Here is a 72089-nt window from a genome sequence, read left to right on the forward strand (position 1 = left end):
TTGATAAGACTCGTCTCCCAGAAGAATGCGGCAAGAGCCGGCATCATTGCAAGCAAATGTGTGGACATATCTATGCTTCCTTATTGTCATGTGCATTCTTTGCCCTCTTGATGTGTGAGTGATGTGAGGGTACAGCCTCCCGAGAGAGGGCTGAAGAGGAAATGCAATTTGTCAGGGTATAAGATGACGGGGTAGACAGAGACTTTTGCCAGCTCCCTCCTTTTATGTTCATGTCCCCTCAGATAAGGCTGTTGGCTTGTTGTTCCTTATTTTAGAAACACTCTTTTCTCCAGGCTTACCTAAAACCACTCCCTGCTGATTTTCAAGCCACTTCCCTGGTCATTCTTTCCATGGGTCCTTACTCATTTCTCTCTCTGCTCAACCTTTAAAGATTGGGCTGATCTTAGCCTACAGTTTCAAGAGAGCCAACGTCTTGTCTGATGGTTTGCCACTGTAGCCTCTGTGCTGAGAATAACATCTGGCACGTAGTAGATGCTCACTAAATATTTTCAAATGAGGGAGTTGAGTGTATGAAGAAATAAATGAATGAATGAATTGCTGACACACCATTTCCTTAACACAGTATTTCCACACACTTCCAAGCAATTCATTCTCATGCCCAGAGCTGCTCTCCATTGCTAGGACATTTCGCTGGGTAAGATTCATGGATCCACCTGTAAATCCAAACCCAAGTTTCCCACTTCTTTTCATGGGGCTGCCTGAAGTCACACAGCCATGTGGATCCCCCCGCTCGGAATCAACTCTCCTCCAAGTGTCCAACTCCAGGCCCTCCCTTATTCCTCCAAACCCCTTTCAACCAAAAGAACTGCAGTGTTTAGTCAGGCAATACTTTCCCAGTCCTGCAAAGGAAGCCGCGCATTCATTCAGCTACTTTCACTTTCTGGGAAATTCCTTCAAAATTTCTCCTCTATTAGAAAACTCCAAAAAACTTTCCACAGAACAGGGTCATATAAAATCAGTAGTTTCAGAAGCTCATTACCACCTGAGGGCAAGCTAGGTCATTTTCTGAGCCTCAGTTTCCCCTTCATGAGGCGGGTATAATAATGTTGGAAAGGATTAGATCAAATAATGCACAAGAAAGGGTCTAGGACAACGCCCGGGACACAGGGAATGTAGAAAAGACGCTGGTGGAGTTTGAATCCTGCCAAGCCCCGTTGCCAGAGCTCATTCACAGTCTCGTTCCAGCGAACAGGAAATAAGCCACAGCAAAACGGGGCTGGCCCACGAGTCGCCACTGAAAAAGGAGGCTTGAAGTGGTGGAGGACATACGACTTACTGAAGCCTGCCGAGGACCAGGCAGCCCAGTGGTGAAGGCACAGAGCTGGGGGGAGAGAAGAGGGGCAGTGACTGCAGTAATAAATGAGTAAATAAATTAGTTCCCCATCACCTAGAGCAGAGGTGAGAGAAATTTCAGCAGCCTGTGAATAGAGAGTTCTCAGAGAGCCAGGACTCAGGGAGGACTCAGGGAAGCATATGCAGGTACTTAAGAGTGCCTCCTGGGATGTTGCACCTGGGACACCTGCTAACCTTGCCCCAGTCCCTTCCCCAATCTTAGGGAATGGCAGAGAGTCTGTCCCCAAGCCCTTCATGCCCCCACTACACCCATCCCTGCCCCCTCAGCACCTGTGTGCTGCAGACCAAGACTCACATGGTTAGGAATCTGGTGGGACTGGGCAGAACACTGTTGCCAACTTCATATACAAACCACCACATTAATGCTGTTTTATACCAATTAACATTTTCCTACCACTCTGCAGAGGGAGACTCTGTCCTGTATCAGATCTCCCAAGAGTGCTAAGAAGAGGGCAATACACGAATCTAGCAATAATCCACAGATCTCATTACCTGGGAAAGTCGCAAAAGGACACACCTGGCTTGGGCGTTACACCTGAATGTATACACTCACCCAGATCACAACAGTGTTTAAAATTATACCAGCAAGAGAAGATGCATGCAGACGAGCACGGGTCCCAGTAAATAATGGCTTTATGAAGAACCAGTAACCCAAAAATTCTTCTATGGGGATAGGAACATAGAAAATTTTAATTTCCTTCTCACCATTTCCTTTTTTTAATCGAGTTTCTTCATATCTTTGATGAGTGAGATTTTCCTCGAAAGGCCAAACTGTGATGAATTTGAATAGCAGATGCGTTTCAATTGGAAGCAATCTTAGACATGGTCGAAGTTTAACACTTTTATTTTAGGGTTGAGGAAACTGAAGCCCAGGAAGGGGGTGTTTCTATTCTAGCCCAAGGCCTCACAGGTGAGCCAAGAAGGGAACCTAGGAAGGAATCCAAAACCCAGGATCTTCCATCGTGAGTTTTGCCCCGCTTACCACGCCTACATTATTTACTTAAGAGTTTTCTGGAAGTCAGCACATTTTTTTCAATGGAAAAGTTCACTACTATGAATGGAAACCAGTAACACTTGCCATAAATAAAAGGCAGCCATACACATAAACAGAAGGAAAGTGAAACAATGTTAAATTCTAAGAAGGCTCCGAAACCACTTCTGCTTAAATAGTGATATTAGTTTAGTGATTAGTGAAATGTCCGTGATACCAGCAGAAGCACTGAAAGAAAATCAGAAAGGCAGTGGTTGTCTCAATATGTGACTCAAGGCCATTTAAGGTCATATTTCTGTATCACCCACCACATAGTCATACCCTGGGCCGCCCTGCACCACCCCTAACATAAGGCTTACCTCCTCCAGGCAGCCCGCCAGAAGCCCTGACGAAGCAGCCATGTCAGTGAATTATCACTTTCTAACAGCTACACATGCTCTCTTATTTTAAAAATTGAGAACATTCTTGAATTTTAGGTGAGAGTTGTTGGGAATGTGCTCAGGAAGTTAGGAACACACTAGGAAAGAAAACTTGCTCAGTAGTAGCTTACCAAACAGACAAGAAACCTGAGTCTGGAATTATAATCACTGAGATTCAGGTTCTCATAAAGGAAACATTTAACACAGTGACTGCCATACTAGAAAAAAAATTTTTTCCTTGGGTCCACGGTGTTTTATTAAGACAAAATGATCCTTTCTAATTTGTTATTTTCTATTGTTTTGTGTGCGTGAGTTATATGCAATGCAATCCATGTTTTTAGAATTAAATTGTCAATATTAATTGGAACAATAAGAACATCAACAAGTAAGATTTTCACGAACCAACTGTAGGGCTTTGCTTCATGCAGCGCTGGGCTCAAAGCTAGCCTGAGTTAAATACAACTCGAATGCAGTCAATGTATTAATTACAAATACCTATGTTGGGCCAGACCGGACACATGTTTTATCTCATCTAATCTCACAGCAACCTTAGAAAGCAGATATTATTGGCACTATTTCACACATGACGAAAACAAGGCTCAGAGATGTTAAGTAACATCCCTAAAGTCACACAGCCAATAGCAGGATTCAAACCCAGATCTTTGATGCCAACTCTGGCTGCCCTTTAAAATAATCTGGGAGTTTTTTATAATGATCCATTGTCAGAGCTTCACCCACATTGATTCTGCTTAAATTAGTCTAATGTGGAGGCTTGCCATCATATTTATTTTTAAGCTTTCAAGGTGGTTGTAGCATAACAGGTGGCATTAAGAAACTCTTGCATTATACCATAACCCTCATTGTTATTCCTTTGTCACTTTGTCAATTATTTTTAAAATCTGGTTTCCTAAACTTCCTTTATTATTTCTTAGTGAATGTTCAACAAGCACAGAAGTCCAAATCTATAAGAAAATGGGTCACTGCCCAGCGGTGGGGAGCTGCCAGCCCCAGAGTGGGACATCCTAGGCTCCAGCCTCGCCTCTTGTCTAATTTAGCGGGAACCTTAGGCAAAGTGCTCAGCCTTGTCTCCTCATCTGCAACACGAAGGGGTTGTACCTGGTGATCTTGAAGCTCCCTTCCCGCTCTCAACTTCCGTGATCAGTTTCCAGATGCTACTAGCGGGCTGCGAAGCCCTGAGGATGCACAGCCCCTGCCTTTCCAACGCGTTTGCTTGCTTCTTCTTTCAGATCCTTTTCTATTTAATGAGCTCCTAAAGTGGGGGTCAGAGCTCAGCCGGTAGGGGTGGAGAAAAGAGAAGAAACTGATTAAGTTCATTGTAGGACAAATGTCATTATCATATTCACACCAAAAGCAGACAGGGGAGTTAAAATTCAAGCACGTGCATGTGCATGCAAACACACAGGCGTGCACACACCCATGCATTTCCAAATTTTAAAATACTTTCAATGTCTCTGTTCTGGATCCTTTTTCTGCTATAGAATATTTAACATAGAAGAATATTTTTCAGAATATGGATCATTTCACTTCATGGAATTCTTTTACTTGTGTTTGCGCATTTGTTAGTTTGTTTCTTAAGATACACAGGCCTCAGGATACCTTGTCATAAACCAATTTAGAGAAACTCAAAATACAGGTTAGTACTTACCCCTGTCCTATGCTATAGCTAAATCTAAGCATGTGGATACTTTAAGTTCTAAAAGTCTGAGCCAATGCAAAGGTGGGATCCATGGGCCATGTCCTTCCAAGGGGCTCCCATCACTTGGGGTACACCTTGTCTCAGTACGGACTCACCAGCCTTCCCCCACGAGCCCCAGATTTCCCTGAGCTGCAACACGCCTTGGAAAATTCATAACATTAAATCTGAGGCTGATTATTCCACGATGACACTCAGAATTTTTTAGAGCATGACAGACTTTATGAAGCGTTTGAACAGCTCCGCGTCCCCTAGGAAGAAAGACAATTTTCCATGCTTTGCCAGGACAGAGTATGGGGAGCATCCGACAGTTTTTCTGAAGGAAACAATTCTGTTGATTGGAACGGTGTTTTGCAAATGCCTACTTAGTTTTCATAGGTTGCAGCTTTTTAAAATCTCTTAACATCAGTTTTACATTTATCCTTGTTGTTGTTGCTTTTTTTTTTTTTTAAGTGGAACTAATAATCAAGCCTTTTAGGGCAAGTTTATTGTCTTGGATACAAGTGTTCCCCATCCGACTCCACACAACTACCTTCCCACTATTAGGTGGGGAGAAAAGTTTTCCGTCTCTTTCATTATTCCTCCTTTGTCATAAAACCATTGGTGTGTTTTTTATTTCCAGAGAGAAAAGAGAGTGTGTTTATGATTTTGCCTTTATTTTTAGACTGCATTCTTCAATTCTTCTTCTAACAGTGTATATTATAGCAATCTCAAGTTCTAATTTATTTATTGTTAAAATGCTAATTATGCATTTGCCTTGTTTTTATTGAAACTAAATAAGTACAAAGTTAACTCAGAACGTTTCCAAATATCCCTTTGAGCTCCGAATAGAAAATCAAGTCTTGCCAGGGAACCGGACAGAAGCCTCGCAAGGACTGCGGATCCAGGGAGTCACTTTTAGATAAGGTCACTAGCCATTTCAGCAGCGAGGCAGCATCTAACTTGTCTGGTGGCTGCTTCTACTAATAAGGCGGAACCCCAGGGAGAGCACGAGCCCCTCAATTATGTCCCACCTTCATGGGGACAACGGCAGACAGTGCCATTAGTGAAAGTACAGGAAGTCACCAGTCTGCAATGAGTGCGATGAGAGTGGCCCCTGAAGACTCCCAAGGGCCCCTGTCACTATCTGTCTATTGCAAAAAGGCCACCACTAATGAAGACAGAGCCAGGATTACAAGCCTGGCTTCCAGATTGTCAGAACAATGATCTTTCCAAAAGTGAGCCCCAAAGCTTCGTCTGTATATAGCAGCAGAGGACCTTCCATCCCATGACTCTGGAAAAGAGGCCCCCCCACTTATTAATCCTTCACCACACACCCAGTTCTGTGCTAAGTGCTTTGCCATATCATTTCATTTAATTCTCACATCAACCTTATGAGGTATTATTATGGATATTAATAATTCAACAATAAAGCAAGGAGTTAAGTAATTTGCCCAAGTGCATATTGGCTGGTAAGCAGCAGATCCAGAATTCAGTCTGTAGCCCCTGGTCTAACCCACTACCTTTGTCTGTCTCTTATATCGCTTCTCTCAACTCTTTGATGCCTGACACGAGCATATCTCATAGGTTCTGGATTGGCTCAGCCCATGTCCTTCTTCCCTGACCACAGAGCAAGCAGATTATCCCTAGACCTCAGGGAAGGTGGGCCTCTTCCCAGGGTCAGGAATGATCTAACAACTCATGATAAAATCGCATTCCCCTAGCCCAGTGACTGGTGTAAGGTAATGTGTGATCACATTATGGCTGAGAAGTAAAGGGAAGAATTCTCAAAGCGCTCCTTACTTCCTAAAAAGATAGAGTTGCAGAAGATAAGATCTCTAGCCTCTGGCTCTCAGATTCTGCTTTGGATGCTGGTGTGAGCATGTGATGCCTGGAGCTGGGGCAGCCATTTTATAAACATGAGGCGACAACCACAAAGGCAAAAAGACAATATACTGAGGATGAAGGAGCAAGACTGTTAGAAAAATCCTGGCTCTTGGATGTTTGAAGATGTTGCTGAGCCATTGCACCTACCTAAAAAAAAGTGCCTGCCTCCACCTTTCTTGTTATTTTCAAAAGTCAAATATTGATTGCCTAGGCTACCATCAATCAGATTTTCTATTCCTGGAAGCCAGAAGCATTCCTAACTGATATGCGCTGTTAGTTCAGAGTTGTGTCATTTGCAGGTAGCTGCCCAATCCCGTGCTTAGACTGACCTTCTTTGTAAAATGTGTGCTATAATAGCTAGAGTTATACCAGGGTTTTATACTGGATTTTATGCTCAGTAGCATTTCACATACATCTTGAAGCATCTGCCATACACTATTCTACTATCATTTGGAGTGTGGATTTTTTTTTTAATTTTTTAATTTATATATAAAAGTTGTACATATTTTTGAGGCACATGCACTATTTGGACACATGTACACAATGTGTCATGATCAAATCAGGGTAATTGAGATATCCATCGCCTCAGCCATTTATCATTTCTTTGTATTGGACACATTACAATTCTTCTTTTCTAATTATTTTGAAATACACAATAAACTACTGCTAACTATCGCTGTACTATCAAATACTAGAGCTTATTCCTACAACTAACTGTATTTTTGTACCCATTAACTGAAGTGTGGAATTTTGACTAAGGAAAATAAATCCTGATTGTTTGAGGTTAAAATTTATATAGGAACACATACCCCACGTGTGTGGCCATATAAAAAAGTAATTGTTTTATATCCACCACGAGTTGGTAAACCACAAGATTATTTAGTGCGCAATAGCAATTTGATAATTATTCTAGCAGAACCCAAACCTTGATCCTTCAAGTTCAGCTTGAGCCGTAATGCCATATACACCTCAGTCTGCAGATCACCTGCAGAAAGATAAAAAGAAAAGACAATGCCTGAGAATCTCCACAGAGGGCCCATCCCTGCAATGTTTCTCTCCCCAAACCTACAATTTTTTTCTTCCACTTCCCTGTATGCACACTCTAGGATTTACTCGTTTTGAACACATGCATAGTAGGCATACATTAACATTTGCCATTTGATTCTATCATATTTTGAAACTATACTGCTGTATTTTACCACATAGAAACCTTTTCTACGATACTCCAGCTCTGCGCCTGTCATCCCTGAATTGCCAGTTGTTCAATCAACAAACATTGATGTGTGATAAGCATTGTGTTAAGACTCGTGTCTAAAAGGGTTGGGCCACGTAGTTCTTTTTCAGTGACAACACAAATAGCAGCGATCCCAGCACAAAGTTAGGGTATTCTCTTATTCTTACCCAAGAATTTTGTCTCTGGCCTTGGGAAAGGAAGCTGGAACTGTGGGTGCCCCATTTTCCCTGCTCTCCTCTGGGAAGACAAGATGGCATGGCAAAACATCTGGCGCAAATACCTCAGAGACAATAGTGTCACATTCCTCGAGCTAGCTGCTCCTCCCTGGGCTTGGACTAAAGAGAAAATAGCAAAGGACAGAATCAACTTCCTTGTTATCTGAGCCTGTTGTGTTCAGCTGGTCCTTTGGGAGAAAACTGGATGCTAGAAGAGGCAACTTATGTTGTAAAACCCACTAGAAAGAAACTCATTACAAAGACTATGAGCATCTTAAAAATACAGGGATTCTTAATGATTTTTACATCCTCAACAACTAAAATAGTCCCCAACACAAAGTAGGTACCCAATAAATGTGTGTGTAATAAATAAATGGAGACATAGTATTTATTATTATTATAGGTCTTTTCATTATTACTATTATTTTTTCATCATTATCATCATTATTGTATACAGATAGATTTAATTTTGTACCTTTCATTTAGGATACAGGATAAAGAAACATAGTCCATAATAAAATGTGGTATTCTGGTCTGGTTTTCAAGGTCTGAGCTACAAAAGCACCACAAAATGTAGAGCTGTGTTTAAATGAAATCTTATTTTAAACTTGCATGTTAAAAACCCTGGAATGAAAATCTAAAGTTGGGGATCTCCACTTTGTTAGAGAGGAAATTATTAGGTCCCCTTTTAATACACTCTAAAGGGAGAAAGAACATCACATCGAAGGTGCAGCTACAATGTTGGGACCTCACAAAATGTCCAGGAGGAAAAAATCCCTTAGACAAAAGCACCTGATTTTTTGATCAAGCATTGTATTTGTCAGAGTGGATGATTGGGGTAGCACTGACAGAAATTTTATCACATTTAACATTTGTTCATTTCACACTTCAGGCTCTCTCTCGATCGCAGAATTTGTTTCATTGGCATTTGTCATATCTCGGCTATCTTCTTTCACCACTTTGTAGATGGTGGCTTTTTTAGGCGACTTTTTCTGAGCTGAGGATTTTTTTTTCTAGGATGCCAATCCAATCTGGTATTTCAAAATGCCAACACCATTGGCCCTGCTGGAAACCGATTAAACAATTTCTATGCCTAACAGCTCTTTTCAAGTTGCTGAGTTTTTGATTTTCATTTCTTAAGGCTAAATTTTCACACACACAAAAATTGCCCACTCTTTGCATGCAAATGAAGCAGTTTAGAAATGGAAATTCAAGCACAGTGAGCCCTGCATTAATTTACAAATCCATGGCATATTTAAAATATTTTTTCAAATTGCTTCACACGTTTTGGGTGTGTGACACATCGCCATTTAACTTAGTCAAAGTTATTTTGCTGATAAACTTTAGATAACTCTAAAGAAGGCATCTTCCGGAGAACCAAGGGAGAACTCTGTTTTCTCTTCCATTACATATATTTTTTTTTCATTAAACTAAAATGTGATCAACTTGGGTGAGCTAGAGCTGTCTTTAAAGACAAGACTCTCTCACCCAGATGAGAAACTCCAGTGAATGGAAGCGGAAAGGGAAATCAAAGTTCTTGTGCGTAAAAGTCGGTGAAAGTACAGTGTGTGTGTGTCATCAGCATTTTATGTTTCAATCACTTCATTTCTGGTACCTATAAGAAGAGAACCCAAATGTATCTTCACACCTCTGCAAAGACAAAAATAGATAATCATCACTAGTCTTCAGCAAAGTATATCCCAGCTTTCTGTTGTGTATTTACAAAGAAAGAATGTACATTTGGCTCAAGTAGGGCTCCTGAAGGGAAAGACTTTTTCTTATCCTTTCATTTTCTGATACTGCGTCAACACCAACACATTTTAGAGCTGACATTCCTATGACCTTTTTGTTTAAAGGAAATCTTCCATTTATCAATCATCCTGGTCTTGACCAATTCAGACTCTAGCCAGACTCGAAAACTATGATGTACCCTGTCAGATAGAAGACTAACTATAAAGTCATAGTAAATAACATGATGGTTTTGGTGCAGAGATAGACAAATAGTCCATGGGAAAGATTAGAGAGACTTGAGAAGATCTATATATATATAGAAAATCTGACATTGCACGTAAGTGCAAAGGAAAGACTCTTCAATGATGGTGCTGGGACAATGGGTTAGCAAGAAGGAAAGAAGGAAGGAAGGAAGGAAGAGAGGAAAAGAAAAGAAAGAAAATGGACCCCTGCACACCATTTACTAAAATCAGTTCCAAATAGACGAATAACATAGGGAAGAGAAAACTTCACAGTTTTTAGGGAAAAAAATAGTAAAACATTTTTGTCACCTCAGGATGGAGGATTCTTAAGCGAGTCACAAAAAGAAGAAACTATAACAAAAACATAGAGATTCAACCACATTCACTTCCATTCATCAGAAGACACCAAAGAAAAGAGTAAAGAAACACAACCCAAATTGGCAGAAGATGTCTGCAATGCCTGTCATTAACAAAAGAGGGAGATGCATAAAATAAAGAATTCTGTGATTCAGTAGAAATTAAACAACCCAAGAGGGGACAAACAATCCGTGGGCACAAAAGCTGAAGAGGCATTTCACAGATGAGGCGGGATGGATGCCCATTAAACATATGGGGAAATGTTCATTAATAATCAGAAAAATGCATAATGAAATCACTATGAGATACTATTCACTCCCACGAGGTGGGCAAAAATTTTAAATGTCTGGCAATATCGAGTATTAGAAGAATGTAGAGTAAGGATATGGAATAATGGACACCCCGAAGCGCTGCTGGTGGGAGCAAAATTGTTCCTCCCGCTTTGGAATACCATTTAATATCATCATCTAGTAAAATTAAACTTGCACACACTCCATAGCCACTCCCAGATGTATTCACTCCCAGATACGTACCTATTATACACACATATATATAGCAAAGAGAAACTTGTGCACGTTTACCAGGCAATATGTAGAAAGAGGAATATTCACAACATTTGTCCTTCAGAGCAAAACAAGCCAAACATCCGTAAACAAGAGAGTGTATGAATGAATTACGACACACCCCTATGATGGAATACAATATGGCTACACGTGAAAATGGCTAAATCTAAAATGTATAATGTTGAGCAATAGAAAAAAGCAAGTTCAGAAAAATTACAGTATGATTTTATTTACCTAAGCTTCCAAAACAGGCAAAACTAAGTAATAGCTTCTTTAGGAATGTCTATACACAAAGAAAACCAAAGGGGCAATTAACATAAAATTCAGGACAGTGATCAGCTCTGGAGAGAAGAAGAGGGGGTTACCATTTGGGGATGTCATGCCTAAGGCTTCAAAAGTGTCAGTATTTCTTCTCTTCTTCCTGGGTTCATTTTATCATTGTTTTTGAAATGTACATAGATGTTAGAAACACTCTTCTTTCATAGTTATTATATAGGTAATAACTTTTTTAAGTTTTAAAATGAACTTTGATCCATGAGACCTAGACCAAAGTATGTACCACCCTCCCTACTCCGTCTGACTCCAGTTTGTCTTAAACAGTAAGTTATTTCCAAAACTGTTTCTCCAAAAGCCATGTGGACTTCCTCCTCAGAGCACTGTTGGGAAGAGAACACGAGCTGGTACCATAGCATTCCGCAAGCAGGTAAAGCCCTTTGCATACCTACACTTATCATTGTTGCTGTTATTGTTCTTGCTGCTGTTATCTATTTTGTTTGTCTATCTGCCATGTCATAGATTGAGAAAACACAGAGACATTTGATGGTTTGTTGACTTGATTCACCCATCCCATTTTAATAGCTACTATAGTAGGTGACATTTGAAAAAAAGTCTTCAACAAAGAATCTTGTCCTGAAGTCCCACTCAGGCAAACTTTGTACAGGCAGATATTAAATGGAGTTTTTTCTGGGAAAGCATATTTACCTCGTATGTATCTGATTAGTTTTATGCTTATTAGACCCCACATATCTGTATGTGGCCCCAAGAAAATGACGGATATGTATTTCTTCAAATCTTTTTCTGTAGCTATTTTAACATCTCTCAAATCAAGATGCATTTACAATCTATGTCATGACATAGTTCGACAGCATTTTTTTCTTTCTTAGTAGAACACAAAATAATGGTTTTCTTGAAGATGATGATTTCTTAGATTCTCTGGCATATAACATCAAGTTTCCACAGAGATTCCCATCAATGGAAAGGGGAAAGAAAGCAAAAATCCCAGAACACAGAGAGATCAAATGTGGCCACACTCCCTAGAAGCTAGACATGACAACCTGCAACAAGCCACACCTGAGAGCCATTCTTGTGGGCAGGAAAGTAGGGGGTCTGGAAGGAGGGAAAGGACAGTTCTGTTTCAACCAAAATGCTAGTAAATGTTCACTTCACCTTTTGGTGTCTTTGTGTTCATTTCAAAACACCCACAAACAGACGTGCACTAAAGCCGAACACCTAAGGAATCTCTGCCAAACTCTGATTTCAGGAAGCTCTAAGCATAGCTCACAGTGCTGATCCAGGAGAGATACACAGGCAGTGACAGCCACAGCATGGGCAATGAAGTTCAGCAACACCACTGGGGCCACATCTGCTGCCAGCAATGGGAATGAGAACCAAGTTCACGACAGTCACTCCCAAGCTCTGAGGACCAGACTATTTCCTCGCTGAAGGCAGAAAAAAATAAATGCATATCACCCCACCCTTTCCTTAAAGACTTGGAGAATTGGTAGCCACCACTTTGGATTTATCTTAGCTCCCACTGGGCTATCTTTGCACTCCTCTATATATTGGACAATTGCAAAGCTTGAACAGAAAAGGCTCCAAAGCTCTTCAGCCCCCTGTATCACACTCATTCAATACACATGGTTTGTTCCACAAACACCAGCACCAGCCTCCGTGCTGGGGTGCTCCGTGGTGGGGCACGAAGCCCAACAAGGTGCATTTGACAAGCTTCAACTCAGAAAACGATGAGTCAGGAGACATTTTGTCATCCACAGTGCTGAGAGGATAGAAGAAGCCCTTTACCAAAAATCTCTGGTCAATGAAGAATACATCAAGTTGCTCAGGTGGTTCTGCACAAGTGGTATGATGTGTATGAAGCAATCTAATTGAATGAATGAACAGTCATTCATAAATCACCAGGATTTTCAAAAATCCCTACAGAGCAAAAAATAAATAAATAGATCTATAGATTTTTTTCCCCCTACCTTCACTAGCTAACCCTACCCTGGGCTTAATTTCTATTTCAGTAATGGTCACCAATGTATATAGTAACAGCACTGGACTGAGGATTTAACAAATGATGTGAATATGTATTTTTTGTATAAGGAGTTGTTTCTGCAGATCCTTTGAGTATTTTAAGAACTATCTGACAGGTTGTGACTTAGGTATTACGTATTGTATTTGTGGTGTTGGGCACCAAGTTTCCTTTAGGATATCAAGATGAGATTCTTTCTGTGTTCAGCAGGAATTACCTAACCTTGTGGAGGTAGCATCTAGAATTTTCCATCTGCTGATGACAAGGCCTCCTTAGACTCAGACTCCCTAGCAAACAGGGCCATGTTTATTTCATTTGATGTGTTATGGGTACAGCCAAGCCCAACACCATGTACACATGGCCCTTCATAAGTACAGACTCTCTGAAGTTTAAATGGATTTAATCTGGGCAGAAGAGAACAGAACTTGATCAAAACATGTCTGGCTTTGCTTTGAAAAACAACAATGTCTCTCTGACCTAGCCTGGTCCAGACTGATAAAGTCCAACCTGCTCACACGCAAGGCCGAGGTACCCTGGGTACCCCACATGTCTGAGGGCAATCAAGATAAAAATTCTTAGCACTCCCCATACTGTAAAGGAAATTTCAACAGAGAAAGAAATAATGTAGGTCAAACAGCAGACCAGAGCAGCTCTCTGCCACCTGGCCATTGTCACACCCTCAAAGTTCCTGCCAGTGTTGTGTTTTCTGTCTCCTCCATGGAATAGAGTGCTGGGAACAGATACTAGGTAGTCGTTTGTTTCCAGTGCCCTGACATGTGACAGTTTCCTGCTTGGGGCTTTTATTCTTATTTGGCATTTGGACTTTTAAATGACTCAGTGATTAATGCTTCAGTGCTGCACGTGATAATTGTCTTGGCAGAAAGATGTCTTTGTTCTTGCCCACACACCTTTTGTATGGTGTTTCCCACTCCTGTTCCCTTATTTATGACTTGTTGATGTTCACCTATATTTAGCAAGTGTGTTGCTAATATCCAAGGAGTCATCAAAGGTGCAGCTGCTTCGGCTGTACAGGAAACCCCCACTTTAGGGGGCTAACTCTGCCCGAGGAGGATCTGCTCCGGAACATTCCTCTGCATGAAGATGAGAGAGGCACGTCTTAATTTTTAAATTAGCTGGCTAATGCTTCTATCTTTCCCCTCTTTGTTGCTCAGTGAACTCATATGTTATTCTTGGTTGATTGTCAAACTGGCGAGGAGGTTTTCTCTGCTCGTCTTTGTGGGAGTTATATTTGGTTGTTTTTTCCTCCCTTTCCAGAGGCTCCTTTCTTCATTGTGTGGACACGTGACCTTGTTTTTTTGTTTTCAGTGTCCCAAGCTAGGAAACTTGTGATAGTCCTTTCCTGTTCCTTCCTGAGTTCCTGGTTTATGTCACAAATACTTGTCTCACTTCCTTCGAGTCCTTAGCAAAGGGAGTCCTCCCAGACGATTCCCTCTGCTGCCTCTCCAGCCCTTGTGAACACTGCGGCAGAAGTCCCTGCAAGGCCCACCCTCCTTGGACGCCATCCAAATCGGGTTAATTGACAATATACTCGAAATGCCCTATTTTAAAGCAGCGATGTTGTTGTGTCACCAGAAGGCAATGTCACTGTGGCGTTCTCATGACACCTTATGCCACCTCTTTCCAGGAAGAGCGAAAGCTCAAGGACAGCTCCCCAGAAGGCCCCATTGGTCTCTCCGGCAGCCCATTGCTATTCATCCTGAGAAACAGAAAATGTTTGATCACCCCTTGGTTTGGGATTTTAAAATTAAGGAGTAAAAAAATAAAATAAAATCAAATAAGTAGGGAAGAGATTTTGGAATAGATTTCACAGAAATTTTTTTGAAACTGATAGGAATTCACTGGAAGAGGAAAACCAAACACAGGAAGCTGGAATGGGTAGGAGGTGGGCACTTGAAGTGGTACATTCAGCTTTTTCTCATTGCTCCTTCCGTCTAGTATGTGCCTATGCTCCTGTGGCAGGACCAGAGGAGAGACAGAAAAGCGGCATTCCTGGGCAGTCTGCTCCGAGTGATGCTTTAACGCACATTTTGGAGAGACGTGGTGGTACAGGGGTGGATAGCACAGGCTTTGGAGCCGGGTCTGAATTCTGCCTCCACCACTGTGAGTCCTTAGCTGTGAGTCCTCAGTTTCCTCATCTGTAAAATGGGGACCATAACAGTACCTCCCCCGTGAAGTTGTGAGAAAGAAATGGGTTGACATTAAACAGTACCTGGCATATAACAACCACCACATAAGCATTTGATGAGCCTAAAGAGTCACTTTAAATGAATGAATAAATGATAAATCCATTTGATTTTCATAATCCTCTGAGCTAGATTTTTGTCACAGACACTTTTGATCGCCTGCTCAAAGGCCCCTTCCCTCCGCCTTCCTTGTGGGCAGGGCCGATCTCCACTTGACAGAGGTGGCACGTGTCATATGCTGGCTTTTCCAGCATTCCTTGCAGCTGAAGTGTAAACATGGAACCCAATTCTGGCTGATGGAACCTAAGGAAATTTTTGCTGGGGTCTTCTAGAAAGTCTTTCCTGCCTTAAAAAGAAGCATCTGGATGAGGAGAAGCCGTCTTCCATGCTTCCTGTCTTTCGGCATCCCTGAGAACACAGCCAGCCTGGTTTTGCCAAACCAATCCTGGAACCACCTACTCCCAGGCTTCTTGTCAAGCACTGCATTGACATAATACTCTTGCGTCCTTACTCTTTAAGCCACTTTCAGTCAGGTGATCAGTAACTCGTAGCCAAAGGCTTGTAGCCAAAGGCATCCGGAAAAACACGGGAGGATTACAAAAGTCAAATAACTTTGCCAGCCAGACAGGTGGAAGAGCTAGAATTCAAGCCAAGTCTAACTCTGGAGCTTGAGCTCTTCTGCTGCACGAAGAAGCCACCACCACAGTGCTCACCAACTGGACAAATGAGTTTAGGGCTCTGAGCACCAAGTGACCGCTGTGTGCAGGGACCGCTATGTGCCACCAGCCCCTCCCTGGTGGCTTTGCCCAGAAACTGGGAGCAGACCTTTGATTCCTACTGAAACAGATACCTTGCCAGCTTTGGTGGAGCCTGAGGGCAAGCTCACCCAACCCAGCCCCACCCATCTGCACTCCCCTACCCACCTTTGCTGTGGTGGAGAATAAGGACTCACCTGAATTTCCAGGGCTCCACCCTCCACTGGGGGCATTTGAGCGCTTCTCCTGAGAGACTAGAGCCAGTCACAGGACCCAGAAACACTATTGCAGCTTCTTCCTTCTAGCAAGTGCCACCTACTCTCAGGGAAGTCAATTTGTACACCCTTTATAGCATTTACTGACTCAATCATACAGGGAGTGGTAGATTCTCACCCACAAGTACTGCCTATTGTCTCAGAGACTAAACTAGGTGTGCCATTACAATTCACATTGTTAAGAAGACCACAAGGCTGGGAAAAGATAAAGGATTTCAAAGACTTCTATCTTCTCTCTTCAGAGAGAAACAGAGAGTCTGCCCACTCATATGGCTCATGACTCCTACAGCCTGTAAACAACTATCAACTGAGCAAACCACCAAACCAAGGATATCTATCACCAAGGCATCCATCCAGAACTTATTAAAAGATCACCATCAAAGCACCCACAAGCAAAGCCAAAAGTTCTTACCCAACATATGCTACAAACACAGATGTACGAGTGAAGTGAGAGGAAAAAGCCCTATCTAAACAAAAGAAAATTCAAAATAAGAAGCAATGGCTGCTCCAGAGGAGAAAGAATCAGCAAAAGAACTCTGGCAGTATGAAGAGTCAGAGCAAAAGGTCATCCCCAAAAGAGAACACCAGCTCTCTGGCAATGGATACCAACCAAATCAGAATATTGAAATGAGAGATAAAGAATTCCAAATATGGATAATAAGTAAGCTCAATGAAATACAAGAGAAAATGGAAAATCAACAAAATAAACCACAAAAAAGTCAGGAAATGAATGAAAAATTCACTAAAAAAATTGAATTATTTAGAAAAATCAAATAGAACTTATGGAAATGAAAAATTCATTCAAATAAATACCAACCACAGTGAAAGTCTTAAGAATAGACTAGACCAGGCAGAAGATGGAATAACAGAGCTTGAAGACAACCCCTCTGAATTAAACAAGTCAGTCAAAGATAAAGAACAGAGAATTAAGAGGAAGGAACAAAGCCAACAAGAAATATGAGATAATGTAAAGAGGCCAAAGATAAGAATTATAGTCATCCCTGAAGGTGAAGAAGAAAACACACAAGGATGGAAAACCTATTTGGGGGAATAACTGAGGAAAACTTCCCTGGTCTTGCTAGAAATTTAGATATCCAGGTACAAGAAGCTCAACAAACACCTGGGAGATTCATTGCAAAGATGCAATCACCACAACACATAGTCATAAGACTAGCAAAAGGTAACATGAAAGAGGAACTCCTGTGAGCCATAAAGCAAAAGCATCAGGTAACTTACAAAGGAAAACCCATCAGGCTAACTGCAGACTTCTCAACTGAGACCTTACAAGCCAGAGGGGATTGTGGGTCCATCTTCAGTCTTCTTAAACAGAATAATGGCCAGCCTAGAATTTGGTACCCTGCAAAACTAAGTTTAATTTATGAAGAAGGAACGAAGACTTTTTCAGAAGAGCAAAAACTCAGGGAATTTGTCAAGACCAGACCTGCCCTGCAGGAAGTACTCAAATCTGCATTATACATTGATCAGCACGATAGAAACCAACCAGTATAAAGTCACCCAAAAGCTAAAGCTCAGAGCCCATATAAAGACAATGGTTCAAGAGGTAAAACAAAGAAATAAGTTTCTACCCAACAGGATGAACAGAAATACATCCCACTTATCAATTCTTTCAATAAACATGAACGGCTTGAATTCCCCACTCAAGAGACATACGCTGGCTGAATGGATAAAAAAAAAAATACAAGCCAAGTATCTGCTGTCTCCAGGAAACACATGTAACCCACAAGGACTCATTCAGACTCAAGATGAAGGGATGGAAAAAAATATTCATACAAATGGAAATCAAAAGAAAGCAGGTGTAGCCATTCTCATATCAAATAACATAGACCTCAAATCAACAAAAGTAAAGAAAGATAAAGATGGTCATTATATAATGGCAAAGGGAGCAATTTGTCAAGAAGACATAACAGTCCTAAATATTTATGCACCCAACACTGGTGCACCCAGGTTCATAAAGCAAACACTATAAGATCTAAACAAAGTGATAAACAGCAGCATCATAATTGCTGGGGACTTCAACACCCCACTGACAGAACTGGACAGATTCTCAAGCAGAAAATAAACAAAAAAACACTTGACCTAAATGGGACTCTAGAGCAAATGGGCCTAACAGACATTTACAGAACATTCTACCCAAAATCTACTGAATATACATTCTTCTCATCAGCACATGGAACATTCTCTAAGATTGATCACATCTTAGATCACAAAACATGTCTCAACAAATTCAAAAAAATATAAATTATACCATGTATCTTCTTAGACCATAGTGGAATAAAATTAGAAATCAACTCTAACAGAAACACTCAATTCTACACAAAGTCGTAAAAATTAAACAACCTACTGCTGAATGATTATTGGATCATGGAGGAAATTAACCTAGACATTAACCTAAACATTCATACCCCCATAATATGCTGATATAAAAAAAAATTTAAAAAAAGAAGACCCCAAAGGCAATTACAGCAATAACAAAAATAAATAAGTGGGACTTGATTAAATTAGAAATCTTCTGCACAGAGAAGGAAATAATCAACAGATCAAATGGACAACCTACAGAATTGGAGAAAATATTCTCATGCTATATAGTCAATAAAGGGCTAATAACCAGAATATACAAAGAATTCAAACAAATCAGCAAGAAAAAAATTAAACAACCCTATTAAAAAGTGGGCAAAGGACATGAATAGAAGCTTCTCAAAAGAAGATAGACTAACGGTCAATAAACATGTGAAGAAAAGCTCAACAGTCACTAAACATCAGAGAAATGCAAATCAAACAACAAAATATCACCTAACCCCAGGGAGAATGGATTTTATCAAAAAGTCCCAAAACATGGTAGATCTACTTGTATCTCTTTGAGGTATCTCCATATTGCTTTCCACAGAGGTTGTACTACTTTGCAGTCCCACCAGCAGTGTATGAATGTTCCTATCTCTCCGCATCCACACCAACATTTATTGTTTGGGGACTTTTTGATAAAGGCCATTCTCACTGGGGATAAGGTATCTCATTGTGGTTTTGATTTGCATTTCCCTGATGATTAGAGATGTTGATCATTTTTTCATATGGTTGTTGGCCATTATTCTGTCTCCTTTGAAAAGTTTCTGTTCATGTCCTTTGCCCAGCACCATCTGGGGGATGGACACTCTTGAAGCTCTGACTCGGGGAGTGTGGAGGCAAGTTTGAAATTGCCAACAGGAAAGAAAAATATGAATTTGTGAGAATACAGATAACAGGTTTGTGGATATTTCCACACTGATTTTTAAGGCAGTATATTTTATAAATATTGTGAGAGGAATAACATGTTGGTCATAATTGTATACCATAGCAAATGCTCATATTATCGTCTCTAGAAACCATATAGAAAAACCCACATATATTGTGAAGGCTTCTGTAGAAATATAATTAACATTAATTTGATATCTGGTTAAAATATTAAACACTCACACCATTTCAAATATATGATCACCCTGAGTACACTGTGGGTGGCACAAGCATTCCAAGGTGGCATCGTTCCCTGTCTTTTCATACAGCAGCATCTGTCTTTATGCAGAGTTTTATTTTAGATCCAAAATTATGAAAGGGAGTAGAGACATTGTTTTGTTTTTTAAAAAATATATCTAGGATTTTTTTTCAGAGTATTACAAGGGTACAAACACTTTGGTCCCAGAAATTGCCTTTGCACCCCCTGAGTCAGAGCTACAGGTGTGCCCATCTCCCCGACAGCGCGCACCACACCCTTTAGGTGAGAATTTACCCATCCCCTCCTCCCTGCACCTGCCCGATCCCCGATGAATGTTGCTTCCATATGTGCACATAAGTGTTGATCAATTAGTATCAATTTAATGGTGAGTATATGTGGAGCTTGTTTTTCCATTCTTGTGATACTTCACTTAGAAAAATGGGCTCCAGTTCCACCCAGGTTAATACAAGAGGTATCAGTTCACAATAGTTTTTGATGGCATTGTCTAGTTTTTAAAACTAGACAAATACACCCACATTATTACTAATTTTGAGGATTAATATAATAATGATGTGGGTCTATTTGTGGAGGAGGGAGCATCTTTCAGGTTTGAGTTTTGAATCCATCCTGACAATTTTATATCTCCATGTCTAAGTTTAACTTCCTTCCCCTGGATCTGAGTGTACGTTATTGTGATGGGCGTGGAAAGAACTGAGTACAGTTAGATGCAAATGTCCTCTGTGTGTATTAGTGATTTACACTAGATACGGAAATGAGCTGTGGCTTTATGGATGGGAATGATTTTTCCTTCTGTTTAATATTTAGGCCATGTCTCCTCTGGCATCGTAGTCCGTTATCTTTCTCCTCCTACTTCACACTTTCCATAAGCCTTCTGGTTTCACAGCAGACACATTATAAATCTTCTCCTTCTAAGTGTCCCACATATGTTTCATTAAAAGTGTTTGTTTCTTTGATCAGCTTGACGTTTTTTAATGTGAAAAAAAAATAATAACTTTGTCGCCTGGCACTTGGAACCGGATAGGCCCTGAGCGAAGAGCAGCCGAGCTGCGGGGGCCCGAGCCAGGGGTCTGTGTCTGCCGCTCGGCTCTGCTGGGGGTGGGCCTGCTCCTCTGAGGCCGGGGAGCACAGGCAAGATGGGATAGGTCACCACTGTGTGGCAGTTTGCGAGGGCTGCTATAACAAAGTAGCGCGGACTAGGTGGCTTAAATAGCAGAAATTTATTGACTCACAGTTCAGGAGGCTGGAAGATCACAAGAGCAAGGGATCAGCAGGGTGGTTTCTCCTGAGACCCCTCTCCTTCGCTTGCAGACAGCCGTCTTCTCCTCCCTGTGTCTGCACATGCTCTTCCCTGGGTGCCTGTCTGTGTCCGAATCTCCACTTCTTACAAGAGCACCAGTCATAGCGGATTAGGACCCACCTTAACAGCCTCATTTTAACTTAAATATATCTTTAAAGACCTTGTCTCCAAATAGTCACATTCTGGCTGGGCGCGGTGGCTCACACCTGTGAATCCTAGCACTCTGGGAGGCCAAGGTGAGAGGATCACTTGAGATCAGGAGTTCAAGACCAACCTGAGCAAGAGTGAGACCCCATCTCAACTACAAAATTAGAAAAAATTAGCCAGGCAACTAAAAATAGAAAAAATTAGCCAGGCATGGTGGTGCGCACCTGTAGTCCCAGCTACTCAGGAGGCTGAGGCAGGAGGATTGCTTGAGCCCAGCAACTTGAGTTTGCTGTGAGCTAGGCTGACACCAGGGAACTCTAGCCCGGGCAACAGCGTGAGACTCTGTCTCAAAAAAAATAAATAAATAAATAACCCAAATAGTCATATTCTAATGTACTAGAGGTTGGGACTTCAACATAGGGATTTGGGGGGATGCAATTCACCCCGTCATACTTGATATTTGTTACACCTGGTCAAAACACATGAGGAAGAGGAAGGGAAAGGGAAGCCAAAGAGACGCATCACCACAAATTCCTTGGCACGGTAGAGAGTGGACTTCTCAGGGGCTTCGTGCTCCATCTACGAAGGGACTTGACTCACACTCACAGAGGTAGGGCACCAACACTTGAGCAGGCAATTAAGCCATCACAGCGAGGGCAAGGCGAGCTCTGAGTCATAGATGAAGGTCTATTTGGGTCTGCTGGCCCTCTAAGGCCGCCCATTTCCCAGCAGGGGGAAGTGGTGCAGGGTGTGATAAGGCCTCTAACTTCCCCACCTCCTCCTCCTCTGCCTCCTCCTCCATGCCATCGCTGCCGGTGATAATCTCAGAATAGTTTCACAGAAGCCACCATACTACGGACCCCTCACCCCCAGGGGTCCAAATGACTAAACTTCCATGACAGCTCCAGAAGTATAATTTTTACTGCACAAAAGGGCATGCCATTAAAGCACTGTGTCCTGGTAATTGACTGGCATGCCACCCGTCCATCCCTCCCCTAGTGTGATGTCCTTCAGAGGGTGAGGAGGATGCACCACACAACAAGATTCCTGGGTTCCCATCAGGGGCCTGTAATGTCCTCACAATTAGCATATGGGATCTTCACTCTCACTTTCCATTTTTAAAATTGCTTCCCAGACCGCTCTGGCCCCACAAAAAGTTGCCTTGAGTGTCAGAGCTTGATTTACATGTCAAATTGGACTTTATACATTTGGATTAAACCATTAGATTTTCAAGTCTGTGTGGAGTATTTCTGAATTTGATTCCTCTTTCTTCTTCCTTCTACATTAATACTTTGTAGCTTGAAATTGTACTCAAGGACTCAGAAAAACAAATGGCATAAATGTAACCATAATCCACAAAAAATGTGGGTGCTCACAGTAACATAAGGAAAGAAAGGAAGAATGGAAAAGAGAAAAAGGATATTTTTATTAGAACCCTCAAAACCCCCAGCCACGACCTTATTACCCTATATTCCAAAGGTGTACATGCGGTCGTCCTCACCTTTCCTGACAGGAGTGGCAACAATTTGGGGAGGTGGAAAGGCAGATAAAAGGCAACAGACCCCCTTGTTACCATCTTACATTGCACAGAGCTGTTCATCCAATACTGTTTAATAAAGACACACTTCACTTCTTTGCTCTGTAAACACAAGAATCATAATTACCAATGTCATTATTCATTTAGTCCTTTTCCCATTAACTTATAGAATTGCAAACAAAGGAAAAACATTGTCTTTATTATAAGATACCCTGTATATGCTACACATGCAGCCAGGTGGGCAGCTGCTATGACTGACCCTCTCACCAGACGTATGTAGAACAGGAGAGAGGTGGTTCCTTGAAGGAGGGGACGCTGTGCAGACAAAAACTGCGTCAGCCCAGCATGGTATGGGATGGATTGCATGGAAGGAAGAATAAGGCCAAATACTATGCGATTATTTTCTATGAGATTTCTGCAAACAGGAAAAGAAAATTTATTCATGGGGCAGTGAGTCCTGGTGCAGATACTACTACTAATTAGTCATAAAACCTTAACAGTCCTCCTCCTCTCCAGGCATGTTTCTTCATCTGGAACTCGAGGACATGAAACTACATGGTCTCCAGATGACTTCTGGGTCTCAGATGATCTGACATGACTGAAATGTAGGAGATTTAACTCTGACATCAACTGGTAGCATGAACATGAGAAAATCATTTAATCTCTGTAAACTTCACTTGTAAATCAGGAGTGATGATGTCTTGAGTTATTGATGAGATTGTATGTGCAAAATCATGTGAAAAATAATATTAATAGCTGCCACTTACTAAGCACCTTCTATGTATTAATAGTAAGTACTCAATATATTAGTCTCCCCCCTTATTCTCTGTTTCAATTTCTGCAGTCAGTGTGGCCTGAAAATATTAAATGGAAAATTCCAAAAATAAACAGTTCATAAGTTTTAAATTGTGTGCCATGCTGAGTAGCGTGATGAAATCTTGCACTGCTCCACTCTGTCCTGCTCGGGACGTGAACCTTGTCTTTGTCTAGAGTAGCAACGCTGTCTGCTCTACCCACCCATAGTCATCAACATCACCATCTGCTCCGGACTGGACGTCAAGACTAGATGCCATCAAAATGAGCATGGATCGATGGTCCCGGGTCACCCAAAGCCATGAGTGGGTTATAGGTGGAAATATGCTTATATGTTTATTTTCTGATATTTATATATAGAGAATGTTACTTGGAGTAAACAGAGGCATCTGCTTGTGGCCCAGGAATTCCAGCCACTTCGGCCTCCCCGAGACACCCGGAGGGACTAGGAAATACGCATATTTCCACCTGTAACCCATTCATGGCACACCAGTAGGGAGCTTTGAAGTAAATCTCCACATTTCTGGCTCTCGTCGTAGTATGTTCTATATTTAGCTACACTACAAGCATCTCTTAGAAAAAGCTACAACAACTTTTTTCATTTGCTTGTCAAGTCTTTCAGAACAGACCCTATCATTCCAAAAATTCATTTCTCCTTGCAACTTTTCCGTACCTTCACCCAAATCTGTATGTCCCTCATGCAGTGCACTGACCCAAGCCGCACTGCCACTAGCGGTTTAGCACCACAATGCACGAGTTACCCTGTATCTGTGGGTATCCCCAATTCATCCCCCATAACTTTGTGCAAAATGCCATTTTTCAAGAGCTAATAATTCCATGGAAAATGATTATGTTAAATATGTGGGGGAAAGTGATATAAACTATATATGGATTATAATCTTAATCCATATACATTGAAAAAAACATACTGAAAACATACTGAAAGTATTAATAAATGTTCCACCAGGATAGCAATAGTTTTCTCTGAGTAATGAGTGATTTTTTTTCTTTCTACCTTTCTGTATTTTAAAAATATTTTATAAGGACTGGCATTGCTTATTTTAATGAAGTACATAATATACACAAATTTTAAGCCTACAGCTCAATGAATATTTACAGATGTACACACTCAGGTGACCACCATCCAGATCAAACTATTTCCAGCTCCCCACAAGCCCCTTTATGCCCCTCTCAGTCAGTGATGCTCCCTAAAAGTAACCATTATCCTGTCCTCAATTGCTATGGATTGATTTTTAAAGAATAGGTGATACACTTACAATGGAAGATATGATAAACTTTATTTTTTAATTATAAAAAATGTGAGAGTCTTAAACAATGGAACGTAAGTATCTTAACATACACACATGCTTTTCCTGAAAGTACTGGCTAATAATCACAACTGCTCCATGCCTGCAAAATAGATCTCCTGAAAAATGGTCACCAGGAAAGAGAAAGGTGACCCTCAAGGGCTCTGCAGGTTTGGTTCAGAATAGCAAAATCTGTCCTATTTGGCACACACAAAAAGTTAATATTCATATGAATTTGTAGAGTTTTTCAGTTCCTCTAGAGAGACCCTGCATGAACCGACTCCCCTTTGGGATTTCTGATAATTATCAATTCTCAGTGAGCGGAACTCACTTGCTCTAATACCTTCTTTCTAAATATAGTCGCATGGGTTTTTCACCTTCCCAATCTGGCCAAAACATGAAGAGGTAAAAGAAGAATTTTTTAAATTTCCCTAAAGGATCCGAGAGAGCTGAACACATCTTCTGTTTGAATAGTTGATACTATAATGTTCTTCATAGAATGAGCTTCTATAACTTCCTATCAGACCTAAACACCGTCACTGAGAGACAGGACTCTCCTTTCCTGCGGTCAAGTTCAACACAACATAGGGTCTGGCCTTTCCTTCCAGTATTAATATCTCCGTAAGGGAGACAGCCAGTACTGTCACATGCTTTGTTTCACACACCTTCATATACCTGAAAATGGGTGTCAAAGTTCCCTTCTGGTGTCACTTACGATGTTTCAATAATTTATTCCTCTAAGTTTTCTATCTGGAAGTGATTTGAACTTCAAACGTTTGAGGCTCTTCTTCATCACTCTCCAGATTCGCACATGTGGTGAGGTGTGGACAGGAATTCCAGCACGAGTCCACACAGTGCTCAAATTTTAATAGAAGAGAGGATGGTTCCCATCAAGTGTGTGCATTTCCATTATCTTGCACCTTCCGGTTCCTCTCCCAACTGTGTGGTTTTGCTCGCTGACCTCTGCTTTGTTGCCGGATCCTTTCTCTTCTGTACTAACCGTTTGCTTTTCTTGATAGTGTTATTTCTGGACTGTCAACATCCTCCCTCCAAACCCTGTTAGATCCCCTGAGGGGCTTCTCTTCCTCTTTTTTCTTTTCTCATGGTTGCTTCCTTTTCCTAAACATGTTTCGGCCAACATTTTTGTTCTGTTTTTCAAATCTGGCTCCCTGACCCTGTTAGATGCATTCGCCCCACCTTCCTCTGATCACAGATAGATCTTCCAATCTGTGTCCCTCCCATACAGGACATGGCTCTCTCTAAAAGCAAATCTCTCCCACGCCCCAAAAGTAGCTCTCTCTTTGTTTGTCAGTTAACTGCTCAAACAATGCACTCTAACATCCCAATTGCCCATTCAACCGATGCTTCATGGGCTATTTTCTGAACATATAGACACTAAATGATAAATAGTAATTTTCTTCGTGCCCTGTGATTCAGCCTTGCCCCCAATAATATTCTACACATATAACTAACTCCTGCCCATTTTAATAGGTTTTCATAATATATTCAAAGATTTCACAGTATTCTATAATAACAGAGAGAAAAGAACCTGAGCTTTGAAAACAAACAGTGGAGTTCAAGTCCCAGTCAAGTATCAACTTCTCAGGACAAATTTTCTTATCTCAAATGAAGACAATCAAAACTACATCACAGTACAGTTGGTGAGCAAAACAAGGAAACATATGCTCCTAGGTAAGGTACCTAGCATAGTGTTTGACAGACAGGAGGAGGTGTTTTAAAATTAGTCCCGTGACCATTTCTTTTTCTGGTTTTCTTTAAAAATAAAATGTTTGCATGCTTAGGCATGTGTACACATACACACACGCACATACACACACATCTAATATTAACCTAAACTGCGTGGACTAATATTAAATTTTTTCCCTCTGAGCCACAACCCTATTTCTTACTCCTTTTCTTAAAGCAGCCATTAGTGATGAGATGGCTCTCCTCCCCTGATCTGTACAGCCACGCTCTCTTGTGAACTCTAGATTCGTATCTCCTCTCTCTCCATGCCCACTGATAAGATGCTACCATGTGTTTTGGTCACTTCTTGACTTGACAAATGTAGCTGTTGTCCAGATGGCCTCTCCTCCCTCTGTGCTTCTCAAGTCCAGTAAATATTAGAGGCTGCTGCCAAGATTCTCTCTCCCTCTGGTCATTCTGAACCTAGTTCAAATCCCTACTGTTGGTTTATATTCATTTTTTTACAGAATTCAATGGATCTATAATCAGAAGTGAAAGTAAAGTGCTCCCACAAACATATTTGGTTACTTCCTTTGTTCTTCTAAATTTTTACTTTTTTCAAGTGTTTCTACTCCTTGCAATTTTTTTCTTTTTCATTCTTCCACCCACCACTTGGATTTTTCCATTTATGCTGCCATGGTTAGAGTGTCTTCTCCAAAACGCATGTTGAAATTTAATTGCCACTGTGATGGTGCTGGAAGGTGGGGTCTTTAAGGGGTGATTAGGTTATGAGGGCAGAGCCCTCAGGACTGACCCAGAATGGATTAATGCCATTATCACAGGAGTGGGTTCCTGATGAGGATGAGTTCAGCCCAGTTTCCTCCCTGTCTCTCATGTGCTCACTGGCCCTTCTGCCAAGGTACAATGAAGCAAGAAGGCCCTCACCAGATGCTGCCGCCATACTGTTTGGACTTCCCAGTCTCCAGAACTGCACACCAAAGAAATTTCTATTGATTATAAATTACTCTAACCCTGGTGTTCTGTTATAGCAGCAGAAAACAGACTAAGACGCGTGCTAGAAACTTTCCTTTCCTCATTCAAAAGTGTTTCTAAAACTCCATCTAAAAAACTAGCGATACCTAAATTATGATGTATCTATCCAATGGATACTGTGGAACCTTTAAAAGAATACAGTACTGGTTCTGGTGTAGAGAAATAATCCAGATATTCTATTAGTTGGAGAGAAAAAAAAAAAGGTATGAAAGAGAGTGTATAGTTTGATCCTTAAATGTAAAAAAAAAAAAAAAATACATCTGTGTGTATACACACACACACAAAAAGAGAGACATATTTGCATATTTTTCTGCAAGGGAGACACATTTGCATATTTTTTCTGCAAGGATACACACAAGACATTATTTTAAATGTTTACCTTTGAGGAGAGGGATCTTTTTCTACTATTTGAATTTTCTAGCTATATGCCTTAGTTACTTTTTTTTTCCTAATGTCATCAAGAATTATCTGGGCAGTGAGACTATGGAAAATTATTGTTTCTTTTTTTTTATACTATTGAACATATTAACATCTAAGAAATGTTATATTTAAAAAATAAAAGTAATGATGTCCCCACTCCAGAGGTTTAAGCCCTGAAAGGATTGTTAGAAGAAGCCAACGCAAATCCATCACAGCCCCTGTGCTGAGAGCATTGCTTATTTCCAAATGTCACGAGGCCTACATTGTATTCAGCACTGAGCTGGAAAAATAGAAACGCACTAAGGAAAAGTACACTGAGAAAATAAGAAGGAATCAAAGACAGTGCCTGTCCTCAAGGAGTTTCTGTATAAACAAAGGAGTAATTGCTACAACCCAGGCAAGACAAGATGCTAGAGGAAAACTTAGTGGCACAGAAAGGGAAGCTTTTGAGTTGGTAGGTGACATTTGAGTTGGGCCTTCTAGTAGTCAGGATGGGCTGTGTAATGCTGTAATCATAAATTGGCCCTGAAATCTCACTGTCTAACACTATCCAAGGTTATTTCTTGCTCCTATGCAGACCGCTGCAGCAGGCCTGGGCAGCTCTCCATTTTTTCTGCCATGTGAATCTCAGGACAGTTTGCCACAGGCAAATGGCTAACTGGGCGAGTTGGTATTTAGGATGCTCTCACTTTTCCTTTCTTCTTCGGTAACTATTCTTTCTTTCTCTTCCCTAATGACGATTAGCTTTCTTCACATCCCTTCTGTCCACCCACAGAACCTAGCACTCTCCTGCTCTCGCTACATGTCTGATTGACGAAGCCACTCCCCGATAACTGCACTTCTTCCCCACCCTGCCAGTTCTTCTCCAGGGCACCTTCCCAGAATCAAAACTTAACCTGCACTGTGTCTCATTCTCAGCTATTTGAGGGGTGTGATGCAACACACAAATGCAGAAACATGGCTCTTGTCATTCGGAGTGAGAAATAAATGGATGGGAAAGAGCTCCACTGGAAAAGAGCCTGCCATAATTAGGAAGCAAACAGAAAAATTACTTCATGAGGAGTGAAGATCCACCCTGAGGGATTCATGCCCCCTCTCGGAGACAGTTCCATGAGCCTGATTCTGACCTTAGAGGCAAAGATCCGCAAACATAAGGGTGCTGTGCTGTCCTAAAATGAAGCTGCAATGAGCACATTTTTAGAAGACCTCGATGCCCAGCGTGCTAATTATTCTCTACTGTACCTTCCAGTTCCATCCTCCCCACTTTTAGACTCTGCTCTGGGTGTAGGAAGGTTCTCTGTGGATTACGGTATGGGTCACCACTAACCCATACCACTTAAAAATGATGGTTACCATGGTAAATTTTGTGTTAAGTGTATTTTACCATGATTTTAAATAATTTTTAAAATTCCTCTGCACCCTGATAAATAACCTTCCTTTCACTAGAGCAAGCATCGATTATGCGTAATTCTAACTACACCTCTAGATCAGGACAGGAAGTGAACACATGAGCCTTCGCACAAGATTTCACCAGGGCTGGGACCCAAACTGGACTAAAAAGTGTCATGCCAGCGAAGCCAGAAACCACAGGATGCTGAGCCGCTGGAAACCCAGGAACATACCTATTCATACACACGTGTCTGTACTAAGACTAAGAACAGCCCTCAGGCAGTAGAAACAAAGGTCTGGTTTCCATGTTCTCCTCCAGCAGCCTGGTTTTGAGGTTGAACCCCATGTCCTCAAAACAAGGCAGGCTCCTTCACTCCCTCCTCCAGCAGGGTGAAATCAAAGTCAAGGACATCTGAATCAAGATGACTGGCTTTTAAAAAAACTTTTTTAAATGCATTCCTATAGCCACCCCTGGTCAATCTTTCATTTCCTGAACTCTCTGGTATCCCCTGTTTTGATTCTGAAGCTCATGATGCTGTCACAGGTAAATCCAGGACAATACGGAGCCTGATATATCTCACTGCACACTAGGCACAAGTGCTCTGGGCTAGAAGCAGCGAGAGCCGGCACCTGGTCTTTCCTCCTGAGGTGACTCAGGGCTAGAACGTCTCCACTCCAGCTATTGAAGAAACTCTCCATTAGGCAGATAATATGAAGACAAGCAATTGTCTAAACCAATGGTTCTCAAAGCCTAGTTCCTGAACCCACAGCATCACTTGGGAACTTACTAGAAATGCAAATTCATAGCCCTCATCCCAGATCTACTGAATCAGAATTTCTGGGAGTGGCCCTAATTGTGGGTCTCAAACATAAGCGTCAGTGGAGAGTGCTAATTCCATGCTGATGGGTAGTAAGTTGCCCTGGGTAGTAAGTGAGAGGCACAGTTGGGAAACGGTGTGCGTAGATAAGCAAGTTGCATATTACGAATCTAGCAACAGAGGGGCTGGTAGACAGGCAGCTTAATAGTGAGGAATCAAGGAACAGACCTTATTCTGTGGACATTAGGAAAGTTTGCAGAGATCCAGCCACCAAAACTGGAAACAGTTCTCAAAATTGAGTCTTAAGAAGAAGACCCATTAATCAGCCCAAGAGCAGAAGGATGAACCAAGTCTCCCTGTGAGGAATTCAAACTCCTCCTCAGCAGGCGTGCTGGCCCTGGGAATGGGGAGGGCGCAGCCTGGCTCCACAGGTGGGATTTACCTGGGAAGAGAGGTGGTGGGAGTGTGGAACGAGTACATCGTAAAAGAGACCAACTCCTCTTTTATTCTCTCGTCTTTCTTCAGGACTGCCTCCTTCCCTACACTCTGAGTCACAGCTGGGGACGCCCAGGCGAAAGCAGTCTTGCTGCTCAAGTCAGCTCTCTTTCATGCAGGTACATCCTCCTTTCTCTCCCAGAGGTTGCTCTCACCTCCCACACCCTCTCAGACACCCTGGGTCCTGGAATGATCACAAGTCAGTTATGCATATAATACAAGAAGGTTTTCAAAATAATTTGATGAACTCTATTTTCATGATTTCTTTTTTAGGATTATTAAGTAACAGCAATGTAGGAATAGCTTATGTATTATATACTACATACAAACACACACACACACACACACACACACACACACACACACACACACAGAGGTCCCTAACTGATTCTCACTGCCAAGAAGGGGACTGTTAAATCTGTGAGCTTTTAATCCAAAGGGTCAGAGCTCTAACAGGAAGAGTTTGAAATACTTCCTGAACCAAGATAGGTAGAAAACAGGGACACAGAGAGCCTTAGACACCCTTCAAATTATATAAACAAGGCAGCCACTTTCTTTTGTAATGAATACACCAGCCCTAAACTCCCTGAATTTCAGAAAAGCTCTGCAAAGGCCTCCCTGCTCTATGCCCTGCCAAGAAGGCTATTTTGGGCATTTCCTCTTTGCCACACAAAATGCTTCCCTCGGTGCCACCTTGGAGAGAACAGAGGCAGTCGCAAAGTGTTTTCATCAAACAAACAGCTCTTCATCACAAAGAAGAACAGAAAGTGCTAGACTACAAGGATTTGCATCACATTCATAGATAGATAATGTTGCTGTGCTTCCAAAACTGTGGGGTTAATTTTGACCCAAAAAAAAAAAATCTACTCCAAAAATCATCTCAAACAGCACCACTGCAAAAGGCTTCCCTCCTAGGCAGCTGAACTCCTGGAAAGCTTGAGACATCTAGAAGACTGAAGAGGCAACCGATCAGAGACCTCCCATTCCTGCCACGTCCCGGGTTGTCTGCCTGGAGAAGCAGTGAGGGAGGGACATCCATCAAGCCCAAATTGTTGCACAACGTCCACGACAGCATGATCTTCACACAGCATCTGCTCCTTCCTGTCAGCGAGTACGAATGATGAACTACCAAGGGCACTAACATCTAATTGCTACTTTTTAATATCTAGGGTTGGCTTTGAGGATTCCTCAGTTCAAAGCAGGAAAGGAAAATTCTAACACTCAGCCAAGCCCTGAGTAGATTGTGAATTAAGGGCAGATGTCTTGGCCTTCCTCTCTCCTCTTACCACCATCTTCTCCATCTATTTCCTTCCCTCTAGCCCCCCAAGACCCTCTGCTCCACCCTCCTAACCCAGGGACCTAGGGACCTCAGTGTTCCTCCATCCCCAAGTAGCTAAAACACACACAGCACAAGGAATGGTTAAAAGAGCCGAGAGTGGCAGGTAAGAATGCCTGGGTTGAAATCCTGCCCCATTGACCCACTAGCCAGGTGATCTTGGGCAGTTGACTGAAATTCTCTGTGCCCTATTGAGATAGGGAAGATGATCCTAATAGTATCCACTAGGGTGTTGTGAGGATTCAAAGAGCTGACATTTTTAAACACATGTAGTGAGCACTATGTAAGTTCTTGCTAAGTAAATAGCAACATGTGTTATCAATCAAGAAGCACTAAGCTGGCACTTATCATGCGCCTTATGGGGGAACAGGTGCTACGGAAGACATACCTGAGTGGAGATGCTAATGTAGCACGGGCCCATGCCAGTCATGGAGCTCCATAATGGACACTTCATTTCCTTTAAAGATGGCAACTTTCTTTAATTACCATCAGTGTCTTGGTCATGGGTATTCATGCCAATTCTGTTCCTCTGCTTTAGTCTTGAGCATTCACTGTTACTTCTCTTCCAGGGCTGACCGTGGGTTCACTCTTGCCCCAAAGCCAATGAAGAGGCCAATTCGTCATCTAGGACAGACGTGATTCAGAGTTTGCAGGAGCAGGGAAGAGCAGAGCATGACAGAGAACACACATTCACAGCGGTCCTCCTTCCAAACCTGACCTTCCTTACCACCGTATCTCCAATCCCCTCTCTTTGCCTTTCATAACACCTCCTTTCAGTAAAGAGGCATTTGATTGAAAACTCAGCTTGAAGACAGAACTATCTTCAGCTGGTCAAAACTCCATGCAGAAGCTATTCTCCCTGCATGCAAACCCCAAGCAGCCATGGCTCCGAAGGCTTGTCATGCGTCCAGGCCAGGCTAGGCCTTGTGGAGGGCACAGTCAGAGCACAGGCATGGTGGTCACTAACCCTTCTCCAGTGAGCTCAAGAAGACAAAGGACCAGCTAAACCGAGCCTTGAAGGGCTGGAGGATTTCACAAGAGAAGGGAATAGAGAAGAATAGGTATAATCAGCACAATGTCTGTGGGAGAAATGGAGTTGTAAATTTATCCTGAATAGATGGAGAAAGCAGAGGCCATCCTGAGAGTCAGGGCAGAATCTGAGCTGCAGTATCAATCATAGCACGTTTGTGAGGCAGCGAGACCAGCCGACCCCTAGCGGAGGGCGAATGTTGGGAAGGAATAAAGAAGAAAAACAGACAGAAAGGGTTGGCATCAGGTTATGAAGGGCCTTTTTGAAAGCTCAGCTGGGGAATCTAGATCTGATTAAGTGTTAGATGAGCAAGATGTTCTTCTCTGCCAGCTCTCTTGGAAGCTGGATGAATACACTCCCCCCCGGGAGCTGCTGGGAAAAGCTGTCTCTCTGGTAGGTGCCGTCTTCTCTTCTCTGTCCTCCTTACATTCATCCTCGCAGGCCCGTTGCCTCACCTGCACTGTGCAAAAGGCTCTCAGCTGCCTCTCGCCTGCCCCCTCTGCTTGCTGCCATCCATTCCACACCAGGGGTGTCAGGTTCATCGCCCTAAAGCTCAGCTCCCATCAAAAGCCTTCAGTGGCTTTGCACTGTCAATTAAATTGCGTCTCACCTCCACATTCTTAAATTCAAGGCCATTCAAGCTCCAGCCTCAACTTACTTTTCTCATCTTTGATTTTATTTCTTCATACTATGGTCAGGACGGATTAGACAGAGGCCCTCTCCCATCTCCGCCTGCCTGACATGTGCGGTCCTCTCCTGGAATGATCTTCCTGGCTGTGGAATAAAGCATCCTGAGACCACAGAGACAGGTACAGTCCAGGCAGACAGTGGGGCAAAGGGGGGACCTCAAGAAGTGCCTAGGGAGTGTACTAACAGGTGTGTGTGTGTGTGTGTGTGTGTGTGTGTGTGTGTGTGTGTGTGTGTACGTGTGTCCAGTAAGAGGCACTGCAGCCTCCTGGTTATGAGTCTGAACTCCACAGTCGAGCAGAGCGGATTCTCACCCTAGATCCAGCATGCCATAGCTGTGAGTCCTTCAAAAACTTTCTTAACCATTCCGGCCTTCAGTTTCCCCACCTAAAAAGTTAGGCTAATAGCAGCATCTTCCTTGCAGGGTTGTTATGAGGATTAAACGGGATGGTAGACATGAGCACATAGCACAGTGCTAGGCAACAAGCAACAGCTAAATAAGTGCTAGTGTTAAGCAGAACTCAGTGAAAAGAGATTGGAAACAGGCAGGCACGCCTATAGCTCCAAACATCTCCACACTTATCTTTCCTCCTCTCTTCCCCCTTCCCAAAGCAAAGCACCCCCAGTTCTTCTAGGATCTTCTTCTTTTATTGCATCTTCAATCTCCATTAGAATGCTCCTTTTTTGCCTGCGAACACCTTACCTCCTTGGCCCTATCTAGCCCCACACCTCTCAGCACCTTCCATACATGTTTGGTAGCCAATGTGCAGACTGAGTGAGAGAATGAGGTCCAAGGCTGGAGATTGGAGGTGAAAGCAAGGCAGGAGGTATGGATGTGGAAGATGTTAGCAGAAATCTGACATCATCAAAACAGACAAGGTCTCTGAAGAGAGAAAACACAGAAAGAAGAGCAAAAAACCTGGGACAGAGACCTGAGAAACATGCACCAGGAATCAAGATGCCTGCAAGGAAAAGCTGTTTCTCCCCTTGGTCTTCCTGATTCCTCTTAGTGCCTTGCACCCCCTTACATGTACCTGGCCTATCACCAATGTGCTATTCTTAGTCCTTCCATCCTCTCTCCCAACGCTCCTCTGGTCTCTTCTATCATGTCAACTCAGAAGACAGCCACATCTCTCCCTCTGAGATCTCATCCAAATGTACAGTTTCATCCTGAAGTCCCTGGCCTAGAAGTCCAACAGATGGAACGCATCTTCCAACGTTGTGTCTTGAAATGCAGTGAAAGAGAAGAGAGAGGCAGTCAACAGTATCAAATTTAAAATTGTTTTTTAAGGCAACTTACAGAGCAAACCTATTTTTCTGCACAGTTGCTCTATCTTCAAATGTAGTGAAGATCAAAAGTAACTCCAAGTACAGTCTTTGGGTGGTGGATTGGATTAGGCATCGCATATTTCCTTTCTTTCTCTATAGGATGAGCTCTATGTAATCCTAAAAGAAGAAGAGAGTCAGCAGTGACCCACTGTGGCTGCATTTTATGGGCAAAAGAACAAAATCAAGTATGACAATCTCACCAGTGAGTGAAGCTCTCAGACCCCTTATAGCCCAATACTTTGTAATATTCACTTTTCATTGAGGTTATGTATATATTTATAGTAAAGTATATTGATCTCGAAGATACACTCTGATAAATTTTTACATATGAATGAATGCACCTCCTGTGTTACCACCTTGCAAATCTAGAATAATTGCAGCCCCCCAGAGGGTTCCCAGTTGATATTTCTCTTCTCTCTGCCAAGTAACCACCATTCTGACTTCAGTCACCACTGACTACTTTTGTCTGTTCATGACCATCTAAATTGTACCATCTAGTATAAATTCATTTGTTTCTAGGTTTTTTTTTTACCCAAAATAATGTCAATTCATCTCTTTTGTTGTATGTATTAGGAATTTGTTCTTTTATTGCTGGATACTGTTTTGTTGTATGAATACCACAATTTATTCATCCATTCTCCTGTTGATGGACATTTGGGTTGCTTCTAGATTTTGCTCTTGGGAGCAGAGCTACTAAGAACATTTTTATACGTGTCTTGTGTTGTTATAGCATGCTTGTGTCTCTTGTGTATGTATCTAGGAATGGAATTGCTAGGTCACAGGGTAGGCATATATTTGACCTTATTAGATATTGCCAAATGTGTTCCAAAGCAGTTGTACTATTTTATATTCCCACCAGTAATGTCGGAGAATTCCAGTCATTCCACATGCCCATGATGGCCGATCTTAATCCAACCAACTCCATTTACAACAGAAGATTTCATGGCTTTTTGCCCTAAAAATTTCAGAATCAGTTTTCTTCCAAACATCCTCTCTCGTCTAAAAGGAGGACCTTATTATTACTATACGAAGGTTTTATTTTGCCCACCAAAGACACAGGTGTTTCTTTCCCAGTGCTTCATTCTACAAAGGATTGAGATAGCTTCTTAAGAAGCATGCACCAACATAGACAAATAAAATACAAACTGGCAGAGTAAAAATCAGATTTATAAAACTCCTGGATTAGGAAAGCGTTTTCATTTGATACCTAGCACTTGGGCCACCCATCTACCTTTCTTAGTTAAATAACACCCTTTGGTGACCAGAAAGCAATTGTCTCGGAAGACGTCATCGCTACTGCAAGGGCAGACATCTAGCCGGTGGGCTGGAGGAGAACCGGGGAGGCTGCCCCCCAGACCGCGCCGGAGGACACTCTCACGTGGATTTCAGCATAAGCGGGCTTTTTGTTGTCGTTAGGAGTTTTCCTGCCCCCCGGCTGTTTAGAAGTTTCAGATGAAATTTTTCTGATGTTTTTAATGAAAGATGATATTTGCTTACCCATCAGAGAAGATATTTCCTCGGCAGGAATGCTGTCGAACATGTTGCATTCACAACATGACACAAAGCCTAAAAATCACAGAGAGACTAATTACTGGAGGAAAATTACACCAAAAGACCTATTTCCTCATGATGAAAATGACAGCCTGGTGCCCCGTTACCTGGCCCGCTCGGGCAAATAGCCTGCGCACGTCGTTCCAGCGCTTTGCGGGACACGCCGCGGCGGAGGGAAGAGGCGCCTCGGTCCTGCAAGCAGCTCCGCGAGAAATCAAGGTGAGCTGTCAGTTAAGTGAGGTCTAATTATAAGTCTCATTTCCAGTATTTATGAACGTGACAGACAGTAACCAGGGCTTACACGTATCTGTACATGGGGCCGCCTGAGCACGTCTTCCTCTCTTTACTCCAACATCTGAATTATCATCGTGAAGCTTTGACATTTAGTGCTGACAGTCGGGGCCTGGCCCAGCCACAATTGTGAAGTGATGCTTCCTTGCTCACTCTGCTTTGGTCTGTCTCATCAGCTACCTCTTACTAAGGAGATCTGTTCCTCCCTCTATCGAAAGACCATTTAGAGAGATAGAAAGTAGCCTTTTTCTTCCTTATATTAATTTAAATCACTTCAAATCACTCCTCTTCTGATCACAAAAGACCACAGGTTGCATTATTCCATTTATGTGAAATGTCCAGAATAGGTAAATCTATAGAGACAGAAAGTACATTAATGGTTGCCAGGGCTGGGAGGGTTGAAGAGAAATGGGGAGGACTGTTAATGGAAATGAGGTTTCTTTTTAGGTGATGAGGATGTTTTCAAATTTATCGTGGTGATGTTTGCACATATCTGTGAATATTCTAAAAACCACTGAATTGTACACTTTAAATGGATGAATTGTGTGGTATGTGAATTAAATATCAATAAAGCTGTTTTTTCAAAATGACTTCTCTTTGTCTGTGGTCTTTTCCCCAAAGCATAAAATTTTCAGCATCCAAGAACAGGTGAGGAAGTTTTGGGAGTGGGGAGTAGGCAGGAAAAGTCATGGAACTCTTTGTGTTACCCTGAAATCACACTTCCAAGGCCAATCTTGTTCATTGTGTTAGAAAAAGGAGTCCTGCTTGATATTTATCAGTGTTGTTCAAACTTTTTAAACCCATGACTGGTTTTGATACACCTAAATGTCTCATGACTTCCTTTGAGCAATTTGAAATTTCAAAATAAGTTAAATATCATGATTACAGGTGAATCAAAGCAAATATAGCACAACCTCTCAGAGACAATGCTATACTCATTCACTCATTCAGAATCACAAGATGGATGAGCATTACATTTTGTTTGTAAAACTGCCTATAACTTTATTTTTGTATCGTATCATGTCAGAAGTAGAAAAGACCTTAAGATGCTCCCTTTGTCTTTAAAGATACTGATCTGCAAGGTGTGTATATGGACCTGGGGTTCAGAGGAGATAAGAAGGAAGGGGTTCTTGAATGCAGTTGAGAAGGACAGAGTGAAGAATGGGTAGTAGCAGTTGTTAACGGGGAGGGGTAGGAGCTCCTGGGTATTTATTTGCTAGTAGGAAAGAAAATTTGAGAAGAAAGGGGTTTGTAGTAGAAGGGAAGTTTCAAGTTCTGATATGACCATTCCCTGGGATATCATTCACTGAGAGTATCTCACTCAAGCTCATCCCTCCACTCTGGGAAAACATGGAATTTTACATTGTCTAGGTAATTGATAGTATCAAGGAATTTTTATTAGATATGATAATGCTAGTGTGGTTATACTTTTTAAAAGAGCCCTTATCTTAGAGAAATGCATACAAAATGATTTATAAATGAGATTACAGAATATATGAGATTTCCTTTAAATAAATTCAAATGATTTTCCCCATGAGAAACAGGAAGGTGTATAGATTAAAGAAGTTTGGGAATGAGTTGATAATTGTGGAGTCTGGATGATGGATACATGAGGATTTATATGTTGTTCTGTCTGCTTATATGTACAAGGGCCATCCGGAAACTATCCAGCCATTGTTAATCTTAATATAACAAGAACATATTACATTACTTTCTGAACAGCCCTCATATGTTTGAAATTGTCTAGAATAAAAAAATGTTTTAAGAAACATAGTGTTTCCAACTACATGGTGTATCCAAGACTGGATTTATCCTCTTACCTTAGAAATACTAGAAAAGCAGAAAAAATAATACATGAAACAGTTGTTTTCAGATATTGAATAGCAGGCTATGCATGAAGGAACACAAACAAAGTGAGCCCTACAATTGCCCCAGCTTATTGCCTGGAGGCAGTTTCCATACTGTAATACAGGAAGGGGGAGCCCAAATGAAGCCCAGCATTCTCATTAAATGGTAGAGACAAAGACTAGTTCAGGAAAGATAAGACCTGTAGAATTTACAGGGTATAGCACTTCAGAAGAGATAGCTGCACAGAGAGATGACATGCTCCAGAAATCTGTAAAGGAGCCCCCCTGGTGGTGCATGCATGAGAAGAAAGTATAGAAGGTCAGAAAGAAACACTGGAAAGCAGTAAGTTGGACAATTCCAGAAGCTCACTTGGAGCTAGGCATCATTTGTGCTTACATCAACCAGAATAGAAAGATTGTATAATACACAGGGCATTAAATCTTCAGGAGGGTTTTGCCTCAGTAAGGGAGCTAAATTAACCCTAGGCTAAAGGCAAATTTGAACCTGACAAATCTTAAAAACAATCCTTAAAAGGATGAGATGGATTCTAAGTAATTAACTACATGCCAGAGCAAAGTCCAACACATTTACAGAAATATAACAAAACCCAGAATCCAGCAATGCAAAATTCACAATGTCTATCATCCAATCAAAAATTACCTAGGATGCAAGGAAGCAGGAAAACATGATCCATATCGGGGAGAAAAATCAACCAATAGAAATAGGGCAAGAAATGACAGAGACGATGTAAGTAAGAGACAAGCATGTTAAAACAGGTATTGTAACTATGTTCCAAATGTTTAGGAAGGTAGAAGAAAATATGAACAGAGTAAGGGGAGAAATAAAAGATATAAAAAGAATCAAAGAAACTTTTAGAGATGAAAACTACAATATCTGAAAACTTAAATATATTGGTTAGAAAGCACTCATTGAGGAAATGATCAGTAAATTGAAGACATAACAAGAAAAACTATCCAAAATCAAACACAGAAAGAAGATAGACTGAAAAAAAAAACCCGCATATCACTGACCTGTGGAAAATTTTCAAACTGTCCAGCATCTCTGGAGATTCAGGAAAATGGGGGTAGGAGGATAAAAAATATTTGAAGAAATAATGGCCCCAATTTTTCCAATTTTGATAAAAACTGTAAACTCACAGAAGCTCAACAAACCCCAAGGAGAATAAGCATGCAGAAAACCACACCAGCGTGCATGAGATCAAATTACACAAAACCAGGGATAAAAAGAAGATCTTAAAAGCAGCCAAATAAAAAAGACACTTTACAAACAGAGGAATAAAAATAAGAATGACAGTGGATTCCCGCCAAAATCTGTACAAACCAGAAGGCAATCCAGCAACATATTTAAAATATTGTACCAAAAAAAAGAAAAACCCTGTGAATACCCCCAAAAATATATTTCAAAAAGGAAGGTGAAATAAAGACTTTCTCAGGCAAACTAAAGCTGAGAGAATTTATCCCAAGCATCCCTGCATTACATGGATGTTAAAGAAAGTTCTTTAATTAGTTCAACCTCTGTGGAAAATGGTATGGAGATCCCTCAAAGAAATAAATGTAGACTTGCCATTCAATCCGGCAATCCTATTACTAGGTATTTACCTAAAGGAAAAGAAGTCGTTTTATCTTCACCCGCACTTGAATATTTATTGCAGCACATTTCACAATTGCGAAGATGGGAAATCAAGCTAAGTGCCTGTCAATTCATGAGTGGATAAAGAAAATGTGGTGTGTGTGGTGTAAATATACCATGGAGTACTACTCAGCCATAAAAAAGAGTGAAATAACGGCTTTTGCAGCAACGTGGATGGAACTGGAGACCATTATCCTAAGTGAAGTAGCTCAGGAATGGAAAATCAAACGCTACATGTACTTTCTCATAATTGGGAGCTAAACAATAGGTACATGGGCACAAAGAGATGTAAAGAACATTGGAAACCAAGAAGGGGAGAAGGTGAGAGGAGTGAGGGGTAAAAACTTACCTACCAGGTACAATGAACGCAATTCTGGTGAGGGGCACACTAAAAGCCCCTATTTAACCATTATACAAGGTTTCCATGTAACAAAAATATGTGTGCTCCCCGAATATTTTGAAATAAATATAAATAAATAAATAAGGTTCTTTAGGCAGAAGAAAAATGATACCAGATAGATACCAGATGGAAAGTATCAGAAGTGCCCATTATTCTCTCTCAGGCTTACTCCTGCCTCTTTGTCTCTGCATACATTACTCCCTCTATCTGAAAGACCCCTGGTCAACCTGCAAAACTCTGCTTCACCCTGTCCCAATGGCTCACAAGTTACTTTCTCTACAAAGCCTCCCCTTACCCTGGTGGCAGGACTCCGTCTTAGTGATCTTTGTGAGTAGCTCAATTGCTGTTGAATGAATCAAGGTTGGATGGATGGGATGCCAAGTGGAACATTTGCAAGGACGTTGAGCAAGTCTCTATCAATAGTCATTCTTCATTCATTTATTCACTCATTCATGTATTATTTTACACAATGACCTACATTCATCAAGAAGAGAGAAAGTTGATCTGTATCGTACACATGAAAAACAAGTAGACGTTTCCAGCAGTTCTCCAGTGATGTAATAAACTCAGTGAGTCCATACTCTACCCTATTTAATGAAGAATTGCACAGCCATTGAGACTTCCTAAGAATTAGATGAGGTTAATGGAGAAAAAAGAGCCAAAGCAAGCAAAATCTGTTCCTTCATTATAGTCAAATTGGACAAAACACACACATTTTTCCATAGGAAGTTGAGTGTATTCTCTTTTAACTCTCTACTTCATCTACACTGTGTTCAGTTTGCATCAGAGGGAAATAGTTTAACCTGCTATTTTATTCCTTTATTTTAAGATAAGATAACAGAAATATTATGAGGTTAAAAAAAGGATGACAATCAAATCATATCTCTATGCTATTTATAAACTCCTCATTTCCTTTGCTCTATTTTCCACTAAATCTGTTAAAGTAATTAACATCCTATTTATTTAAATATTTAACTACATTTAATTTTGACCAGTTCATGAGCATCTCGGAAATATTATAAAATACTAGGCAAAAATTGCTAGTAACATTTAAAGAATTTAAATTCCCATGTTTTTTTTTAAAAATGGAGATTATAACCTACTTAAGAGGTTGGTGGTAAAGTTAGTGGAAGTAGTTTTTTCAATTTTTTTTTTAGAAAGAGTTTCTTACATGCAACTCTTATCTATTCCTAAGTCAGTTCCTTTTTCAAAGCAGAAAGCCAATCTTTATTTTTAAATCTTATTCTCTTTATAGATTATGCAGTATATCTCTCACACATAAATATTTCAAGGAAATGCTTTGCTATTTTAATAGCCTTTCTAATTATTAAATATTTTAATAATGTACTTGGTTTTTAGAGTGAGAACTACAATGGAGCAGGGACTTCTGTCTGCTTTTGCTGTGGTTGTTGCTATTCATTACTAAATTCCTAGAGCCTACACCAGCACCCAGCCCAGAGAGCTCCACAAATTTTGGTAGACTAAATGAATGAATGAGCTGTGTTCTGCCTGTGGCAGCCTCTGAATCTTTCCTTGGGCCCCTCTTGGTCCACCAGCCTTTGAAGTTATGCTTGGAAGCAATCTCTGGCCATCTGTTCTCCCTCGTTTTGTCCACCTGATCTTTCTGTTTACAATATGTTAATTTATTTGATGATATTATCCGCCTTTGTGTAATCATTTACAAATAGACCCCAAAGGTTTTTAAGAGGGGAAAATAATGCAGTCTCTCACATATTGCAAAGAGACTTCACTTACTCATCGAGCTTCCATATTTTCCCATAACTTTCAAAACAGTCCTGTTTCACTGCCACCACTGATTCTGAATTCAAATGTTGTCCTAGGTTTTGGGTACTGCTTTGCGTTTGTTCTTGGAGGGCTTAACCTTGAGAATAACCCAAACCAGATTATATTTCAAACTGAAGCTTTCCAAGGCAAAATTAAACCCAACCTAAACTTTAAACTCTAGAAATGCAAGTTGGGAATATCTAGACACCAAAATCCAATTGCTTTTTAATAAAGTCTGGCTGGCTAGTTTATCTGCCAATCTCAGAGACCTTCCACAAACAGGGAACATTCCCTGAGCCGGCGCAAATGCCTCAAAATGGGCTAATCTCAATCCCAAATTTTTTGATGCTGGACCTTGCCAGACACTGAACCACAATGAGACTGGTCAGAGACCCACACATGGGACTCAGCCACAGGACTTCCCATATTCTAGTTTACATTCTTACGTACCCAGAAACCCACGTTATAGAAGGGATGTGTGAATAGCCTATTAAGGCAAGAATTTAGAAGGTACAGATGGGTATGAGTAAATCGGCATCTTTTTAAAGGTCTGTTACACAGAATACCAACATTGTTTGGAACACTTTTCAAAGCTGCCAACATGAGACTTCTATTCACTGGTAGTAATGATGTTAATTTACTAAATATCATTTCAAACACTGTGCCTACTCACTTTTTAGCGTGAACATGCAACCCAAAAAGTAAACTTATTTCAGCAAGATTGTTTGGTTAGGAGGAGTCTTAAAAGATTTCTGGTCAAAGAAGATCACTTTTTGCTGTCGTTGCTAAAATAAAAACCATTTTTATTAGAAAATATTTCCAAACTGTAAACAAAATATATGTTTTAATAGGACATTTAAGGCATCTCTCTTTATAAAAATATTCTATCTTTTCAATGCTTTGCTAAGAGGAAATGTGAACATGGATATTTTAAAGTCTTAAAAGCATTGGCCACAGAGCCCTGTGGCATTTTAAGAGGAAAGGGCTCTTTTATTACTCTACTATAAACACTTTTTATCACATTCTTGTATCAACTGAATAATACTATATTTTCATAAGCTTCCTTTGAAAGACAAGAAACTGGGTGTATTGTGTATTTATATGTTGTATATTTCACATTATACATTTTTTATATTTTATGCAATCTACAATGGATTTCAGCTAAATAAACATAAGATGAAAATCACAGGAAGCTATCAAAAATGATGACTACTGTTTTATTCTAGAATTTACTTGCCTAAATTGCTTAAGAAATATACTCTTTTTAATGATAAAATTCCCACAAAAAACTGAATTATATGAGAGTCTAAATCCACTTTCCAGACTTGCTTCCCCTGTAATATCTGTAATAGAACAATCCTGAATTAGCTGCTACTTTCCATAATTCTTGTCAGCAAAATCTATCAGTAGTTCTAACTCTGATTATACACGCTGGTAATGTAATTAAACGTGTTTTAAGCCTATCTCTGATGTCACAGTTTCAAATATAGCCACATAAATTTTAGCTATGAGTATTTCATACATAATTTATATATACAAATGTGTTTGCATGTGTACCTGGATTAAGTATAATAAATGTAAATTATATAATTTATATCTATATATGTTTAACTGTGTTTAGTTTCAATCAGACAATGGTTTGATATATATTTTTAATGAGGGAAAATCCTACTGCAATATTAAGATTTTGTGTTTTGCAGACTTCATTTCTTAGTATTTTTTTAATTAAAAAGACAAATACATTTCAATGTTCTTTTTAGTAAATGTTATGCTTCCTATTCCAAAACAACCTTAAGTTTATAAATAAGAGTTAATGAATCCAAGAACCATGTTATTCCATGAGCTTGTGAACAAACAATTTAAAGTCAAACTAGAATTCTTTCCAAGTTGGATTTTCACATGATACAGTTTATAAACAAGTTTTAGGGGGAGAGAGACTGGTTTGGTCTTGTTTTGTTTTTATATATTTAAAAAAAAATGAAAATTCTGCCTTTGGAAGGACTTAACAACTGATGGGATTTCTAACCCGTCACACAAATGCACTGGTGCTAAACTTGAGGATTGCTCATGCCACCGAATCGTCACCCCGCATTTGTTTTTCTCTTTGAGAGCATTCTACATGGGCACATGAATGGCTCTGAAACAGTTTGCAGCATCACATGATGCTCGCTTCATTGAAGAAGCAAGGAGCTTGCATGGCATCCATTCCTGAGACCTCGATCAGAAATAGATCCTGAGAGAAGTAACACTAACCTTGGACTCTACCGCGCTGTAAATTGTCTCTTTTGTAATTGTGACAGACACTCCCCCGGATTCTCTCTTCCATACGACTCCCATGATCACTTTATCCTTTCTCTCTCTGCTGCCAAATATAGTGGAGTTCCCGGAGTTTTGACACCTTGTAAAGACATTCCAGTGGATTCTAGCACACCCAAACAGATGGTGTGAAAGGAATACAGGGGAAGAAAATGTAGACCTCTGCCAGATTCTCATGTATTCTAGGTAACATGGTGTTCCAGGAGAAGAAAAAAATATATAAAAAGGAACTGATATCATTGTTACTGCCTGCTTTCTGAGCCAAGCCACCATGCTTCTGCCAAAGATAACAACGTCTTTAAGATGGCTACAAAAACTCCTAACATTATGTGAGGTAAAAGAACTAGACCTATGAGGGATATAAAACAATAATCTTTATTATTGTTATACTGTGTTACACTGACGCGTACATAAAACAGAATTTTTTTTTTCTTTTAGCAAGGGATGACGTCCAGCTCAAAATAACATCTTTACTTCTTTTCCTTGTCCAGTACGTTGGAAATCTCCACTGAGCTGCTTCTCTGCAGCCAGCATCGACTGTTTCACAGATGAAGGCTAGAGACATGGGAATGATGTATATGAAATAAACATTAAAGAGCAATTAAATGCTTTTCTTCCCAGATACAACCAGATGTTTAAAATATATATATGCCCAAATAAGCACATGAAAAGATGTTTAACATCATTAGCCATTAGAGAAATGCAAATTAAATCTACAGTGAGATAGCACTACACACCTATCAGAATGTCTAAAATAAAAAATAGTGACAACATCAAATGCTGGCGAGGATGTGAAGAAACTGAACCCCTCTTACATTGCTAGTGATATGTAAAATGGAAACGGTTTGGAACTCTGAAAAACAGTTTGGCAGTTTCTTTAAAAACGAAACATGTAACATGTATACAAACCAGCATTTATACTCCTAGGCATTTATCCCAGAGAAATGAAAACTTATGTTCACACAAAAACCTGTACACAAATGTTTATAGCAGCTTTATTAATAATAACCAAAACCTGGAAACAACCAGATGTCCAGTCAATGGGAGGTGCAAACTACAGTTAAACAAACCGTGGTACATCCACACCACGGAAGGGAGGTGGGTATGGCTATATAAAGGGACAACAGGAGAGATCTTTGTGGTGACAGGAATGTCCTGAACCCCGACTGTGTCAACATCCTGGCTGTGATACCGTACAACAGTTATGCAAAATATCACCACTGGGGGAAACCGAATTGCAGATACCTCAAATCTCTCTGTATTATTTCTTACAACTGCATCTAAATCTATAATATCTCAAAATAAAAAATTTAATTAAAAATATAACTCCTGGCCAGGTGTGGTGGCCCAGCACTTGGAGGGAGGCCAAGGTAGGATTGCTTGAGGCCAGGAGTTCAAGACCAGCCTGGGAAACATGGCAAGACCTTGTCTCTAGAAGAAATTTAAAAATTAGCTGGGCATGGTGACATGTGCCTGTAGTGCTAGCTGCTTGGGAGGCTGAGGCAGGAGGATCACTTGAGTCCAGGAGTTTGAGGCTGCAGTGAGCTATGATTGCACCACTGCACTCCAGCCTGGGTGACAGAGTGAGACTCTGTCTCAAAAAAAAAAAAATTATATAAATGTATGACTTCTGTTAAAATTTTAAAAAGTTTTACTCTATGCAAAGACACTGTTAGGGCTGTTAGGGACTGAATTGTGTCCCCCAAAATTCATATGTTGAAGCCATAACCACCAATGAGATTATGTCTGGAGATAGGGTCCTTAGGAGATAAAATTAAATGAGGTCAGAAGGGTGAACCCTTAATCCAATAGGACTGTATCCTTGTTGCCAGGAGGAAAGCCCTCACCAGAAACCAACCCTGCTGGACTTTGATCTGGGACTTTTAGTTCCAGAACTGTGAGAAAACAAATTTCTGTTGTTTAGTCCAGCAGTCCCCAACATTTTTGGTACTAGGAACCGGTTTTATGCAAGACAATTTTTCCATGGACCGGGGTGGGGGGGAGTCCGATTTTGGGATGATTCAAGTGCATTACATTTATTGTGCACTTTATTTCTATTATTACTATATTGTAATATATAATGAAATAATTGTACAACTCACCATAATGCAGAATCTAATGCTGCCACTGAGAAGGTGGAGCTCAGGCAGTGATGCGGGTGATAGGGAGCAGCTGTAAATACAGAGGAAGCTTCACTTGCTTGCCCACTGCTCACCTCCTGCTGTGCAGCCTGGTTCCTAACAGGCCACAGACCGGTACCAATCCATGGCCCGGGGGTTGGGGACCACAGGTTTAAGCCACCCAGTCTATGGTATTTTGTTATGGTAGCCCAAGCTAAGACAGACACAAAGGAAAATATGAGTCTGTTGAAAAGATAAATTTGAAGACTGCAGTGATCGATACAGATTTCTTTTAGGCAAGTACATTGTGATAGATCATGGAGTGTATGCATGTAGTACATATAGACTACTTAGATTTAATGAAGACAGGAGCCAACCTACTCAAAAGCTCTAGATCGGAGAAAGAAAATTATGAGTACTCTATCAAGGAAATAATGGATGGATGACATATATAACGTTATACCAGCTATAAGCAATCTGTATGTGCGAAGACAAAGTTGTTGAAGTGGCATTCCCTGGTCATTAATGTGGCTTTTCTAGGGGCTTCTCACACTCCTTCATCCAATGTCCCTTGAGTACAGAGACATTAATTATTGAGCAGCTAACCACAATCAAGGTAAGGAGTGTCATTTAAAAATAGCATGAGACCCACACAGATAGAAAACCCACGACCTTTGCCCCTTTGCCTTTCCTATTTGACAGGTACACTCACACATCATTTTGAGAGACTGAAAGAAATGTGACAAGGCACATTCCTGCATGTCCTTTGGTCCTTGAAATCCTCACCAGGATCCTCATACCATCTCAGATGTGCCTTTCCTTACCTTCTCCCCACCGCTGCCTCTTCTGGGTCTGCTCCCTTCCTCCTTCTATATCCTTTCCCTCAGCTTCTCACTCCACCCTCAGTCCTGCTCCTTCTGGGTTACGAATGAAAATAAAAAGTCAATCAATGAAAGCAGTGATTTGGTGGGCACTATAGTGCCAAGGAGGTTGTGCAAAGAGCCAGACTGTTCTTTTTGTTTTTCTTTTCTTTTGGATTGGTTCTGTTCACCAATGACCAGGTTAAAGGCCTGGAGCTGATGGCCAGGGGTGGTAACAAAATCACACAGGAGTGGCCTTTTCTAGTGGGGACAGTGTGACTTATGTGACTATAGCTCCTATGGGACACGCTCCAAACAGGATTCTTTTAGGAAAAAAATAACCAATCATAAATCGTTGAAAATTTAAAAATTAGAAAACTAGGTCCCCTATTACAATGAAGTCATTTGTGTTTTTCCTCCTGGATCACTTTCCCTGGAAGAGTAACTTGTACTATTTACCTGAGGTGAGAGAAAGGCAGCTGTTTAATATTTACGTGATGCACACTAAAGTTGAAAACCAATGACTAGATCTTTCCGGTCCTGGGCTCTCTTCAAAAAAATCAGTCCATAAAGTGAGTGCTGGGACTACAGGCAGCCCTCTCTGATCAACTGGCAATATATGCATTTTCTTTGTGGTTCTGAGAAACCAGTGTGGGATCAATAAACTGTATTAAATGGGAGAAGTACTAATAAAATATCTGAACAATTAAGAAATGATGTCAGGATTTACAGTCACATGTGGGATATGTAAGAAACTTTCCTATAAATGCCTGAGGGATAATATTTCAGTGATTTATTGTTGTATAACAAATCTAATGGCTTTAAACAACAATTCATTATTTCTCACAATTCTGTGGGTTGGTTGAGCTCAGCTGGGCAGTTCTTCTGCTCTGTGACGTGCAGGCTGAGGTTACTCAGGTGGTGACATTCAACTGGGAGCTGAGCTGGAGCTGGAATGTCAAAGATGACCTTCGTCTTCCAGGACCCCTTTCCTGTGGCTTCTCATCATTTAGTAATTGAACTCAAACTTCTTCATCTGGCAGCTGGAGTGTGAGAGAGACTGGGGCCAAGGTAGAAACAGACAGGACCATAAATGGCCCAGTGTCACTTTTGCCACAGTCTGTTGGTCAAAGCAAGTTGAGGCCAGATCACATCAGAGGGTAGAGGAAATAAACTATACTTCTTGATGGGGGAGCAGCACACATGTTCATAGATAGGAGGAGTTATTGGCTACTATCTTTGGATACAATCTACCTAGAAGGGCAGAAGAAATACAGACTACTTCTCCTGCAATAAGTGTGCCACATTAAAAACAGGGGTGATCTTAAATGATCTTGGAAACCTTCAGCAGCCAATAAAAATAGTAATGCTTATTTCTTTGCAAACAATACTATCATATATTTTTCCTGATACCGTTAATAAAAACCACTTACTGCCTTACCAGTGAGCCCTAAAATTTCTGGTGTTAAAGTTATTCCTTTGGGTTATTTCACAAGTCCTGCCTGAAAATACAAATACCTCTGGCATTGATCTGCAAGTACCTCTGGAGTCAAGGTAGAAACTGGTACTTCTGGACCCAAGGTAGAAAAGGTAGAGCCAGGGATCTCCAACCACTCGTGTCCTTGGGTGAATCTGAGATTAGCAACTAAGTCAGTGGAAGATCTTTAAGGCAGAGTTCCTAGTCTGTGACCCATGATGTTGGGCTTTGCTCAAAGTCTGAAGTCAGAGCTAGACTAGAACTGTGATTTCTGTTTCCCAGCACTTTGTTCTGCAAGTTTTCCAGTGTACACACTGTCTCCCCAGTCTACACACTCTCTCCCCACTGGCCTAAAGCACCTGTCCTGTTCCTTTCTCGGTAGCCTTCTCTCCACAGCCTCCAATACATATTTTCCTCTCAGGCCAAAAATGTTTGCAATCAGGAAACAGCCGGTTGATAAGCCAGAATTGGGGAATTCCAGGAGGGAAGTTGGCCTGGACTGGGCATCACAGTGGGACTTGAGCCGGGGCTAAAGGAGAGCTCTGAGGAACCCACACAAGAGGGTATTTCCAAGCTGATCTCATTATTAGGCCATGAACTGGCTCTGATTGTTCCTACAGCTTTCTTTTTCCACCAAAGAATGAATGTAAGGTGGCAACAAACTGCATTCTTTTTCTCTCTCTTACATAATGCAAAAAACACACTGTCCCTGATCACTTAATTCCTGACAGCTAGAAAGTGCATTTCAAAGTCATACACCATATTCCAAGCCTTCCAAAATGCCTAAAGGAGAGAAAAGCTAGACAAACCCCAAACAAAGATATGTGTATAGATTTCTATACTTGCAATGTTAATGGGCCTTGACTAAGACCACTGTGATTTTAATACATTGTATTGTTTTATTCCTACTGTATTTTAAAATAGAACATCTCAAAACAATTAGATTAATTAAATATCCACAGGGATGCAGAAAATGTTTTCTTGTCACACTTGGGGACTTGACCAGCTCAGCTCCTTTGGTTGTTCAGAACTTCTTAATGACGGATTTTTATGCCATCAGAGCCTTGACAATTATTTCAATCTGTCACGAAGAATATTTCAGTACCTGGAAAAATGTTAAGACTTCTTGAGACTTAAATTTGCCAAACGTAGCTGTTTAGTTTAGGGGGAAGCCGTCCTTCGCCATGAGTGGCACACTTTCAAGTTCCCCGGCTTATTGTCTGAGAATGCAAAGTGGATCGTGGTCTTGGGGAGTAAAATACAGGTTAGAAAGGTTAGAAAAAGTCACTGAGCAATTTTTATTGTCTATGTTTCGTCAAGATACTGAAAGTTGAAAATTTTCACCCCGTGCTAATAACACAGTATTAGTTACACTTGACTGCTTTGTTGGAGCCAAACCAACCTCACTTCTGTTCTCTCAAGCCTAAATTCCAAGAGCGGCCAGCTTTTTAAGAAAACAAAAGCTGCCACAATCTCTAGTAGAGGCTGGTGTCAAACCACAGGAGTTCTAGCAAAGACCACATATTATCATGAGCTCAAAACATCAAAGAATTCTGCAGCATGACAAGCTCTAGAAAAGAAACTCTTAAAAGAGACTCATTTTTCTCCACGATGTCAACTGCAGGAATAAACTGGCAATGAACGAGACGCTGGGAGCAGGAAATGGAGAGACTATGCCCTCCACGATTTCAAGGCCATTTTAGGACCGTGGGTCAGGCATTTCGTTCGTCTAAGCGTCTCTTACCCTAAGAGACTTACTGTGTATTACCTTTGTGTGTGTTGAGGTTGTATTGTTATATGGGAGATGCTTGTTACTTTTGTAAAATTACAGAGCTGTCAGCAACCTGTGCCAGCAATGTGGCTCCACACGCATTTACAACTGTGTGAGCTTGAGCAAGCTCTTCTAACCTCCTGTGTTATCAGTTTCTCCAACAGTAAAATGGTGATGACAATAACGGTCCTACTGCATAGGGTATACAAATTAAATACATTCATGAATTAAACCATTTAGAACAATGCCTAGCAAATACAAAACGCTATAAAATAGCCTTTAGTATTCATACTCCATAGTATAAGTCATATTTAAACTATTTCTCTTCTAGTTTTTAAAGACAGTGAAAGATTTCACAGCTTCCCTCAGCTGGCCTTTATTCTAGTATTTAATGATCCTCTAGTATTTAATGATCCTCATTGAGGGAATTGGATTTTTAAAATGCATATGAACCTATTTTCTTTTAGAAAATTGCGGCAACTACATTGCACGATAAAATAGTTTTCATTCAAAGAATTCAGATCAGAGGTGAATTAGAGAAAATGGAGAATAAACCTTCAATTTCTTCACTGGTTAACTACCTGGAAACTCTGAAACCAAGTGATCCAATGGTACAGAAAAAGCTGAACCCAGGTATGACCAAAGAGCTCATAGGATTACAGAGCTAAAGAATATCGGTAATCATCCTGCCCAACCCCTTAGTTTTACAGATAAGGAAACTGAGGAACAGAGAGGCAAATGACACTGGTTCCTTTAAAATACTAGAAATCATATTTCATAATTAGTGGTTCCAAAAAAAATTAGTAGTGCCTTTCAATATGTTTGCCCAAGAGGCTATAACTTGTTCAAATATTATTGCCATTACTTGAATTGTGTGTTAAACTTTTTTTTTTTCTTTTCCTGACTTGCTTATATGTCACACAAGAAAATCATCATCTGTACTTTAAAACTGGAGTTTTTACCCAAAGTGACATTGTCTAGCCTGGCCACTCCTCTTTACCATATTTGTCTCTTTATGATTTTTATCATTTACAAAAACTAAATTTATTCTCATATGACCAAAAATGTAATTCCAACTTCTAGGAAATGCACCAGACGATTAGGAGATGATTTTGTTCAGGCTATTGCAATAGGGAGAATGTTCATTAATAAAGAATGTATCAAAGAAAAGGAAGGATATCCCAGAGAAAAGGGGTTTATAGAAGCAGGTAGACAATGGAGTCTTCCGAGCGTCTTTTAGGAGTCATGAGGAAGGATGGAAACAGGTCGTATTCTGGGATATACAGAGCATGGCCATCCTTTGTGGTTAGCCATTCTCTGAAACTCAAAAGGGTTGGGGGATTCCTTAACCATCGTACTTTTTCTGAAAGCACAAAACTCAGGTAAAGTTCAACATTATCATACCCTTGAAGATAATCAAAACAATGTACCCAAGTTCTTAAGGCCACTAACTGCTCATCCCCCTAAAGTGATACCCTGGAAAAAAGACAGCTGTCATTTAGCCGTTGTGTGATCTAGATGGGATCTTCTTTCCCCAGTTAGTTTCATTATCTCTCTCTCTCTTTTTTTTTTTTTTTGAGACAGAGTGTCGCTTTGTTGCCCTGGCTAGAGTGAGTGCCGTGGCGTCAGCCTAGCTCACAGCAACCTCAAACTCCTGGGCTTAAGCAATCCTACTGCCTCAGCCTCCCGAGTAGCTGGGACTACAGGCATGCGCCACCATGCCCGGCTAATCTAATATATATATATATACATATATACATATATATACATATACATATACATATATATATACATATACATATATATATACATATATATATACATATACATACATATATATATACATATATACGTATATATGTATATATACGTATATATATATATATTTTTTTTAGCTGGCCAGATAATTTCTTTCTATTTTTAGTAGAGACGGGGTCTCGCTCTTGCTCAGGCTGGTCTCAAACTCCTGACCTCGAGCGATCCACCCGCCTCAGCCTCCCAGAGTGCTAGGATTACAGGCGTGAGCCACCGCGCCCGGCCAGTTTCATTATCTCTTATCTAACAATGGCATCATTTTTCCTGGTGACACCTCTCCTGCATCTTTCATCTGAAACTCAGATGGCTGCCAAATCACTGTTGAAGGAGTCCGGCACTGCACGGGTCACATCCATCTGTGAAGGCTGACTGGCCTCCCTATCTCCCATGCTGTCACCTTACCCACCTTGTAAATAAATCTTGTGCTCTGTGACATAATATTCACCATATTATTAGGACTGGGTGCAGAAAGTGAGATGAACTGAATTGCTGAAATTCACATGAGTTATGTACATAGAAGCAGTTGGTTCAGCACCAACAGATAGGGATACTAAGTCTAACATAGCATCGCTATAATTTCCCAGTGACACGGCTTGATATAAATATAATGTATGTGGGGTACATGTGTGTATGTGAGGAAAAATTAAGAAAATGTTGGAAACTTAAGGGTTTCCCAGACTGGTTCATCCTTTCAGTTTTTCTCTGCCTTTTATTCTTTTTGATTAGATCATTTAACAACTCTGAAGAGATAGAGACCAGGTTGTAGAAATCTGGTAATAATACAAGTAATTCCTGTCCACAGAAATGCAAAATCTGTACAGAGGAGGTTCAATTGACTTGCCTCTCCCACTGTGGAAGAAGCCAGTTTTGCATCTGTCTAAACAAATTCATCTTGGCATTCTTAATGACCCGTAAATATATCTGGACTTTGGATTCTACTTGCAACCAGTTATAAGACTTGTTTGGGTCCCTGATTCATTAATGAGTTAAATGAAATCACTAATGTGCGCTCATTTTGTATTTCTCACGATTTTACCTTTTAAAAAAGTATGCTTTAACATAGGTAGATAAAGATATCTACAGTCCCATTAACGCAGACTTATTTTAGAGGGAAAAAAGTGTGTTCAAAGAAATAGGTTTATTACTTTTAAGTTTATGCTAAGAGGTGTTACCCAATAGAAATCAATACATTAATAAATAATTTATAATGAGTATTTTTTCTAATTAAATTGGTGCTTCTAGAGCACATAAACACAGCAGCATATTTTAAGTGTTTTAAAAATTTTCCTCTAATCTTATTTATACTCTTTAAAAAGAAAAAAATATGTGCTATGTAATGAAAGACTTCAGCTCAATTATTCCAAATTACAAATTAGTGAAATCCCACTTTAATGAAATTTTACACATGTATATTGACAGAATGCTGATTCTTAGAATGCTTGCAATCCATGGAACCCTAAGACATCATCAGCTAATATAATGCAGGCATCCCTTCAAAATGGGTTTTGATGGGCAATCAGCCAGCACCTACCTGAACACCCATTAGCAGGGGCCCACTACCTTTGCAAGAGGCCATTTCATTGTTAAAAGCTTCTATGGTCTGAAAGTTTTCCTTGTAATTAATCAAAATCTCCTCCTTGAAATATTATTCACCCATGGGTCCTAGTTGTAGTTTCCATATAAATAGACACATAAGATCTATCATATTATCTTCTTTCTCTTCTAATGGCATAGTTTACCTGCCTTTGGGGATTCTTTTGGGGACAAAACAGGTCAAAAAGAATTTTTATAAACTAGGTCTCCCATATTGTCTTAACTAAAGAGTTAACAATTACAAACACATACACTTTGATTGTTGCCATAAAAACTGTCTAAATCAACCCCTTATAAACAGAATCTAAGTCACTTATTCCTAGGTTTTCATGGATAGTTTCATGGACATCCCTTTAAACCCTGAAACTTTAATTGAAAAAAAAACTACTCCACAGCCATAACACATGACTTTCAAAACCAAGAGCATGAAACAATCAAAGAAGGTGTTACCCTATTCCACTCTACTATCCTATAATTCCAAGAATGTCATAGAACCTATTTTCCTGCAGATATTGGAACTTTCTATTGTTTGTCAGAGAGAGAGCCACAGCTTCGTATTATACTCTGACACCCAAATGGCCCAGAGGATTCTTTTCTTGTAGCACCATTTGTCTAATCCCAACGCATTTTAAAAATAATTTACAGTTTAAGCATTAAGACATCTTACAATTTCTTACATGACTTTCTTTTTTCATCCATCCCTTTCCTTAAGAGGAAAGACTTAATATGTTGATAATGTGACTCGAAACAAATTCTCTAGCTGAGGGGACAAGCTGTGGAATGCTGGATCTCCCTTTCTATTGGTGAAGAAGAAAGAAGTTCCTGTGGCTTTTACAGATTTAGGTTTGCTAGGGAATAAAGAAAATTTTGCCATTTTCCCTATGTCAGATGTAAAAATAAAAAGCATAGAGGAGAAGAATGGGGCCATAAACTTGATACAACGTATTGCAATCGAGTTTCATCAGATAAACTATGGAGACAGTTTCGATGATGCTCTTGTCAGAAAACACATGGTACGATACACTGTATATGTGCCAGATAGCTTCTGCACTTTCAGAAATGTCATTTCTAAAAATGTCTATCCATTTGGAAAATAAATATGCAATAAATCTGTAAATATTTATTATAAAAGCAATAAGAAAACAGTAAAGAATGAATGCAGCTTCTGACAACACTGCATAAACTGTTAACAACAGACCTTTGGAGCCGACAGTTCTGTTTCTAGATCAGGGGCCAGGGCCCGAATGTTGCGATAACTGGGGCCATGTCAATATATCCCACACCCTCTTTCCCGCCGTAGGAGGTCCACCTAATTGAGATGCCAAACGATGAGATGTGAGGTGGAAGTAAAACATTCAGATCTTGTATTTCTGAATCCATATGTCTTGCTTGATCAATGAACCAAAATAGCTGTTCCTTGGAATTGAAAAACTGCAAGAACCTGCTGCTGTTCTTTTTTGTTCTCACTCTTATAGGAAAGGACTAGGAGGCAAAGAACAGGGAGAGAATCTCCCATAGAAGAGAGAATGTGCACACTTCTGCAGTCTTGGATCACCCCAAGGCTGTCCTTTGGAAGCATCCCTTTCCCTTTGGCAATGACCTTTCCCTTCTACTTGGCAGCCCAGTTCTCCTCAGCTGACAGAGAGGGAGGGTATGAGCTAAGGGACGAAGGCACGGGCTGTGAATGACCTCTTTCTGTTTAAGAAACTCGAGGTCATATTGGTTCACCTTTTCTAAACAACTGTCTTCTGGACAACTTAACTCAACACTTCTTGACTTAATCCACAGAATTAGAACATCTGCTCTAAATGGAAGATTTACAGAGGGAATTATACCTACTCCATCTAGAGATTGTTTGCCTCTGATGTCATTCTTGATTAGATGATTTTGGAATTTTGATTGCTTCACATGAGATTATTATGATTTCAAAATGCAGCTTGTAAATGTATTCAGTTCATCAAGGACTATAAATATAAATCTTCAACAACAGACTTCTCCTTTGCTTAGGTCCTCTTAGATGCTCTTAGGTGAAAGGGAGGACAAAAGAAATATCTTTAAGAAAAGGTGTGAAACTCCTACATTAGAAATAATTTTTAAAACATCTAGTCTTGTATTTAGGAGTTTAATAATCATGAGCCTTCTCTGGTTTTAAATTTAAATTAATGACTACAAGGTAATGAAGCCTAACTCTTTGGAAAACAGATATAAAAAATTTAAGGACCTGTCATGCTCTGTTCAGTAAAACAATGACATGAGTGGGTAATAAAATTCCTCCAGATTTTTCTACACAACTTTGGGTTCCATCTTCAACTTTCGATTTGAAAGGAAACCATCCACTTTCTATTCACAATTCCTCACCCTATAGTGGGATTTGGATCTAACACAGTGAGACAGGAAGAAAAGAAGTATCTCTTTATAGAAAAAAAGAGATTATAAAGTTCCTAAATTAAAATTAGATTGAATGTATTTTAAAACCAAGGTTTCCTGAAATTTGACTTGTTTCTTTCTTTATTTTAATCAACTTCAGGGGACTTTTGCAATTGAGATTAGATCTCAAATATACTCTAAATATACTCCAAAAATTTAAGGGTCTACGATTCCACGAGTTTTATGTGAGTTCTACATGAAATCATGTCACTGCTGCTATTTCTGTTAAAGAACTGGGACAAGAAAGAAGAAGAACAAGATGTGTATTAGAAATCTGTTGGGTCAGTTTGCAGGGGAAGGAGAAATAAGCATCATTTATTTCCAAAAGGCTGCAGTTCAGCATGAAAACTAGCCTATCTGACACGCAATTATGTGTCATGAGTTACAGTGGTAATTAAGTCTCTAGAACAGCAAGCTACCTCGAGAACCCCCAGGAGTTCAGGTGGCTGCCTCCCAATTCTGAATCATCTAGGACTTCACTGCGGCTCATCCATCTACTTCACTCTGTTATTTATCACCATGCTAAGCCAGGGGACCACGTTTGGCTCTAAAACACATTTTCCCCCTTGTGTGCCTACTAGCCCATCTTCCCACTTCCTAAATACTTTCTCTAAAAAGGAAGCCCGTGATCCCAGGTGGCGTAAGACCAAGCGTCTTCATCATTTTCTCTCTCCTTTCCCAGTGCCCCTATTTGCCTCACCAAGGTTGTGAGTGAGGACCTCCTGCCTCAGGTCACCACCCCTGTAAGGGTCAGTCCCATCCACTTCTTTTTCCCATCACCCTTGCACAACCTGAGGGTCTATCCACATCCACAACAGTAGTTCTCGTGCATTCATCCACCAAATAGTTGTGGCTGCACCAACAGCCGAGGCGTATGGTCTGATTGCCTGAGAAGGGAGAAAAGGGAGGAAACAAATGAACACAACAAGAGCCATAAATCCAAAGGGAGATGCGCCTTCACAGGAACACCCAGAAAGCCAGGCTGTTTTTGAGCTTCTGGGGCTCTTGTGTGGCCCCCTCTTTGAGTTTGGCAACACGACCCACTCTCCTCCACGAATCATATGTGAAGAGTTAAGCATCAAAGCAATGTCATGCTAGAGAATGCATGAGCCTTTTATGTACTTGCCCAGTGGGAACAGTAAAGAAAAATGAGGGGAAAAATTCTCACCCCACATCCAGTGGAGTCGTGTCTCTGTACACGACAGGAAGGAGCCGATCAGTCCAGGTCATGGCTGATGTGTCGCTTATTTGTACTCCAAGCCCCATTAACTTATACTAGCAATCTTGCAGGAGTAATTTCTGCTGCCAGATGGCAGCCCAGAAGTCACTCTCTAGATGAGCAAGGGAAGTTGCTCCCCACTTCCTTCCTTGACATCCACAGTGCAGCCTCCTCAACCTCAGCCCCACGGGCTGGGGACTGCGTGGTGGGATCCACGCAGATGGTGATGCAGTGACTCATCTCCTTAGTGTGACTTGTTTGCAAAGGTTACTCACAGCAATAACAGCATCAGGGCCCCAACCCTGGGTGAGTCAAGATAATAGGGGACATTGAAGAAACACCTACATTTGGGGAGGAGAAGAGTGGGGTTTGTGACCTGAGGCTGATATTCAATTGAACACCTCCATCTGCCCTTTGGAAAAAATTGGCTCACACAATAGAATCAATGCTTGGTTTCCTACTAGTTACTCAGTGGAGACCACAGACTCATATCTAATATCTATCCATGACTTGGCCAATCGTAATGATGCCCACATCTCACTCAAGTCGATAGCGCCCTCCTCTCTGGCTCTCCGGGGCTTCTTGATACTCCCAGTCAAGACAGACAACGAGACAGAAGCAGCCCCAAACCTTGAAGCCAGACTAACCCTGATCCATACAGAATTTCAAAATCTGCAAGAAGAAATGAAATAAAATAAAAATCAGCGAAGCTCCTAAGTGGTGATTTTTATTTAAGGAAGGCGTATCATAAAATAAAATAAAAGCAGGCTGTCACACTCTTTTTTGCAAAGAAAGCTTGGAGTCATTGAAAAAAATACAAAACAATAACCAGTAGGGAATTGCTATTAGAGATTTCCTTTAAAGTTACTATGTACAGATGAGTAGTTCTAGGGGATTATGGAGAATAATTTTCCTGGTAAACGATTCAGGAACTAATAGGAAAGAAGAGCTCACATTTGTTAAGTGCTAATTTATGCCAGGCAGTATGTGACTACACATATCATATTATTTAATCCTGAAAATAGCCTTGTTTGATAAATGTTATTCTCAGTTCATAGATAAGAAAATCAGGACTCAGGAATTTTAAATGTCCTATATAAATATGGTGAACATTTGGTGAACATTTGTCCTTTTTGGCTTCCTAGCAGCTAAACACCCTTATTATCTGGGAGAGCCTTCCCCAGCTGATTCCGGATGCTCCGTTAGATCAGCCTCACCTCCACCTTTAAAGCCTAAGGAGCCAGACACTCTTTCTCCTTCCCAGTGGCACGCAGGGCACAGGAATGTGGCAGGTCCAGGCGAAACTCCAGCCCAGGACTTGCCTCCTGAGTGTAAGACACAAATATGCCGAGACAGCCGGAAAATTACTCTCGGCAGTAGTGGCAGAGTGGAAAGTCTTGTTGCACGGCTGCGCTGGGGATCCAATAGTAGGAAAAATAACAGTACACAATAGTGTATGATTAAGTACCAAGAGGCCAGTACCATGATGCCAAAGAACTCAAACCAAAAGGCGTTGAAGGGTCGTTTCTGTACCTTATATGAAAATTGATTTTTGTGCAGGAAATGAGCACTCTTATCAGAGGAAGACAAATTTCCGGGTAAGTAATCATTCAGAGATGCATATTACATTCCGCATGAATCACTTTGCAAAATTAAAGACGAAAGCTGTATAAACAAGCTACTATGGCAAGTCTGAGACTGGATGAAACCAAAGCAACAATTGCCGATCCTCACAAATGAGTGTGCTCGGGCCCAGCTTGGGAGCAGGGGCTGTGTCTCAGGGGCTGTGATTAGGTCCAGCTGATCCACTCCAGGAGCAACTGCAGCGAAAAAGAATCTCAGTTTTCTACTCTGTGGAGTAGGAACAGATTACAAGAGCCAGCTTCTACTTCTACCCAGCGCATCTCTGACCTGCACATGCACATAAAACCAGGGGAAATTATAGCTACAAGACTGTTGGAAAATGTGTTTAAAAATTCAGGATTTTTCCAGAGTTATCCACACCACCACACCCCCTTTCAGTTAGGCAGATAACTAAACAGTGACCGGGTAGTACAAAGAAAACGAAGTCAAATATTGAGCATTGTCTGTGGCTACTTTCTGTGAGAGCTGATGGCTTAAAACGCCTAAAAAGACCCTCCTTCCTTCTTGTGTCCCCCCTCCTGTCCTTCGTTTCCTCGCTACTAAAGAGGTAGGATAGCTAAATGCAAAGTGTGACTCTGAACTGGACCCTCTTGCTGTAAAGGACAGTGTTGGGACCACGGGCAGAAGTCGAGTGAGCTCTGAGGCTCAGGCGTTGGTGACGGATCAGCGTTCACTCCCTGACCTTGACGGCCATCTCGTGTTGTGTGGGAGAGCGCCCCGGTTTGCAGGGATGACACGTGAAGCCTGTGGGATTGGGGGAACATCAGGTTGACAACATACTCTCAAATGGTTTAGAATTTTTTTAAAAATTCCTTGTACTAGTCATGCAACTTTTGTTTAAGTGTGAAATTATTTTAAGATAAAGTAGAAAAAAATCTTAAAGTAATAATATTGATTTTTTTTCAAAAGTAGCAGCCCCTGACCCCTGAGATTCTCTGAGTCTGCCTGTCCCTCTGCTGCTTCTGTCCATGTTGGTGGTGACCTCCCCAGTGTGTCACAGCAAACCTCCCTGCAGTGACCCACAACGTTCCAGCTCTACCCATTGTCACAGAAGTCCCTCCTGCCACAGACGGTGCACCCTCTCCCCTTCTCGCTCAGCCCAATTCCTCTTAACTCGCAGAATTACAGCTGACCAAGGGGTCTTAACCTGGGCCCTCGCCCCCATGCGAAGCCAAGCCACCTTCCCCAGGCCATGGGGCCCTTCCTGCTTTCTTCCTCGTGACCGTGTGTCACACCTGCACCTTCTCCAGCCTCCACTTTTTATGCACCAAATTCCCCCCACAGGACTTCCCCAACTATGAATATAATAATTTCTATATCCTCCTGGCTTCTCCTCCATGTATCTCTTTACCAAATCCTGGGCGCCAGCCAAACTGCTCCCTTCCTGCCCTCCACACAAACTCCGGGTACCTCTTCCTCCTCCTATCTGGAATGTTCTGCTTCTTTTATTTCTGCCCCTCTAAGCCCCACCCCACCCCCATCCCGCAAGCCCCATGGCAAGGGTCACCTGAAGTGTCCCCTACACTGCCCAGCCCACCTCTGAATTCCAAAGTGCTTGTTGTATCTTATCCGGCTCCACACACACAGGCTGCCTCCTGCAAAGTCACCTTTCCCGCTCGGCATTGTGTCTCCCCCATGAGATGGAAGGTTTTTGGGGAGCAGGCATCATTTCTCAAGTCTTCTCACAGCTCCCCACCATCCAGAGCACCAGCTCGCTAAGAACGGGCTGCTTCGAAGAGTCTCCCACACTTTCTCACTGTCACCTCCCTCAGATCACTAACATCAATTGTTGTCACCTGTGGGACACACATGTGCACGCATATACACACACACGTACTTCAGCCAAAACAGACATAAACAGATATCCCCTTCTACCCACTTTACTCTCACACCGAGCCAGTTTGATCCAATTCGATCCAATGTCATCTTCCTCTACTTAGAAAACATGCCGGGTGCAGTGGCTCATGCCTGTAATCCCAGCACTTTGGGAGGCCGAGATGGGAGGATCGCTTGAGGCCAGGAGTTTGAGGCCGCAGTGAGCAAGGATGACACCACTGCACTTTAGCCTCCAGTGACAGAGCGAGACCCTTTCTCCAAAAAAAAAAAAAGGAAAGACAAGAAAAGCAAATAATTAATCCTTCCTTGCAGTTGTCTGGAGCCCTAGGAAAAACCCTGAAGTAGACGTTTTGGACTCTTTCTACCACCCATATCATTACCCTTTTTCTTAAAGAAGACCTGTTCCCACCCAGTGCCCTCCAGGCGCTGCGTCTGAGCAGGCCACCACCGTGTTAGCAGCTGGCTAAGATACTAGCCGGTAAGGCGCACAGCTCCCAGGAGAGTTTGCCTGCGAAAGAAAACTAAAGAATGGAAAATCTGCAAAGCCCCACAGAACGAATCCCTAAATGCAGGATGTCAGGCACAGGAGCAGGTGGCAACTAAAGGTAACTGTGTATCCCACCAGCTCATTCCCAACCACACATTGTATCCCAGAGATGGGAGCAGTTGAGGGCCAACTTGCAGAAAGTCAATCTTTCTCAGAAAGCAGCCGAGTAAACTGCAAAATTGGAGAGAAAAGTTTACGAATGTTTATCCCATTCAATCTTCCATTTTGAGAGAGCTGCTAAAAAAAAAAAAAAAAATGACTTCGTGGGTGGGGGGTTGTCTACAATGAAGCTGGACCAAACTCCAGAAGGTTCGTGGTGGGGAGAACCCACAAACGGAGAGGCAAAGATGAACTAGTAGAGCCCAGCCCACGGCAGTGAGGGCCCCCAGGTGGGGACAAAAAGCTCGTGGGGACACAGCTGTCCCTCTTGGCAGAGGGCAGCATCAGCTTATGCCATCTTCAATATCTATGATGCTAATTCAGCATCGCTCAAGGAAAACAGCCACGTTTGGGCCCATCTGTTCTTTACATCCCAACAAGTATATTCTTTGCGGATTTAAGCACAATTTCCAAAACAAAGACTTTTTTGATGTGGCAAATCCACAAAACAGACTTTTGGCTATACTCTAACTTTATTAAATAATATTTAATATGTCAATGTCCAAACAGCAAATGGAATGGACCCAGGAAATTATTTGGGCAGGTGCTAGTGTAAATCGCTCTGGCGCTGGGAGTGGGCCGTGAACTCATGAGCCTCCCGTCACATGTTGAAGTCCTTCGTGAAACTGGTCACTTGGTGACTAAGCAGAAATGTTCTCATGGAAGAAACATTTTCACGATTCATTCTGTCCCTCAGCTTCTCGAGCCTGCACAAGTGACACCGTGTTCCCCTCTGGATGTCCTTACCCCTTTCTCTTATATGAGAGAAAATATACCTGAGAAAATAAATCTCGATCAACCTCGGGCCCATCCAGTCAGGAATGAGTCAGTATCAAACCACACTGTGATTCCAACTGGCACAGAGATGACTCTTCACGGACTACAGAGCACTACCATCTACAGTATCTCATTTGAGCCCTCCACGTGCTCTCCCAGGGCTAGGGGGAAAAGAAATATTGAGTAAGCCATGTGCAAAGCATGGCGCTGAGTAAACACACATTTTGATTCGCTTAATCCTCACAAGGACCCACAAGGCTACTGTTCAAAGCCCCTTTATTGCAGATGAGGAAACTGAGACTCAGAGAGGTGGCATGCCTGGTCCAGGGTCCCACGGCTAGTGATGGTCAGTTAGGATTCACAGCAAGGCCAGCAGGCTCCGAAGGCCTTGTCTGTGTCACTGTGCAGTAAACGGCCAGCAGATCACGTCACATCTTTCTGCTTAGTGACCGTGAGGTCTTTGCTCAGTCCTTTCAGGGCTTCTTCTAGAACTTTGGCATGGACACCAGGAATAGTATGGTGAGGAGATCTGCAACCTTCAATGAGCTGCATGCTAAGTTTCCACCTCCCATTTTTCTGGCCTAGGAGGAAGTGGAAGTGCCGTTCTAATAAAATAATGCTGAATTTGGGAAGCAAGAGGAATGTGCTGGGCTGTGGTAGGGGACAGACTCTCCTAGGTGAAGGAGTTGGCAGGCACCTTCAGCCCAAATGTCACAGGTTTCCGTGTGTCCTCAAAGCCATCTTATTGTTCCTGTTGAGTGCCTTTATTACAAGGAAATATTTCAAATTTCTAAGCAAATCATATACCAATAAAATACCATTTGTATATTTTATAGATAAAGGACAGTTTTTTGGGGGGAGAAAGGCATCTATTGCTTTAAAAAATAAGTTTGAAAACATGGTCCAGAGAAATACACCCTTTAAAGACACCTCTCAAAATACATTTCATATGTTTGATAAGTGTATTAGTTTGCTAGAGCTGCCATAACAAACAGCACCGACTGGATGGCTTAAACCACAGAAATTTATTTCCTCACAGTCTGGAAGGTACAAGTTTGAAATCAAGGTGTTCATAGGGGGTGGATTCTTCTGAGGCCTGTCCCCTTGGCTTGTAGATGGCTGTGTTTTCCTTGTGTCTTCACGTGATCTCCCCTCAGTTCAAATTTTCTCTTCTTATAAGCACAGTCATATTGAATTAGGGTCCACCCTAAAGTCTTCATTTTTAACTTAATTATCACTTTAAAGACCCTGTCTCCAAACTCAGTCATATTCTAATGTTAAGACTTCAACATATATGAATTTTGGGGAGAACACAATTCAGTTCATAACAATAAGTACCACGTAGCCCTCAGCTGGTGCTTAAATGCTCCAGCCACTACCTAAAAAAGAAATATTCTCTGGGACCAATTAAGAGAAATATGATGTCCTAAAAGACAATTAACTGAACTAGACATGGAACTAACTAACAATACATTATAACAATGGAAGGGGCTGACAAGGACAAGGACCTGAATATGGTGCTGTCCAGCCCCTGTTTGGACACAAATGAGGTGCAACCCCAGGCAGTAAGGGCACCTTCATTGAGCAAATTTTTCTTCAACTACTGTATATTTCAGTACGTACTTGAAAATGATCATAAAAAGAAATCTTTCTAAAATTGTAGCCAATTGCATTTTTCTAAAGATGACAACAAGGATATTTCTCATCCTACATGCTCTCTTCTTATGTGATTTTGGCAGTGCTCCCATTGGGGGGGGTCTACATTCCCTCCCCTTGCATCTCAGTAGGCTTGTGTCTACAAGGGAAGGGATATTATGTGACCCCAGCTTAGGGCATAGAATACCATTCAGCTTCTGCCTTACTCTCTCAGAATACATGCTTTTGGAGAGTTGAGCCCCCATTAACAGTCTGACTGCCCTGAGGTCACTAGGCCACTTGGAGAGCGCAGAGAGGCCCTGAGACTGCCAGAAGAAAGAGAGCTATTCCACCAGGCCCTGCTACTTCAGCTCCAGCCACGTCTGACTGCAACGACATGGAAGACCCAGAGCCAAAACCACTCAGCCAGGCACCTTCCAAATTGCTGACCCACAGAATCCATGAGCATAATAAAATGATTGTTGTCGTTTTAAACCACCAAGTTTGGGGGTAAATTGTTACACAGCAATAAATAACCAGAACGAAAATATTCTGATTAAGTCTTTCTGATGCTAATTTGACTTTGCTTCTTCCAAAAATTCATCCAACTGAGTAAAATGATCATTTCCTCTTGGCATGTCTATAGATTTTCTACTTGGCATCTTCTCCGTCTGCATATACAACATGCCTTTGGTTTTCTTGTATTCCATGGCTGTTGCGTGTGTCAAGAGGTCAATACGGCATGAGTTCCACAAATAAACAGTCCCGCTCCCTGTCACCTTTCATGCACTTCCCAGGACAGCCTATGTCCAGTTCATCCACGTCTGCTTCTGTCTTTGCCCTCCTAGGTTTCTGCCACAACCATAATCTCATTTCTTTCTGGGGGTTCTAACTTTTATCTACTGGTAGATCTATTTCCTTCTGTTTTGTTAATGACATTGGGCTTTTCTCCTCCTTATGCACCTGGGATGGCCTCAGGTCAAGGTGGGGAAGAAAACAATTCAAAGATATTTTGAGTCAGACCCGGGAACTAGTGATGTCATCATGATATTGGGGTCCTATGTCCTGTGTACCAGCGTGCCTTTCAGGAAGCTGAAGAAGCTATACCTACAACCTGACCCTACACTGTGCTTCCCTCCTCATCTTGCTGCTTCTACCTCCCACCCTGTCTCTCATTAGAGTAAGGAACCCTCTGGGGTAACTGCAAATGGAAAGTAGGCTCAGTCTCCCCCACACAGTGAGAGTTATTCATCTATGATGCAGAATTCCAGGGGCACGAACATGCTTCTCCATGGCCAAGATTCAAACGTGAGAGATTCATTCCTTAGAATTAGATACTGGCCCCGAGTGAGTAAGATTCTTTTCAAGCGGGAGGTGGCCAGAATTGGATGATTGCTATAGTCAGCTTTTTAACAATCAACTGAAGTATCCCCAGAAACTGGAAAGGGTACCCTGTAAGAGGGAAAACTAGCAAGTGAATTTTATAAACACAAAATTAATTCACATATGTTGGATGGTTGTGTAAACATCTTATCCTAGAGTTAACAGTATCCTAAAAAGTTGTCCATAAATGTGTGATGGAAAAAGCATGAGAATGCCCGATTCTAAAAGAGGCAATTGAGGGGTCATTTCAAATAAGGCAGAAGAGGATCATGACTTTTTCTATGAAAGCTGAAACCTAATCAATGAATTATATAATCATGCACCGCATAATGATGTTTTGGTCAATGCCAGACTGCATATACCGTTGCTCCCATAAGATTATAATACTGTATTTTTAATGTACCTTTTCTATGTTTAGATATGTTTAGAAACACAGATAGCTACCACTGTGTTAGAGGTGCCTACAATATTTAGCACAGTAACATGCTGTACAGGTTTGTAGCCTAGGAACCACAGGCTGTACCATACATCCTAGGCGTGTAGTAGGCTACACCATCTCGGTTTGTGTAAGTGCACCGTATGATAGTCGCACGACAGCAAAATCATCTACCGACATTTCTCAGAACACATCCCCTATCATCCAGCCACACACGACTATAGAGTGATTACTGGCATCCCCAAATTTAACATGTCATTTAGTGATGATTCCAATAGTTTATGACTTTTATTGAGCTATTATTTTGCCAACAACTGAATTTGAACTAGACACACAGTGAGACTGGTCTGTGGCTCTGAGTCTTTGGCTGGTGTCCTCGTTAGAAGAGGAGGAGACCCCAGGAGCACATGTGCACACGTGAGTCCTAATCCAAGAGGACTGTATGCATATAAGAAAAGGGAGAGAGAGGGACCTTTCTCTCTCTTTCCGCAAGCACACAGCAAGAAAAAGCCATGGGAGAACACAGCAAGAAGGCGGCTGTCTGCAAGCCAGGAAGAGACACTCACGAGAAACCACCCTTGCCAGCCCTTTGATCTTGAACTTCCAGTCTCCAGGCTTAAGAGAAAATAAAACTTCTGTTGCTCAAGCCACCCAGTCTGCAGTGTTTTGTTATGGCATCCTTTGCAGACTAGAGTTTAGAGACTAGTCATCCCCACACAATTCCTAACTCTAGTTAGTTTTCAGCTATTTTGTTTGTAATGCAAATAACTCATTAGCAGTCATGAATAACTTTTTAATGCATCAATCTGTCTAAACTTTTCCAGGGGGAGAGCTGATTGAGAATGGATTTTATTTGGGTAGAGGAAGAAGGAAGGTGGGTATGAGAGAGAGCCGGAACATGGTGTAAGCTGAGGAAACCTGACTGGGCACAGGCAGCAGGGGGGGAAGGGCAGGTGGAGCACCAAGGTCAGCACAAGGGGCCTGGGTGCCAGGAAAGTAACAATAAGCTAATACTTACTGAGCTCTCAGTGCCCAGTACAGAGCTAATGTGTCATCTATTTGTTCCTTTACAACAGGGTATTATAGGCAGTATAATACCCTCATTTGTCAGATGGGGAAACTGAGGCACAGAGCCATTAAACAATGTTAGACTCAGAATTTGACCCAAAGCTATCTGTCTTTGGGGCCTAAATCTTTTTTTATCAGCTGTACAGAGATTTAATTTTATAGTATAAAATGCATCTGTTCAGTTCAATCATTTTTTACTAAATTTATGGAGCTGTGTAACCATCACCATAATCCAATTTAAGAACATATTTATCATTCCCAAAAGATGCCCTGTGCAAGGCTCAAATCTTTACCAATAAACATACTGCCTCCCACACTGTAGCTGGAAACACCACCGAGTGGAAGGCTTTGGTAAGAAGCAACTGGGAGTTCTCATAGACCGCTGGTGGGCATTTAAGTCGGTACCATCACTTTGGAGAGTAATGTGGCTATATAAAGTCAGGTTAAAAACGCATATACCCAATGACCCAGCATTTCCTCTTCTGGATGAACGTCCCAGAGATTCTCTCACACCTGCACATAAAAATGCTCACTAGAGGGCCAGGCACAGTGGCTCATACCTGTAATCCCAGCACTTTGGGAGGTGGAGGCAGGAAGATTGCTTGAGGCCAGGAGTTCAAAGACAGCCTGGACAACATAGCAAGATCCCATCTCTACAAAAAAATAGAAAAATTAGTGGGGTGTGGTGGCATGCACCTGTAGTCCTATCTACTTGGGAGGCTAAGGTGGGAGGATCACTTGAGCCCAGAAGTTGGAGGTTGCAGTAAGCTATGATGACACCATTGCACTCCAGCCTGGGCAACAGAGTGAGACTGTGTCAAAAAGAAAGGAAAGCAAGAGGAAAGAAAGGAAGAAATAAAGAAATGAAGGAAGGAAGGAAGGAGGGAGGGAGGAAGGAAAAGAAATATTCACTAGTGCATTAGTTGTAAAGTGGAACTTTGGAAACAACCCAAATGTCTATCCGTGTGAATGGATAAGCAAATTGTAGTATATTCATATAACATGCTATACTTAAACAGCCAGTGAAGTGAATAAACTGTAAGAATTCACATGAATAAATCTCAGAAACAGAAAGTTGAGTAAAAAAAGGACATTGCCAAATACAATGTATGCTAAAACACTATTTGTGCCAAATATTAAAACCATAAACAGCACATGTTTTTACAGATAGGTCCTATATTTCAGTTTTATTCCTTTTAAAAGCATATGAAACAAATACGGCCTAAAACTGAGATTTTCATAAAGCATAAAGTTAATACTCTATACTTGTCTTAATAATATATCATGATAATATTTTAAGAAATAAAAGGAAGTGTCTCTTAAAATTACAAAAGAAAAAGAAAAGAAAAGGAAGAAAAAGCCAGGTGTCAAACTTCATTGAGTTCACCAGCTCATAACTGATCCTTTCAATGTTCTTTAAAAGTTACTCTGTGCTGAGCAGGGGCCGTGCACAGTGTGGGCGCTTTGCAGTGTCCTGTGTCATTTCAGCCACGGGCCAGCTCCTCCAGGCTCGGGGTTTGCAGGCGCACTGCACCTAAGGCTGCGACCGCACACCTTGACCCTGCTGCTGTTCAAACGAACTCATCCTCCTCGCCTATTCAACAGCTGTAGTGTCTGAGGAAGACAGATGATGTCTTTGTGTTTGAGCAACAGAAAACTAGGACTGTTGGGCTCATAAAAAGATAATTAAGTCTTTAACCATTATTGAATGTGGCAGGGGGAAAAACACACAGCATTTATCCAGTCTTCTCCGAGGCCACCCTGGGAGGATGAACAATTCTAGGAAACCTAAGTCCAGACAGGGATGGATTTAGACATCTTTACCTCTGGGGTCTTTGCAATGGACTGAATGTATCCCCCTAAAATTCATACGTTGAAACCCTAATCTCATTGTAGAGGTGTGACGTTTGGGAGGTGATTAGGTCATGAGGATGGAGTCCTTATAAAGGAGACCTGAGAGAGCTCTCTCACCTTCTTTCTGCCATGCAAGGACACAGCGACGAGTGGGCAGTCTGCAACCTGGAAGTAGTCTCTCATCAGAACCCAGTAGCGCTGGGACCCTAATCTCAGACTTCTAGCCTGCAGACCTGTTAGAAATAACTTTCTGCTGCTTATAAGCCACCCAATCTATGGTACTTTGTTATAGGAGCCCAAACTAAGTCAGTTTTCTATTGAGATAGAACATTTTTCATCAACACATTTTTTTACATCGACACATTCTCAAATTTTCCAAAGGAAGCGTCTCTAATGATGCCCCTTTACTCATCTAACATAAATGTGGAGCCCTCGCCTCCCTCTGTGGAATTTCAAGTCCTGCGTTATCTGACCCATCCATACTTTGCTCCATACAGCCTAGGTGTCTGTGGCCACACTAAAATACTTGTCGTTTTCCATCTACTTTTCTCACATTGTCCCCACCACGGTGAACACCCTCCCAGCTCCCCTTTTCCCAGCCTTCCCCCATACTTTGGGATGCGCAGCTCTTCCCAGCAATCCAGAGAAGCTCATGCCCCTTCCTCCTCAAAGCCTTCCCCAATGGAAGAAAAACTAAACTCTAGTTGCATTTTGCCTGGACATCTCTTGTGAATCAAAACAGATTTTGCATAATCCCAACACTCTGGGAAGCCGAGGCAAGAAGATCACTTAAGACCAGGAATTTCTTTTTTTTCTTTTTCTGAGACAGAGTCTCCCTCTGTTGCCCGGACTAGAGTGCCTTGGCATCAGCCTAGCTCACAGCAACCTCAAACTCCTGGGCTCAAGTGATCCTTCTGGCTCAGCCTCCCAAGTAGCTGGGACAACAGGCATGCGCCACCATGCCCGGCTAATTTTTTCTATATATATTTTTTTAGTTTGGCCACTAATTTCTTTCTATTTTTAGTGGAGACGGGTTCTCGCTCTTGCTCAGGCTGGTATCGAACTCCTGACCTCAAGTGATTCACCTGCCTCGGCCTTCCAGAGTGCTAGGATTACAGGCGTGAGCCACCTCGCCCTGCCCAAAACCAGGAATTTAAGACCAGCCTGAGCAAGATAGCCAGACACTGTCTCTTAAAAACAAAACAAAGCAAAACAAAACAGATTTTTGCCATATACTATTGTTATTCATTTTACATTTTTATCTTTCCGATTATACTACGAAAAGAGGAGAGACAAAGTCTTGTTTATTTGTAAGTTATTTATATTGCCTAAAACAGAGCCTATATTAATAAATGCTTAATAACGCTTTGTTAAATGAGTATTTATATCTTGACCTATCGACAGTTCAGTCTGTTTCATTTTCACTTTAGTAGTTGGCATATGTTGGCCAATATGCTGTGTAGGGAATCAAGATGAACTTTTTACTTTCTGGTGACCTAAGTCAACCTGTTTATAGAAATCAGAGGACCCAGATAATGAAATGGTTAATATAGTCTTTTGACCAACAGTTCTCAGCCCTGGCTGTGCATTATAACCACTTAGGGAGCTTTGGAAAAAATACCAATATCGAGACCCCTTCTCTGATGCAGTAGATCTGGGATGAGGCCTGGAACTGTGGAATTCTGAGAGTTCCCCAGGAAATTCACCCTCACACCGCTGCCCTGCACAGCCATTGGAACACACTGGGCTGAGGTCTGAGTCCCCCAGCCGTGAAAGGAAGCATGAACAATGCAGCAAGCGAAGGGAATGGCAACCCTTTTTGCATCAAAGACCACAAACTGCTTAAGCACCACCTTCCCAGCAGTTTTTATTCAAACGATGCAAACGATGGGTGAGCTCATTTGAAGCACGTCTTATCTATTTGTTAGAGCACTTACAGGAGTCTCTTAAATGCATAGGCAACTTCCACTTTCCCACTTCCCCTTGTCCTGTCAGCAGTTACTGTGTGCATTTGAAAGTCATAAAACTCCTTTCCTTATATTAAAAAAAAAAGTTCCATAAACTATGTATCTACTAAAAGAATATGAGTACTGGACCATGTAGCAAGAAGCAAATATGGATACAAAATCATGTCCAGTGAAAAGAGTAGAATATAAAATAGTACTTAATGCAACTATATACAAAGTGATGCAAATATTGGGCACTTTTAATGGAATATTTTTCAGCAATACAGTGCCACATACATGGGAGATTCAAAATTATTTTTAAAGTGCTTCATAACTCAGACATTTCCTATAAGGTTAATTTGCCACCTAATGAGGGCATGTTATCATCAGCGTTTTACCACATTCTCCAGCCAAAAGTTACTCTGTGTTTCTGTCTCAGATGAGCATCTTCCTCAATTGCCCCATTTAGGTGATCTCCTGACTCTGGGCTCTTTGAAAGGTTTTAGTTCTATGATTGTTTTCTATCTTCCCCTTGAAAGTCCCCCATCTCCCTTTAGTGACATCTCATCATTGGACAGCTC

Source organism: Lemur catta, chromosome 16 (genome assembly GCF_020740605.2).
Source record: "Lemur catta isolate mLemCat1 chromosome 16, mLemCat1.pri, whole genome shotgun sequence".
In the NCBI taxonomy this organism is placed as follows: Eukaryota; Metazoa; Chordata; class Mammalia; order Primates; family Lemuridae; genus Lemur; species Lemur catta.